Here is a 72,089-nt window from a genome sequence, read left to right on the forward strand (position 1 = left end):
GGCTTCAGTTAGCAGCAGTAGTGAAGGAATCGCTCGATCGAGTTCAGTTAACAGCCATCGATCGATCGCTCGGGTTCAGTAACGCGTAGCCTGCAGTGCAATCGCTCGGGTTCAGTTAGAGCCCAACTCCTCGCTCGGGTTCAGTTAGAGCCAACGCCTCGCACACACGTGCGTACGTGTACGAGAGAAACGCGCATCGCTCGGCCCCCGACCTCCCACCGTAACCGGGAACTCCCCGAAATTTTCCTCGCCCTCGCTTCTACCACGGTTTTTTCCGTCATGGACGGCCCAAAGAATGTCATGCAGCTGCGTCTCCGGCCCGCCCAGGACGAAAAGCCCATTTTCTGTCATGATTTTTTGTCATAGAAGTAGGAGCCCACCACATCTATGATGATACCGGGTTTTGTCACAATTATCGTCATAGAAGTGTCATATGTATGACAGAAAAAAAGTCGTTCGGCCAAAAATGTCACGGATGTGTCTTTTTTTTGTAGTGAGGCCATGGACCAGAGGGGAAACCCTTCTCCCATCTAGGGGAAGGTCAAGGAAGAAGAAGAAGAAGAAGGGGGCTCTCTCCCCCTCTCTCCCGGTGGCGCCGGAACGCCGCCGGGGCCATCATCGCGACAACGATCTACACCAACAACTTCACCGCCGTCATCACCAACTCTTCCCCCCTCTATGCAGCGGCGTAACCCCTCTTTTACCCGCTGTAATCTCTACTTAAACATGGTGCTCAACGCTATATATTATTTCCCAATGATGTATGGCTATCCTATGATGTTTGAGTAGATCCGTTTTGTCCTATGGGTTAATTGATGATCATGATTGGTTTGAGTTGCATGTTTTATTATTGGTGTTGTCCTATAGTGCTCTCCGTGTCGCGCAAGCGTGAGGGATCCCCGTTGTAGGGTTTGCAATATGTTTATGATTTGCTTATGGTGGGTGGCGTGAGTGACAGAAGCACAGACCCGAGTAAGTAGGTTGTTTGCGTATGGGAGTAAAGAGGACTTGATGCCTTATAATGCTATGGTTGGGTTTTACCTTAATGATCTTTAGTAGTTGCGGATGCTTGCTAGAGTTCCAATCATAAGTGCATATGATCCAAGAATAGAAAGTATGTTAGCTTATGCCTCTCCCTCAAATAAAATTGCAATAATGATTACCGGTCTAGTTATCGATTGTCTAGGGACAAATAACTTTCTTGTGACAAAAAGCTCTCTACGAAAACTAACGTAGTTGTGTATTTATCTAAACAGCCCCTAGTTTTTATTTGCGTGCTCTTTATTATCTTGCACCTAGCCTACAACACCTACAAAGTACTTCTAGTTTCATACTTGTTCTAGGTAAAGCAAACGTTAAGCGTGCGTAGAGTTGTATCGGTGGTCGATAGAACTTGAGGGAATATTCGTTCTACCTTTATCTCCTCGTTGGGTTCGACACTCTTACTTATCGAAAGAGGCTACAATTGATCCTCTATACTTGTGGGTTATCATACTACTGGTAATTTTCTCTAAGACTACGGGCGACACACGCACTGACTACTTCTCACATGCTGCCATCGGGGCATGCTGGCTAGACGCCGGCGTTCTCCTTCCCGGCCTTGTAGGCGGCAACCCACCATGCTTCCATCTCCGCCAAGCTCTCCTCACCATGGTGTGCGGCCTCTTCTTTCTTGCGGCAGCGGGACTCTCTTTTCTTGACTGCTTTTTGCCTTTACCGCTCCTTATGTGCGGCTTTGGCCGCCTCTAGATCTACCGGTCATTCGGCCATGGCAGCCTCAAAGTCCGCCCACGTAACTGTGTGGCCGCCGGCGGCGATGAACTCGGCATGGCGAGATGCCATCGCTTCCTTACCATGTGTGCGGTCGCGGGCGGCGAGGAACGCGGCGCAGCGGGATGCCATCGCTTCCTTACTAGTTACTGTGCGTCGCGGTGCCTTGAACTACGCTTGGAGAGAGCTCTGGGACGAAGGGGCCGGGCAGCCGTACAGTGCGGTGATTTTTAAGAGCTCAACAACAAACAACAAAGGAAATTTGGCTTTCCTTACAATTTTGCTCGTTCATTATCGCACGCGGTTCATCTCGGTCGCTTCCGGAAACAGTGTGCGCTGAGCCTATTGTGTGTTGCATTATGATTGGCCAAAACCCCAGCCACGCGAATCGCACGTGTGCACCGTAGGATGCGCCATGATCGAACGACAATCCGCGTCCCTCACATCACACCCGTGCAGTTGTAGCTGGATTGGATTTATATGCGCTAAATGCCTAGAAAAAGCACATAATCCCCTAAATATGGTAAATGAGCCCGGAAAAATGCCAAATTTGAACATGATGATTTCCAGGGTGTATGTTCGTCGTAGAAAAAAACTCTAGGGCAAAGGACGAATAAAATTTGGATTCCCCTTCAATCTTGGTGATTTCCCTCTCGAAAGTATGGAACTTCCTCGGTGATGGTTCGATTTATGAAAGGCGTGCATGACGACATAATCCAAACCTTCTCAAATTTTTACTAGGGCATGGTGAGGCCATACCATGGCACCATGCCAGGCGTCATGTTTTTCAAGCATTTATTTTATTTTTCTATAGTTGAAAACCCAATAAACAAACATTTATGGTTGACTATTGGCACACATTTCATCAAAATATTTGCCCATTCCTTGTAAAAGGCATGAGAATTTACTAAATGGCACGAGCATGGTTTTCGAGGCGTTCTTGTGCACCCATTCATGCATCAATTGTTTGAACTTGAATTATGTGCATTAATGCCTAGAAAATGCACATAATCCCCTAAATATGGTAAATGAACTCGGAAAAGTGCCAAATTTGAACACGGTGACTTGCAGGGTGTATGTTCATCGTAGAAAAAAACTCATGGACGAAGGACAAAGGAAATTTGGATCCCCCTTCAATCTTGGTGATTTCCCCTCGAAACCATGAAACTTTCTCGGTGATGGTTCGATTTATGAAAGGCGTGCATGATGACATAAGGAAAACATTCTCAAATTTTTACCAGGGCATGGTGAGGCCATACCATGGCACCACGCTAGGCGTCATGTTTTCCAAGCATGTATTTCATTTTTGTATAGTTATTAACCCAGTAAATGACGCATTTATGGTTGACTATTGCCACACATTTCCTTGAAATATCTGCCCATTCCTTGTAAAAGGCATGAGAATGTACTAAATAGCACGAGCATGGTTTTCCAGACCGTTCTTGTGCACCTTTTCATGCACCAATTGTTCGAATTTAAATTATGTGCATTAATGCTTAGAAAATGCAAATAATCCCCTAAATATGGTAAATGAGCCCGGAAAAATGTCAAATTTGAACACATTGCATTTGAGTCGGTATGTTGATCGTTGGAAAAAAATGAATGACAAACTAGGACGTAAATTTGGATCCCCCTTCAATCTTGGTGATTTCCCTCTTGAAAGCATGGAACTTCCTCGGTGATGGTTCGATTTATGAAGGGCGTGCATGACGACATAATTCAAACCTTCTCAGCTTTTAACAAGGGCACGATGAGGCCATACCATGACACCATGCCAAGTATCATGTTTTTCAAGAACATATTTCATTTTTCTATAGTTGATAACCCAGTAAATGACGCGTTTGTGGTTGACTATTGCCACACATTCCCTTGAAATCTCTGCCAATTCCTTGTAAAAGGCTTGAGAATTTACTAAATACCACGATTATGGTTTTTCCAGACCATTCTTGTGCACCTTTTCATGCATCAATTTTTCGAATATGAATTATGTGGATTAATGCCTAGAAAATGCACATAATCCCCTAATATGGTAAATGAGCCCGAAAGAATGCCAAAATTTGAACACGTTGCATTCAAGGGGGTATGTTGATTGTAGAAAAAACTGAATGACAAGCTAGGAAGGAAATTTGGATTCCCGGCCCCTTCAATCTTGCTGATTTCCCCCTCGAAACCATGAAATTTCCTCGGATGATGGTTTGATTCATGAATGACGTGCATGACGACATAAGACAAACATTCTCAAATTTTTACCACGGCATGATGAGGCCATACCCGCACCACGCCAGGCGTCATGTTTTCCAAGCATGTATTTCATTTTTGTATAGTACCCAGTAAACATGTTTCGTTGAAATATCTGCCCATTCCTTGTAAAAGGCATGAAAATTTACTAAATAGCACGATGATGGTTTTCCAGACCGTTTTCATGCACCTTTTCATGCACCGATTATTTGAATTTGAATTATGTGCATTAATGCCTAGAAAATGCACATAATCCCCTAAATATTGTAAATGAACCCGGAAAAGTGCCAAATTTGAACACGATGATTTGCAGGGTTTATGTTCATCATAGAAAAAACTCAAGGACAAAGGACAAAGAAAATTTGGATTCCCATTCAATCTTGGTGATTTACTATCGCACATGACTCATCTCCGTCGCCTCTGCGAACCGTGTGTGTTCACCCACATATGCAAAAGGAAATAGAAAACCCTCACCCACTTCGTCCCCACCCACTCGCCGCGGACTCCCCCGCAACTCTGCACCTCATAAACTTCTATCGCGGCGGCCACCCTAAGCTCGACGGCTGTTGTCGGCGGGTGGAGGTCGCGCTCCAAACGACACGGGATTTCACCCCTACTGCTTCCCGCCGCCTATCTGCACCGACATTCTAGACTCTGGTCGATTGGGGTTTTCTGTGGCATTGGGCCGGGGATTTTTCTCATGGAGAAGGTAATCAACTTAGCGAAATATTCACTCATCTCTTATCGTAGTCCTTCCGTTGCTGTTAATCAACTGGCGGAAATCCTTGTGGATTCATTTTTGTTCTAGCTCATTCGTGGGTGTTCATTCATGTGCCCACAGTGCGAGCACAAATCGGACAAGTGTGGTCGCGGCCAGTCGGAAATGAAGTTCTATCTCACCATTCTGGTTGACTTCAGGGAGCGCTTGGTATGTTCAATCTCAACCTACCACGGTCGGCATGGCCTAAATTTATGAACATATACTGTCCATTGCTACATTTGGATAAAAGGTACGGTGCCACGTGCAACCTAGATGTCGAAGCCGACCCCCCCCCCCCCATATTAGGAAAATATATGATGTATTCTTCATTCAGTTACTCTCATATTTGCATCAAATCTTTGTTACATTATCTATTTTTAATTATATATTTTTGTACTTTGCTTTCATCTATATATTGATTTGTTTTATCAGTTACTCCCATATTTGCATCTTGCTCTGTTATTTCAATATATCTAATTTACGATCTTAATTTTCATTTCAAGCAGTACATCACTTGCTTTGCAAGAACAGGAGTAGAAGGAAATCTTGGGCTTTACTTTGTTGATGACTCCATGGATGTCATATTGACAACGCAACATGGATTTACAATGACGGTTAGCGTAAAACTTGATAAAGATGGTCACTCCTATTTTGATGCGGACCTTTGCAGAAAAATGTCTAAGTGTTATGAACTGAAAGCTGTCAATAAAATTCTAGTGCGTGCACCACAGCCTGGTCTAATTAGCATGGATGTTTACTTCCCCAACGTCATCAGTCGATCAAAGTCTGATCAAGATTAGTGTACTTTCAACTTTCTCCATGCTGGCATATTACTTAGCAAAAATGGGCTATTTGTTCTGACTAATTGATCACTATTTAAGCAACCAATTGTGATTTCATTTTCTGACTCTGTTTATAGGCAGTAATAAATTCTATTTACCAATTTATGCACACTATATATTTTTCTGCCATGTTCTGAATAAATAATACCTTTCCACCTTTTAAACATGATATGTTGGATGCATAGTGAAGTATTTGTATGTTACTAAGCGTACCAAATTTCACTGGAAGGACTTGAAGCATGTCATAAACTTTGTTGATAATCTGACAAAGATAGCACAACGTATGAACGCTGGATTTTGGATGAGATTAATTATACCTATGGTGCACACATTGAACAAGACCAATTGTGTGCACAAAACGCTGGTAAAAAGTCTTATTTTAATGTTGATGCTCATAAACTATATATATCTTCAACGGTATGTTACAATTGGTTTTTATTCTACATTTCAACAGAAATTGCCCGCTGTAGCAGTTCCTGGATCGATTTCCCGGCGTGTCGAATTACACTCGTGCCTGCTAATACGCCAAAGTGATTGCAAGGTACTACATTTCCTGCAGAAATGGAACTATTCAAATTAACAAGTTCTCGCTTGCCGTGGCAATGCATCTATATTGGAAAATTGGAGACACTGTTCTACTCATACTCTACCAAGGCACAGGAGGGCTCTTCCTTTTCATTGGCGAGATGTCGAGTCGCCGTGATCAAGCTGCTTCCAGCGGATAGTTGTGGTTGTTGGCCCTCAACCTATTAAAATGTGCTAGTTGTTACTATGTTAAGTATATAGATATGGACCATATGGTTGTTGGCCCTCAGCCTCTTAAAATGTGATAGTTGTTACTATGTTAAGTATGTAGATATGGACCATATGGTTGTCAAAACCGTGTTACAAAGATCCTCCTATTGTCAAATAGTGTAACCACTATATATATGTTACTCAAATGCTGTTAGCCAAGTTCTTAAATTTTCATGGAAAGTATTAGTATCCTACACAGTTCATTGAGTTTAAGCGTGTGCCCAGTGTCCAGAAGGCATTTGCATATTAACTGTCCATATTGCAAATTCACACACGTGTTAACATAAGGAAACGTATGTGTAACTTACTAATCATTGCATTTGAGTACCCGCAGACGCATCGTGTGCGATACTCCTAGCCACCGCAAGCAACTAGTTTGCATTTTTCAAAGTTTTTTGTACACACAGAATCGCATACGAACTAACTGTATTAACCGTCTGTGTTGTAATTTCTCATCACAAACAGTTCATCCGAGTCGGCTGTTTGCCGCGTATCACACACATCTTGGTTACACGACTCATTTGTGTTCTTTTGGCTCATCGCAAACAGTTCATCCATGTGAACTGTATGCCGCATATCGCACACATCTTGTTAAGTTGAACCATTTCTGTTGTGTTGCCTAATCAAAAACAGTTTGTCCAAGTGAACCGTGTGCCGTATATCACACACACCTTGATCTGGCTAACCGTTTATGTTGTACTCCCTAATAGCAAATAGTTCATCGGAGCGAACTGTATGCCGTATATCGCACACATATTGATATGGCTGCCCGTTTATGTTGTTTTGTCTCATCGCAAACAATTCGTATGGATCTACCGTGTGCCCTGCATCGCACACGTAACTAAAATCGGAACCGTGTTTGATGGCTCCGCCATCTCAAACGTTTTGCATCTTTTTGATGTTTTTTTACATCCTCGTTTGCGATTAATGCATCGCGCATAGTTTCGTCGAAGGGTCTCTGATCGTAGTATCGCGTTAGCAGCATCCTGCAGTAGTGACTTGCAGGATTAAATAAATACGTTATATTGCTATGCTTGGAATTTGTGCTCTGTATATGATTTTACTTGTTGTTCCAGAAAAGACAAAAAGCACCTTCCCTTTCCCTTTCAATGTGAGTCTAATGATAATATGATCCTAGCATCTTATGCTAATGATGTTTATGGTTACTATGATATTGAGCAAACTGAAGAATTTGTTGCTTTTAAGGATACTTATGAAGTTGCTTCTTTGCTTGAAAACGCATGATAATGCTCCTTACAAATATGAAAATTTTGCCATACTTAAATATTGCTATAAAAATTATGGTTCCACCGACTGACATGCACTTGATGCATAAGGTGGCTAGCGGGTGTCTGTCTCTCCCACTTTAGTTGGATCGGATTCAATGAAAATGGTCCTTATGAAGGGTAAATAGCAATTGGCATATCACCGTTGTGGCTTTTGCGTAGGTAAGAAACGTTCTTGCTAGAAACCCATAGCAGCCATGTAAAACATGCAACAACAATTAGAGGACGTCTAACTTGTTTTTGCAGGGTATGCTATGTGATGTGATATGGCCAAAAGGATGTGATGAATTATATATATGTGATGTATGAGATTGATCATGTTCTTGTAATAGGAATCACGACTTGCATGTCGATGAGTATGACAACCGGCAGGAGCCATAGGAGTTGTCTTAATTTATTGAATGACATGCGAGTCAATGTAAACGCCATGTAATTACTTTACTTTATTGCTAACCATTAGCCATCATAGTAGAAGTAATAGTTGGCGAGACAACTTCATGAAGACACGATGATGGAGATCATGATGATGGAGATCATGGTGTCATGCCGGTGACGAAGGTGATCATGCCGCGCCTCGTAGATGGAGATCAAAGGCGCAAGATGATATTGGCCATATCATGTCACTTTATGATTTGCATGTGATGTTTGTCATGTTTGCATCGTATTTGCTTAGAACGACGGTAGCATAAATAAGATGATCCCTCACAAAATTTCAAGGAAGTGTTCCCCCTAACTGTGCATTGTTGCGAAGGATCGTTGTTTCGAAGCACCACATGATGATCGGGTGTGATAGATTCTAATCGCATACAATGGGTGTAAGCCAGATTTACACATGCGAAACACTTAGGTTGACTTGACGAGCCTAGCATGTACAGACATGGCCTCGGAACACAAGAGACCGAAAGGTCGAACATGAGTCATATAGTAGATGCGATCAACATGGAGATGTTCACCGTTGATGACTAGTCCGTCTCACGTGATGATCGGACACGGCCTAGTCGATTCGGATCATGTATCACTTAGATGACTAGAGGGATGTCTATCTGAGTGGGAGTTCATTAAATAATTTGATTAGATGAACTTAATTATTATGAACCTAGTCTAAATTGTTTTTGCAAATTATGTTGTCTATTAATAGCTCGCGCTTTAGCTCCTTGTTTTAATACGTTCCTAGAGAAAGACTAAGCTGAAAGATATTGTAAGCAATTGTGCGGACTAGGGCCGTAGTCTGAGGATTGTCCTCACTGCTACACAAAAGGCTTTTGTCCTTGATGCACCGCTCGGTGTGCCAACCCCTTTGGCGTCGTCCGTGGATGTTGTGAACATCTGGCAGACACGTTTTGATGACTACTTGATAGTTTAGTGCTCCATGATTTACGGCTCGGGGATCCAAAAGCGTTTTGAACGCCATGGAACATATGAGATGTTCCAAGAGCTGAAATTGGTATTTCAGGCTCATGCCCGTGTTGAGAGGTTTGAGACCTCTGACAAGATCTTTGCCTACAAGATGGAGGAGAATAGCTCAGCCAGTGAGCATGTGCTCAGAATGTCTGGGTACTTCAATCACTTGAATCAAGTGGGAGTTAATCGTCCAGATAAGAGAGTGATTGAAAAAAGTTCTCCAGTCACTATCACCAAGCTGCTAGAGTTTCGTGATGAACTATAACATGCAAGGGAAGATGATCTCGGAGCTGTTCGTCGTGCTTAAGGCCGTAAAGGTAGAAATCAAGAAGGAGCATCAAGTGTTGATGGTTAACAAGACCACTGGTTTCAAAGAAGGGCAAGGGCAAGAAGGGAAACTTCATGAATTGCAAGCCAGTTGCCGCTCCGGTGAAGAAACCCAAGAATCCAAACCCGAGACGAAGTGCTTCTATTAAGGGAACGGTCACTAGTAGCGGAACTGCCTCAAATACTTGGTAGATAAGAAGGCTGGCAACTTCAACAAAAGTATATTTGATATATGTGTTATTGATGTGTACCTTACTAGTACTCCTAGTAGCACATGGGTATTAGATACCGGTTCAGTTGCTAATATTGGTAACTCGAAACAAAAGCTACGGAATAAACGGAGACTATCTAAGGGCGAGGTGACGATGTGTGTTGGAAGTGTTTCCAAGGATGATATGATCACCATCGCACGCTCCCTCTACCTTCGGGATTAGTATTGAACCCAGATAAATGTTGTTTGCACTAGTGTCTACGTTGAGCATGAACATGATTAGATCATGTTTATTGCAATACGGTTATTCATTTAAGTCAGAGAATAATGGTTATTCTTTTTACATGAATAATACCTTCTATGGTCATGCACCCAATGTGAATGGTTTATTGAATCTCGGTCGTAGTGATACACATGTTCATAACATTGATGCCAAAAGATGTAGAGTTGATAATGATAGTACCACTTTCTTGGGGCACTCCCGCTTGGGTCATATTGGTGTAAAACGCATGAAGAACCTCCATGCTAATGGACTTTTGGAGTCACTTGATTTTGAATCACTTGACACATGCGAACCATGCCTCATAGGCAAGATGACTAAAACCCCGTTTTCTGGAACAATGGAACGGGCAAGTGACTTGTTGGAAATCACACATGCTAATGTGTGCGGTCCGATGAGTGCTGACGCACGCGGCGGATATTGTTATTTTCTCACCTTCACCAATGAATTGAGTAGATATGGGTATATTTACTTAATTAAGCATACGTCTGAAATGTTTGAAAAAATCAAGCAATTTCAGAGTGAAGTTGAGAATCATCATAACAAGAAGATCAAGTTCCTATGATCTGATCAAGGGGAGAGTATCTAAGTTATGAGTTTGGCAATCACTAAAGACAAGGTGGAATCGTTTCACAGTTGACGCCACCTGGAACACCATAGCGTAATGGTGTGTTCAAACGTCGTAATCGCACCCTATTGGATATGGTGCGATCTATGATGTCTCTTACTGATCTATCGCTATCATTTTGGGGTTATGCATTAGAGACAATTACATTCACTTTAAATAGGGCACCATCTAAGTCCGTGGAGACGACATCGTATGAACTATGGTTTGGCAAGAAACCTGAGTTGTTGTTTCTTAAGGTTTGGGGCTACGATGCTTATGTCGATAGGCTTCGGCCAGAAAAGCTCGAACCCAAAGCGAAAAATTGTGTCTTCATAGAATACCCAAACAAGACGATTAGGTATACCTTCTATCTTAGATCTGAGGGCAAAATGTTTGTCGCTAGGAACAGGTCCTTTCTCGAGAAAGGGTTTCTCTCGAAAGAATTGAGTGGGAGAGATAGAACTTGATGAGGTTGTTGAACCTTCACTTCAACCAGAGAGTAGCGCAGCACAGAAAGATGTTTTCTGTGGCGCCTACCCTAGTTGAAGAGAAAGCTAATGATGATGATCATGGAGCTTCAGATCAAGTTACTATCAAACCTCGTAGGTCGACAAGGGTGTGTACAACTTCTGAGTGGTAACCCTGTCTTAAAGGTCATCATGTTGTTGGACAACGATGAACCTATGAGCTATGGAGAAGCAATGGTGGGCCCAAATTCCAACAAATGGCTATGAGCCATGAAATCCGAGATAGGATCCATGTATGAGAACAAAGTATGGACTTTGGTGGACTTGCCCGATGATCGGCAAGCCATTGAGAATAAATGGATCTTTAAGAAGAAGACAGACGCTGATGGTAATATCACCATCTGTGAAGCTCGACTTGTCTCAAAGAAGTCTCCGACAAGTTCAAGGGGTTGACTATGATGAGACTCTATCAATCATAGCGATGCTAAAGTCTGTTAGAATTATGTTAGCAGTTGCTGCAATTTCATTTATGAAATCAGGCAGATGGATGTCAAAACTAAGTTTCCTTGACGGTTTCCGTGAGGAAAGGATGTATGTGATACAACCAGAAGGTTTTGTCAATCCTAAGGATGCTAAAAGGTATGCAAACTCCAGCAGTCCTTCTATGGAATGGAGCAAGCATCTCGGAGTTGGATCATACGCTTTGATGAGGTGATCAATGCTTTTGGTTTATACAAAGTTTGCAAGAAACTTGTATTTACAAGAAAGTGAGTGGGAGCACTACAACATTTCTGATAGGTATATGTGGATGACATATTGTTGATCGGAAATGATGTAGAATTTATGGAAAGCATAAAGGGTTGTTTGAATGGAGTTTTTCAAAGGAAGACGTGTGTAAAACTGCTTACATGTTGGGTATTAAGATCTATAGAGATAGATCAAGACGCCTGATAAGACTTTCACAAAGCACATACCTTGACATGATCTTGAAGGAGTTCAAGATGGATCAGTCAAAGAAGGAGTTCTTGCCTGAGTTGTAAGGTGTGAAGTTAAGACTTGAAGCTCGACCCCGGCAGAAGAAAGAGAAAGGACGAAAGTCGTCCCCTATGCCTTAGCCATAGGCTCTATACGATATGCCATGCTGTGTACCGCGATGTGCCTTGCCACGTGTCTGGCAAGGGGGTACAAGAGTGATCCAGGAGTGGATCATTGGGCAGCGGTCAAAATTTTCCTTAGGAATAAGGAAATGTTTCTCAGTTATGGAGGTGATAAAGAGTTCGGCGTAAAGGGTTACGTCGATGCAAGCTTTAACACCTATTCGGATGACTATGAGTAGCAAACCGGATACGTATAGTGGAGCAACCATTTGAAATAGCTCCAAGTGGAGCATGGTAGCAACATCTACAATATGACATGGAGATTTGCGAAGTACACACGGATCTGAATGTTGCAGACCCGTTGACTAAAACCTCTCTCACAAGCATAACACGATCAAACCCTAGAACTCATTGAGTGTTAATCACATGGCGATGTGAACTAGATTATTGACTCTAGTAAACTCTTTGGGTGTTAGTCACATGGCGATGTGAACTATGAGTGTTAATCACATAACGATGTGAACTAGATTATTGACTCTAGTGCAAGTGGGAGACTATTGGAAATATGGCCTAGAGGCAATAATAAAATGGTTATTATTATATTTCATTGTTCATGATAATTGTCTATTGTTCATGCTATAATTGTATTAATCGGAAACCGTAATACATGTGTGAATACATAGACCATAATATGTCCCTAGTAAGCCTCTAGTTGACTAGCTCGTTGATCAATAGATGGTTGTGGTTTCCTGACCATGGACATTGGATGTCGTTGATAACAGGATCACATCATTAGGAGAATGATGTGATGGACAAGACCCAATCCTAAGCATAGCACAAGATCGCGTAGTTCGTTTGCTAGAGCTTTTTTAATGTCAAGTATCGTTTCCTTAGACCATGAGATTGTGCAACTCCCGGATACGTAGGAATGCTTTGGGTGTATCAAACATCACAGCGTAACTGGGTGACTATAAAGGTGCACTACAGGTATCTCCAAAAGTGTCTGTTGGGTTGGCACGAATCGAGACTGGGATTTGTCAATCCGTGTGACGGAGAGGTATCTCTGGGCCCACTCGGTAATGCATCATCATAATGAGCTCAATGTGACTAATGAGTTAGCCACGGGATCATGCATTACGGAACGAGTAAAGAGACTTGCCGGTAATGAGAATGAACAAGGTATAGGGATACAGACGATCGAATCTCGGGCAAGTAACATACCGATGGACAAAGGGAATTGTATACATGATTGATTGAATCCCCGACATCGTGGTTCATCCGATGAGATCATCGTGGAACATGTGGGAGCCAACATGGGTATCCAGATCCCGATGTTGGTTATTGGACGGTGAGAGGTCTCGGTCATGTCTGCATGGTTCCCGAACCCGTAGGGTCCACACACTTAAGATTCGGTGACGCTAGAGTTGTTATGGGAAATAGTATGTGGTTACCGAAGGTAGTTCGGAGTCCCGGATGAGATCCCGGACGTCACGAGGAGTTCCGGAGGTGAAGATCGGTATATTGAACGAAGGGTATTGGAGTCCGGAAGTGTTCCGGGGGTACCAGGCTATGGACAGCATGACCGAAAGGTGTTTCGGGGGCCCCGGCAAGTGTTGCAGGGCCTCATGGGCCAAGGGGAGGGGGGCAAACCAGCCCACTAAGGGGCTGTGCACCCCCACACCCTTTCCCACGTTACTTGGGGAGGTGGGGCGCCTCCACCTGGCTTGGATTGGTGGGCAAGTCTCCCTAGGGTTTTCCTAGGGAGATCCAATCTGCCCTGGCCGCCGCCCCCTAGGGGAAACCCTAGGGTGCCTCCCCCTCTCCCCTTCCCCCTATATATAGTGAGGGGGTGGGAGGGCAGTCGTGACCCTTCCCCTAGCGCAGCCCTCCCCCTCTCCAACTCCTCCTCCTCTTCCGTAGTGCTTGGCGAAGCCCTGCCGGAGAACCACGAGCTCCTCCACCACCACGCCGTCGTGCTGCTGGAGTTCTCCCTCAACTTCTCCTCCCCCCTTGCTGGATCAAGAAGGAGGAGACGTCCCCGGGCTGTACGTGTGTTGAACGCGGAGGCGCCGTCCGTTCGGCGCTTGGATCGGATCTTCAGCGATTTGAATCGCAACGAGTATGACTCCATCAACCGCGTTATTGTAACGCTTCCGCTTAGCGATCTTCAAGGGTATGAAGATGCACTCCCTCTCTCTCGTTGCTAGCATCTTCTAGATTGATCTTGGTGACACGTAGGATTTTTTTTGAATTATTACTACGTTCCCCAACAATGCCCCTATGATTGATGTTTATGGAAATGAACTTGCTATAATTCCTTATGTCAAGAATGAAATTGTTGCTATTGCACCCACACTTGATAGTCCTATGACCTTTTTGAATTCTAGCAACCATACTATTTCAGAGAAGTTTGCACTTATTGAGGATTACATTGATGGGTTGCATTTTACCATGGCACATGATGATTCTAATAGATATAATATGCATGTGCTTGCTGCTCCTACTTGCAACTACCACGGGAGAGGAACCTCGTCTCCACTTCTCTATGTTTCTAATATAATAAAATTGCAAGAAACTATCTACACTATGCCTTTATGCACTTTTGATGATGATTTTGTTATGCCTACTACTACTTATCATGAACATGAGTGGGGAGATAATTATAATGCTTCTTGTGATCCTGAATTTTTTTTCGAGCTTCATGACAAATCTATTATTGATAATGACATTTGCTATCCTATTCAAAGTGGGTTTGGAAGAGTGTCAACTTGAGATAAAAATAATCCCACTACTTTGGAGAATATTCGGTCTTATGATTTTTTTTGACAAAAGTGGGTTTGGAGAGATCATGACTTTAGTTGATGTTAATCCCACTAGCTTAGAAGATTATCAGGCTTTGTGCTCTCCACAATCTTCATCACCCGATCAACACCGCTCTGGAGGTCGTTGCCAGTTTGCAATGCCAATTCTCTATACCTAAGGGAGTCATTCCCACTAACGTATTTGTCTCAACATGCAAGCAGACCACCTCACCGTACAATTAGGAGGGCCAGTTCTTTTGGGCAATTCTCCCAGAATTGACCCCCTCCCCAGCTTCTCCCAGAATTGCCACTTGATTTTTTTTTACAATTCCCAGCTAATTAGACCTTAACTAGCTAGGAATTGTAAAAAAAGATGAAGTGGCAATTTTGGGAGAAGCTAGGGAGGAGGTCAATTCTAGGAGAATTGCCCAAAAGAACTGGCCCTGAATGGGATAAGGTCCACCGCAACATGCAATCATGCATAGAAAAACCCCACTACAATGTTCAATGATGCATGAGAAAATATTTTCCATTTAATTATTCTACTTATATTCAATAAATATTTTACAATTATACATAATTAAATATAATAAGTCATGCGTGTTGTAAATTTACGTTCATATGTTATCAACCCAAATATTCATCACCCAGTTAAAGCAGCAACACACAAAGTATTTTCTAGTAATAGTAACTAAGAACAATAAAATAAACAGGCGTGTTAAGGTTTTACATGCTTAATCATCTTTACCGGGTGTGTTACCTTTAAAATGATCAAAACCAAACTGACTCATTTTTTCCACTCGGATCATACGAATCTTGGTTAAGAATAAAATCATGGACAACTTGAATCTTTAAGATTATCCTATGATTGTCAAAATCACACATTTAAGGTTTTTCATATTTGAAATTATCGATAACTCAAACCTATAGAGATTAGATTATAACATTGTTTTATCGCTCCTCAGTTTAGTGTATATTGTGTGTGTCTATATATATATATATATATATATATATATATATATATATATCATTTTTTGCCAGGCGTTGTATATATCATTGTGTTACTAATATTATATCTTCAAAGTAGTAATTTTCAACGGCCACAAGCAGTGCGGTCACACATGAGTGTTCCTATACTTATCTCTATTATTCACGAATTCTATCTTATCACATGCTTTACACCTCACAAACACGCATAGACATGTTTAAGAGTAGAACCAGTAACTTGTATCCGACGCGTTTCCATTTATTGTTCATGAGTTCTATCTTATCATCCGCTTTACAGCTCACAAACACGCATAGACGATTCTAAGAGTAGAAATGGTAACATGTCTCGGACGCGTTTCTGTTTATTGTTCACGGGTTCTATCTTATCACCCGCTTTACAACTCACAGACAGACGTATACGGCTTTTATAGTAGAAATGGTAACTTATCCCGGACGCGTTTCCGTGGTTCACGTGGTCTTCCGTTTCTTCGATATATTATTATATTATAATCGTTTGTATTTTAGCTTTCTATTTGATTTCTTTTACAATTATTATTTGTATTTCAACTTAATAAAACCCTAATCTTGAATTCTTATTAGGCAGCAAAACTAGCCCGAAGAGGGAACACAGACCAGAGAGAAACCACCCCAAAACCAGAACAAACCCTCCCTCCCTCGCCTTCCCAGGCCCCCTTCCCCTCCCCCTCCGCCCTCTCCTCTTCGGCGGCAAATTCAAGCTCGGGAGCTCGCAACCGTGGTCAGCACCTCTCTGCCCATATTCTCTGATAAGCTCCAGCCTTTAACCGGAACTCTCCGGGATTCCTGATATCTTCTTCTCGCGATTTTTCTACGCCAAGATTGATTCGATCTTGCCCGCGCAGGGAGTGCATATTTCTCTAGGGTTTTAGCGGGTCCGCGAAGGAGCGGACTTAGGCGGAGCCTTCCTGATGGCGGCCGCGAAGGCAGATGCAAAGGCGGAACCAACTGGCGGCGGCGGCGGCGGCGGCTCGTTCACCGAGGAGAGGCTCTCCGAGAAGCTCAATAAGCTCAGCAGCTCAGCGGCGAGCATCCAGAGTATCCTTTTTATTTATTCAGACGTCCTTATCGCACGCTCGCAAATTCAGCAGCATAGCTTGTGGTTTCTCCTTGTTGTAGTCTTGCTTGTTTTAGTATTATGGTGAATAGAACCCTAAACTGCAAGGTGGAAGAGGACAAAAAACTGCCCTACAAGATCCCGTGGTGTTCCATGCCTGCGCCATTTGATTGGTTAATTTGAACGGTCTTCTTTTCTCCATAAATGCTTAGTATTGTTTATTGGTGCGCACGAGTACAACTTTTTTTTTGACGGAAAGCACGAGTACAACTCATAAGAATGCATATGGGTGTAGTTGTAAACTGACTAATATCTCTGTAGCTCCTGGATTATTATTTTGATCTCCCAGGCTTCTTATATGAGAAACTTAGTTTTATCTGTCGTATTTGAAATGTATATAAATGAGCCTGAGTACATGTTTCGGATATCCAATCAGTATCGTGGCGTATCAAGTTCGTTTCGTAATTTTTTGTCTGAAAGAAAATTTGTGCGGTAATTTTGGTCTGTTGAGTACTTGTGTTTGTGCTGTCAATGCTTGCTTTCCTTCTATTTTAAATCCTGGGATAAAATGTTTAGCACTGTTGACTTTGAATGATGGTCTCTACAAGAAATGACATGTGATGGCAGGAACAGTTAGGAGTCTAAATTGCAGTGCAGTAGCCCTCTCTAGGTTGCCTGGAGTTCTCGTTGCCTAGCTAGCAAATTAGTCTGCACAACTTTTAACGTCGCCGCTTCCTCTAACATGGGATTAGAGTTAGAATGTGGTTTGCAAAATCAAACTATTCCTTCTGGTTGCCAGTTGACCTACCCCACTCCACTTGGTTAGTTGCTTGAACAATCTTTATGGCATAATTATTTTGATGGTATGTATCTATTATGTCTCCAGGATTGCAGTAACATTTTTCTGCACTGATCCACTGAGGTTGCATTGACAAAATATCTCAACTGTTTTAATGTTGTCGATCATATGCCCTTGACTTTGAGCCAATTAATCAGTTGGCTGAACTGTATCTTACACCATCATTGGTTACACAATCACAATAGACAATTTATTGGAAAGGGTATATTTGGAGTTTGAGGAAGAAGAGAGCATTCATCATGCAAATGCTTTTCCATGGACAAAAATGTGGATCATATGATTGTTTGCATATCTTTGTGCTTGTGTCTTCTGTAAATAAGTCTAAGGCACGTCATGCTATACATGCTATATGCTAATGTTATATCATTTAAAAAACTTAAAAGTTACTCTTTGTTTATCATTTCAAACATTTAATCAAGTCTTGTGAAGCTACAAAATACAAACTTTGGTGTGTTTCTTTGCAAACGACTCGAGTTTTTAAGCATAGTACTCCCTCCTTTTGTGGTCTCCAACCCTTCTAATTCTGCCAGTAGGTATTTAATATGCGAAAACGTTAATTATCAAAGTCAAACGGGATGACTGAGATTGCGATATTGACATGTGGTTGGCCAGGTTACAGATATGGCAAAGAATTCTGTTAACATGTGGAAGTATGAGTATGTGTCTCACTTTCTTATATGATGGTATACTCAACTTTGATTTACTTACATTCTGTGCTCTGATTATATTTTCGTATGACATGGATAAATTCCAGTTTTCTGGAGTATCGAATGTCAGCTTTAGTTAGTTGCTTTTCTTTATCCTATGCTATGCAATATATACTGCCGCAGCTTGTCTATTGTATTCCTTTATTCGTAAGCAGCACTTTCGAATTGGTGCATATTTCATCGAAAGAGAGCCAGAAGGGTTGTTGATACATGGCAGAGGCAGTTTAATAATGCAACAACCGATAAGAAAGTATCATTCCTGTATCTGTCAAATGACATCCTGCAAAACAGCAAACGCAAGGGAGGAGAATTTGTGAATGAGTTCTGGAGGGTTCTTCCTGGGTTACTGAAAGATTTCTACGAAAATGGGGGACAAGATGGAAAGAAAGTAGTGGCAAGATTAGTAAGTTGCTTCTATTTCATAGTTATAAGAAAGTCCATTTGTTCTCTAGACTTTTCCAGGAATTCTGAGGGGGTGAAAATGTGGCGGTGCCATCATAATGCTACAGTTACCATCAACTTAGTTGTTCAGTGAACTATTAGGATGCATATCATGCTGTTGTATTTTATTTTGACTATTCATCTATTATCCTGATATTCACGCACTACAAGAGTGAAATTACCTTTTGTGGTGAATTTAAGAAATAAATTCATTATTGTGATTGCAAGGCCAAGATCCAAAAGAATAACTTCTCAATTTTGTTGGGCTGTATCTGCAGATAGGGATTTGGGACGAGCGGAAGGTTTTTGGAACACGGAGTGAAAGTCTGAAGGACATTCTTGGTGACAATCCTCCTGCATTAAATAACAACAGCACTACTTCAAATCCTACCTCCAAGCCCTCTTCAGTTTCGAAATCTTCTCAGAGGGATTCCAGTCCAATAATAAAAGTAAAGTGTCAATTCTTTTCCACTGACATCATTTTTGTTCCTCTTGTACTTATTATTGATTCAGTATATTGGGATGAATTTGGGAGTGATAGCTCTTGTTGTTGTTTGTCTTTCACTGTAGAAACTGACTGTTAGCGGGATGCCTGAAAAGATTATAACCGCATACCAATCTGTACTTGATCAATATTTTGACGAAGACACAGCTTTAAACAAATGTAAGATTACAGTGGGTGTTTTGGAGAAGATGAATAAAGATGTAGATGAGGCTTGTACTAATGGTAAGGATTTTGCTTGCTTCACTAAGTACAAATGTTAGGGACAACTGCCTGCCATCGTGTAATGTTTAACTCGCTTTTTTTTCTTGCGTTTGTTATCTTGATGTGTCTTGTGTCATGATTGTTACAGTACTATTTTACATCCAGTTCCATCACTATTTATAAAGCTACTACATGCTACCCCGCACTGCTGCGGGAATTGAATATATTTCGATGAGATTGGAACATGAATATTTGGATTAATAATATGAGAACTAAAACTGAACATATATATGTTTTGTTGTATTTGAGTCTTTTGACTATCTATTTGACCCTTCCCCGGACCCCTGCGCAAGCGGGAGCTGTGTGCACCAGGCTGCGCTTTTTTATATTTGATTATTGTATAGCGTAAAATATTTATTGAATATATGTAGCATAATAGTTTTCCCATGCATGGTTGCATGTTGAGGTGCGTCTTTTGCTATGAATGGCTGCGTATTGAGGTTGGTCTTTTCCCATGCATGGTTGCATGTTGAGGTGCGTCTTTTGCCATGAATGGCTGCGTGTTGAGGTTGGTCTTTTCCCATGCATGGTTGCATGCTGAGGTGGGTCTTTTGCCATGAATGGGTGCGTGTTGAGGTGGGTCTTTTCCATGCATGATTGCATGTTGAGGTGGATGTTTTTTGCATGTTGAGTGAAATAGGTTAGTGGGGAACACATACTTACGATTTGGTGGGTGTTCTTGATAAAAATAATGGAAATGGAGAGGATTTGTATGTTGATGAATCGTTCATAATGCCGTGATCACGTGGGCACGTTAAATGAAAGAAATGATGATGGTTAATGTATTTGTATTCCTTTAATACACAACATTCACGTTATTTTCATGTTATGCATCGAAATAGTGGCTCTTTGATGTCCATTTTGTCATAATTGTAGTTTGCATGCTAATATCAAAACCATATACTCCATCCGTTCCTAAATATAAGTCTTTTTAGAGATTTCAATACGAACTACATACGGATGTATATAGACATATTTTACAATGTAGACATTTTGCTCTGTATGTAGTCACATTGGAATATCTAAAAAGACCTATATTTGGGAACGGAGGGAGTATATATATTTTGCATGGTTTATAGAGTACAAGAATAGGCTCCTATTAGTAGTTCCCCTAGCCATGTTCTTGAGCTATTCACCTCTGATAATCTGGAACCTGAAATTACACTAGAATTCTGGGTCTCCAGAGTAAGAAAAAACCGGACTCGAAAAAATTCTGATGCTTTGACAGTACTCCCTCTGTAAAGAAATATATGAGCGTTTATAGATCACTCTTTAGTGATCTATAAACGCTCATATATTTCTTTACAGAGGGAGTATAATACAATGCGACATCATAATTTGTTTTCACTTCATCACTTGAGTATAAGTATCCAATAGGTAGTGCTAATCTTTAGTGATCTAAACTCTCTTATATTTCTTTACGGAGGGAGTATAATACAATGCGACATCATAATTTGTTTTCACTTCATCACTCGAGTATAAGTATCCAATAGGTAGTGCTAATGCTCGAGTAATTTTTTCCGTAGATATCCAGCAAGCGTTGTCGCTGATATCCAACCTTCAAGAACAGGAAGCAATCCTGAAGCAGTGCATTGAGCAACTTGAAAGTGTTGATGCGGCAAGGATAACCCTGATCAGTAACCTAAAAGAAGCCCTTAGTGAAGAGGTCCTTAGAACCTTTCTTATCATCTTTGAAATGTTCTATCCTGATTGTTTATGCATACCATCTAGCTTGCAAACGAAGCTTTATATTCTTTCTTTTTTGTATGTAATAGGAAAAAAAGTCGGAGCTTCTTCGCCATCAGTTGCAAGTAAGTAATATTCTCATACCCACTACATGGTATCATCCTTTTTCATCTGTCATGAACTCTTGATCTGGCCTGGGAGATCACATCCGCGGTCATTATTTTTTTCTGATGCCTTCTGCTCTTATTGCTCAACTAGAAGTGAAAGTTCACTAGGGAAATACATGATTGTGTTGTGCATTTTATTGGATTCATCAGCGTCCTCATTATGGTTCCTGTTTGCCTTGTGCCAGCCATATTTGTCCATCTTGCGATGATTTGGGCACCATTATAGAAACTTGATGCTTGTTAAGAGCTCCATGATATGCAGGCATAGCTAGAATTTTGCTGTGTCATTGACATTCTGTTGAAGTTTGCAGATTTTTGGATAAGTATTGAGTAGTGTAATAATTGTTAAGGAAAGAAAACAATATAAGAAGCACGTGTATATGCAAAGAGAATCCTCTGGCATAGTTGTGTATGCAAGGAGAATCCTCTCTAAGAGCATCTCTAGCAGATCCCCTATCCTAAAAGTTCAAAACGCATCCCATTTCCTTATAATTTTTAGGGGATTAAAGTTTGATTCATCTAGCAGATCCCCTAAAACTCAATCCCCCATATTTATATTTGGCTCACACAATTCATCAAACACCTACACTACATACGCACACACAGCTCTAGTATACCCTCGGATGCCTATTTTTCTTGACAGAATCTGGTATACCCTGATTGACAATCGAACTCTCCTGCAAATACTTCACATGCTCTGAAATACTTAGAGCCCGTTCGGATCTTCTCCAGCTTCACGGAATAGCTAGCTTCCCGAGAAGCCAGCCGCCACCAGCTTCCGAAGGGAGAAAGACGCGTTCGGCAGCACCGAGCAGCTTTTCTCGGTCAGAATGGGCTGACAGCCCAGAAAGCGAGCCCAAGGCCCAGTTCGGTGGCTCATCACGAGAGGAAAACTGTACGAAGAGAAGAAAAAGTTTCGCGGATGCCACTTCGGAACGGCATTCCAACGTAATTTAAAGCAACTTCCCCTTCTCGTTTACGCGAAGCTGCGCTTCGGCTGCTCCAGAAATTTACACTGCGGGTCCCTCGTTCTCCAGAAGCGGGATTCTCGGAGCTGGCCCGTTCGGGTGGCTTCTCGCTGGCTGGATCGTGGAGGAGATCCGAACAGGGCCTTAGTACCATTGAACTGCACATTATGAACAAAATTCTCATTTGAGAAGTCACCTGCAACGCTTGCTTCTCAAATGTATGAACAGCAGCCACGATGTATTCAGTATCCAACTGCAACCCATTTGTCGCTTCAGCAACTTGCAGCTCATGCTGCTTGTGTGACAATGGCGCCACAATCCGGTTTGTCAGCTCTTGAGACGCATTGCAATGGCGCCGCAATCCGGAGCATCCCGAATCTACACTGCAGGCTCCTTCTCAGCAGGCTCATCCGTCATACACGAGGAGTCTGCCGACCAGGCCTCAACGCCGCCGTACGTAGCCTCCCCTTCAACATCACGCCCCTCGTCGTCCTCGACATCCTCATCAACATCCGCGCTCTTCCGCTTCCTGGCATAGTGCTCCTCAAAGAAGGCCTTCCGTGCGATGGATCCGGGGCGTGACTGCCCCGCTGCCTCCTAGAGGTACCGGTTGTGTTCGAACGCTGACCGTCGGCCCCACACGAGCGGCTTGGACAGGGACTGGGTCGTCGAGGAGCGCCTCGTAGGAGCCGTGCAGGCGTGCGTCTGCGGGGAGGCTGTTGTCGGCGACGAAGAGGCGTGCATTGGCCTCAGAGCGGTGGCCACGGCGCAGGCTGGTGCAGCGAGCAGCATGACTTGTGCGAGCTTGCGCGTGATGAAGCCCATGATGGCGAAGCACACCAGACGCGGCGGCTCCTCCGGCTGTTCAATAAGTGCGGCGGCGCCGGAGCCAAATTCTCCGCCGTCGGCGGGACTCTGGCGTCAGCGAGGGTGGCTGGAGGGGGAGGGGTCCCATTTTCTCGGTCATCGGGGTGGCGGACAGCCGGCGGTGCGGGTTCCGGTGGTGGCGGTGTGGTCGGACGGGAGCCGAGTGTATCCCCTGTTTATCCTGAGAGTTGCCCTCGTTGGACTAAACATAGTCCAGAGGGTGTCCTTTTCAAGGGATGTTTCCTTATAATTATATAAGGAGTTATACGTTTAGGGGATCTGCTAGCTAGGGGTAAATTCCATAAACGAAAATTCACCCCCTCAAATATACTCCCTCCGTCCGGAAATACTTGTCGAAGGAATGGATGTATCTAGATGTATTTTAGTTCTAGATACATCCATTTTTATGCATTTTTGCGACAAGTATTTCCGGACGGAGGGAGTAGCTTTTAAGGGATCTGGTAGAGACCCTCTAATAGGGTAGGTAACAACTACTGAATCTGCTGTACGGTTCTGCTTTGCAATGGAAGCTACTAGTAAGCTAGCCATGGTCTGATTGGGAAGTGGGTAAATGTTGACTTGCATGTTTTAACTTCCCACTTCAAGCACAAATCTGCCACTTATGGCTTGCAAGCTCCCATTGCCGGGAGGCTTTTTCATTACAGCAAGCCACCTCCCGCTTAGACTGCTTCGGGTTACATGTTCTTATGAGTTGTGAAGCTAACCAGCTTTGCATTAGACAGTTTGGGGGCTCTTTTGGGAGGGATATGTTTACATGTTCAGAACCCAAACAGGCTTTTTCAATACAGCAAGTCACCTCCCGCTTAGACTGCTCCAGGTTACATGTTCTTATGAGTTGTGAAGCTAACCAGCTTGCATTAGACAGTTCGGGGGTTCTCTTGGGAGGGATATGTTTACATGTTCAGAACCCAAACATGTAGGTTCTCTGCATATCTAGTATCCATTTCTGGTCACTTGTTACTGTAGCCTGGGCACTGAGTTGGATTTCCGGTTACAATTAACTTTCTTTAACATTGCTATCTACCATCTCAGTTTGCACTATTTTTGTCTGTCTCTGTAGTGTCCGTTTTAGGAGTTATTTAAGAAATTACTGAAGTGATTTGCAGCTAATTAGAGTTATTTGACACAGGTTGCTCGAGCAGAGGCTGAACATGCCGTGCAACTAAGACAACGATTTGGTGGTGCCCATGCCATTAATGTGGCATGGTCTAGTTCTAGTACGCTCATGACCACTATCCCGTCAGAGCAGACTGCTGCGATGATGCAGAATGCAGCAATAAGCCCAATAAGTCCCCAGTTTCAACCACCACATCCAGCAATCCCGCTTTCCGCCACAGCCAGTGCTGCAGATGATGAGCCCAAGAAAACGGCAGCAGCTATGGCAGATAAACTTGCATCTTTGGCATCTCCGGAGCAGGTGCTCTCCTCCATTTTGGCCTCCCTTGCTGCAGAACAAGCTGCTTCCATGAATGGCGGCTCGCCTTCCGTAGAGCTCTCGGAAGGGCCTCCAGGCTTCCAGATACCAAAGAGGCCTAGAATCGAGAATCCTACGCAGACCGGTGATATGGGTGCTCCCCCTTTCTTTGGGCAATTGCTGCAGGCACAGCAGAATGGAGCAGCGCCTACTTCTCTTGGAGGCATGCAGTCATCGATGCAGGCAAATCAAGCACCGGGCGCATTTGCACCACCTCCCCCTCCACTGCCACCTATGCTGCCGCCACTTCTGCAGCAATTCAGTCAAAATGGTGGAGGAATGTTCGGAATGGGACCTTTTGGGATGCTGGCCAGCTCTATGCCACCTCCACTGCCGAACATGCTACCTCCAGGTTTTCCAAGACCAAGTGGGCCGCCACCTCCACCTCCTCTTTCACCAGCCCAGAATCAGAGCCAGACCCAGCAGCAGCAGCAGCAGCAGCAGTCTCCGCAGGCACCGCAGCAATCTCCAACATCAACTGGTTTCTTTCCAACACCAGGCATTGGGTTCTTCCCTCCGGTTCAGATGCAGCAATCACCGTCGGTCCAGCGGCAATGATTACATAGCAACTGTCAGGCTAAAAAGGTGTCAGTTTCGGCCTAATTTTGTATATTAAGCAATAATTCCAGAGTGTTAGTTGGCAGGTCTGCAGGCAAGCAGGATCATCAATGCTTATGAGTCCGAAAGGTTTGTAGAATAGGTCGGTGGTTTGTGTGATGTATAACTGGTAACTTTTCCGTTTTGGTATGAGGAGGTTCATCATATGAAGTGGTTAAGACTCTTCTTCGTTGATCTGTGGCTCCTTAATTAGTCCTGAGGCAAACAAATGTTGCTGCTTGAAGAGCTGTGAACATTGGGCTCCTCAACTTGAGAACTTACCAGTGGCTTTGGAACACATGTTATAGACTTATAGTCTCATAGATCATGTTGTTTGTTTAATTTAAATCATTTAGACTAACATTTGTTTACATTTATTTATTGATTCAAATATAGTGTTTTGTTTATTACGTCGTTTCTTGTGCAAGTTTGCTGTTTCTCCTTGGGTTGGTTCTTTCTGAGTGACGGTTTGGATGTGCTGTCAATTCAGACTAACGAGTGATTATCCAAGACCAAGAGGGTTGAAATTAGCAGAAGTGGAGCTGATTTAGAATAAGAGAGGTTAAATCAACAAAATTGGAGGCAAGGAAATCCATCAAAACAGTTTCATTTAACAGCAGAACTCATATCTAGTTAGTATCTATACACAAAATAGTCTCCAACTACTACTCCTGTCCTGAGTGCTAGGTAATTAAGAGAAGGAACCAAGAGGTTGCTAGCGTGCTAGCTGATGATGAACCAACTAATTATTCCGGGGATTTGCATTTGATCTCCCCACAGGCGGCAGCGGCTTCACGCCGGCGTTGAACTCCACGCTCGGCTTCGCGTTAGCCGCCGCGGCCGCGTGACGGGCGCCATTGACGTCGAAGGAGTTGGTGGCCGTGGCGCTGCTTGGCTGCTGCTGCAGCAGCAGCCTCCTAGCGGCCGTGGGACGACCACGGCGACTCTGCAAGGACGGTTGTCGTTGTGCCGCGTCGTCGTCGAGAGGCGAGGTGGTCGTCGGCGCTGCTGCGGCTTTAGTCCCCGGGAGGAGGAGCTGGAGGACGAAGATGGTGGAGAGGAGGAGGAGGAGCGCGCTGCGCTGAGCCATCATGACCTAGGAGGTGGAGTCTGGAGAGATCGGAGTGGCGTGCCTCTTTATGCGTTGGCACTCACACTCTCGCTAGCTACTTGGCGGGAAGGAACATGCAGAGAACATGCACGCGCTTCTACCCTCTTCCTTTCTTTTCTTGGCCGTGGAGGATGGAATGGAGGAGTCATCAGGCATAGTAGCATGTCGGAACGTGTCGCCACGAGATCTGAATCCCGTTTCTCGAATAAAATCTCGTGGAAACTAGCTACTGTAGGTAGCTTCGGATGGGTTTGGGGACGATCCACATGTAAGTTGACCCGTGACCTAGGTCGGGTCAGGCCTGCGCGGGATAAAAATGAGTTGTTTGGATGCGTGTGTTTACTGTTTGGCCCGCATCGCACGAATCTCAAAGCACCCTCAGCCAGGCTCACTAGGAACGGTCGATTCGGCTGTTTCCAGCGAGCCAGGCTCGAGCGATGCAGGGGAGGGAAACGTCGCGCCGTGTAGGGAAGAGAGATGGCGGGAGCGATGGCGCATCTCTGAAAAAGCGGCGGGACGAATTCGAGTCACCGCCAGCCGATTCGGTTGCCCTATATATCGAGGGTGACCGTCGCGGCAAAACTCCCGCCACCATTTCCTCCCTCTCGAGCTTTCCCCCCGGCACAGATCCACTTTGACGACGAGGTAAGCGGCGCAACTACTCCGGCGGGTTATCTCCTCCTCCTCTCCGACGTGCCAGGCACCTCCTCTGTGCCCGTTCCGATGGCGTTTGTAATTCAATCACCACCTCCTCTCTACTAGTTCTAGCTAGATCTGTTCATGTGATAGGGTTAGATCGTCCGATCTGTTTGACCGTGATGTTGTAGTAGCTAGTTGTAATGGATTTGGAGCATGCTAGGGGTTGTTTCCATGTGAGCAAGTGTTGGTAGCTAGTGGTCATGAATGGATTGGTGGTATGCTAGTGTGCAAGTGTTGAACAAGATCATCCATGTGTTCATAATTAGTGCTCTGTTATGCTGTGTTGAGCTGTAGTATTGATGTAGGGTGGATACCCTAAGGCCGATCTTTCATGAAATGGAGGGGATCCTACGAAGAACACGAAGAACACGAGGGGAAACACGAGGGAAATCACGAGAGGAAACACTCAAATCAACAAGAACGATCACACATGTGCTAGATCCATGAACACAAAGAGATACATGATCCAAATCCAACAAAGGGGGATACAAGAGGTAACTAGTTCATTTCCGTGAGGAGGCCTTGAATCCGTGAGGGATCTTCCCGTTAGGGGTCTTGAATCCAAGCGTGGATCTTCTCCGTAGAGGCCGCGGTCTCTCGATCGAGAAGAACCACAAGGATGAGCAAAGCTCTATCTCTAAAATGAGCTAAACCTATGCTAACCCTAGAATGGAGGAGGGGGATGAGTATATATAGTAGTAGCCACAAAGGGGTAAGTGAGGGGAGAAAGGGTACATGGGCTTCGGCCCGAGTGTCTGCGTGCAGGTAGGGCCGAAAGTTTCGGGAACGGCCGAAAGGTTCGGGCGCCGGAGGTTCCGGGCGAAGGTCTGGGCGGGGTCCGGGATATCTAGAGATTTGGCACGCTCTTGGACAGCTTCGGTGCAGCAGGGCCGGAAGTTCCAGGATGGCCGGATGTTCCGGGCGTCGGAAGTTCCGGACAGGAGGCCGTAAGTTCCGGACTTTCCAGAAGCTTGTCCATGCTTCTTCTTCCTTCTCTTCCACGCTTCCCTCGCGGATGGTGTAGTTGTTCCTTGGCGCTTGCACTCCTCCTCGACATTCGTGAAACTCCGACAGTACCTATGCATGCACGATGGAGGGTCAAGTAGTATACCATCCTCGAAGGGGTCAAGTGAGCACGTGTAAAGGAGAGGATTCACCTTCATGTATGTGAAGTAGATATCACACGTGTCACTTGCCGAATGAACTCTTGACATGGTGATGTCCGTAGGATGCTCCGCATCATCCCCTCCCCCTTGGGAAAGATCCGACCTTGGATCGAAAACCAAATCACCATGGGAAAGAGATGGTGTCGCCGTGTTGTAGAGGACGTTCACCAAGTACTCATCATCTTGAAGCTTGAAATGGGCACCCTCCAATGTCGCACTGTCGTGTGGTTCCTTCAAAAGGATCAAGGACAACAAACACTTGGAAAAACAAATGTGGTTAGCGTTAGTGCAAAACCAATCATTCAAGAGGTGATTCACCCAACAAGCGCCATCATCAAGCATAGCATATGGTGTGACAAAGGATTGTGACATGTCACAAAAGCATATGAATTGAGCACAATCAAGGACATCACGGAAACAAGCATGCAAATGGGAGGTAGAGATGCTAATATGTTTGACAAGAGGACAAGCATCTACCTCAAGATCATAAGAAGCATGCATAAAGTGCTCAACAAATGGTCTATGGTATGCATATGAATCATTCACAACACCAAATAAAATGAAGTGTCTAAACACGTGGGTCAAGTGCAAGACAATCCAAGCATAACGTGCATAGGGTGTAGTGAAAATCGTGTGGCACTCAACACAATAGAAAGATAAATTGTTCATCATGTGTGAGGCAATCAATTCAATCATGTGACAAGCAATGGGACATGTCATATGTGAAGAAATGACATTGGTGCAACCAACCATATGATAGGAGCAAGTAATCCAAGAATTGGATGCAACACGCAAGGCATATACATCATGAGGCATGGAAATGTGTAAATGGCAAGTTGAAGCAAGATCTCTAACATGTGCGCAATCAAGTAGTCCAAGATGACCGATAAGTCTCATGGTGCAAGCAACACAAGTAGTGTGATCCATAATATCCATGCTCAAGAAAGATGTCACCTTGAAGGCATGTCCTTGTGCATTCTTCACAATGACGAAGCACAAGCAAATGCGGTGTAGAAGCGAGTCGTGGTAGAATGTATGAGGCTCGCTCTCAAGAGCTCGAATGGTCAACTCACGTGAAGTGGAAGTCGACACGAAGTCCAAGTATCCTACACATGCACACAATAAAACAAAGAACATATGCGCGTGGTAGATAAACACATCATCCATCATGATGGTTCTCTTCTCTTGCACATAACCATTAGATGTACAAGTGCATGAATAATATGATGCAACAATGGCAATATTCATGGCACTAGGTATATGGTGCAAAGAAGTAAGACAAGCATGCTTCACAAGGAATATGTCAAAATCTCCAAATATATGTGAGAATGTCATGGGGGCAAACTCATTATCCAGACTAAAGACATTATTGCACTTAATACATGTCAAATCATCTAGTGTGAGAGAGGAAACATATGGATATATATGACAATTAGCAATATGAATCATGTGCAAAGCATGGCAATGGTTATCATCAACCGCATGAATAGAGCAAGTATGAATCATGGGTGATGCAACATAAGCAAGCACATCAATCATATCGTGCAAACTAGTGGAGCGAAGATGCAACACACTAGAGGAAATCATGACAATCATGTCATGTGAGCAAATAGTAGGCATAGACAATGCACATGCCATATCGCAAGTACGGACACAAAGCAAGATCATAGTATCATCATAGGAATGGGTCATAAGTTGAACATGGCAATAACAAGCAATATCTCCACCAAGCTTACAAATACACATACAAGTACAAGAATCAATCATCATGTGTAATGCAAAGCATGGGTCACAAATGCATGTCAAAGGCATAGGAATGAGCATATCATGTAAAGTGAACATGGCAATATGGGCAAATGATACATAATGGACGATAAGCCATAACCATGCGAGGGCCATCTAGAAGAAATGCGCGAAGTCTTTGCGCGATGGGAATGGTGGTAAGGACAATCCACGGGATCCCAAGTCATCGTTGCTCTCTAGAGCTCGTTTCGTCAACTCATGGGATTGTGAGGTTGACAAGTAAGCATGGGTACCTACACAACAAATACACAAACAAAATAAATTGTGTGTGTGTGGTAAATGTACACATCATCCATCATGATGTGTATTTGTATGTGAGAGTTAGCACAAGATAAGCATCGCTCAAAGAAATTAGAAGCATGGTATAGGAACATGTCATCCATCATGAAAGAATAGTTGTTATGTATGACACGATGGGGACACAAATTGAGCAATGGCACATCAATAACATTTTTATTCATGGGGAGCATATTGTGCACATAATTATGAGAATCATGCAATGGATGGGATTGATCAAAATCTCCCAACATGTATGAGGAAACTACGGGGGTCTCCTCATGAGCAATATCGGAAACATCATATGGAGAAAATGGACAACATCCAAAACAATGCATATCCGAAGCTAGGTGGTCATGGCATGGCATATGAGATAAATGATGCAAAGGGAGCATATCAATATCATCACAAGAGAAACAAATGCCAATAACCATGGGCTTGTCATCTATGCCATAAGTGCAAATTGGGTTTATTTTAATGGCATATGCATAGTCACTACGAAGAGATTGCAAATATGACATATTGTTGATCTCATGCATAGCATATGACAAGTCAAGAGGATTGTCAAACATGATGTGACCTAAAGAATTGTCACAAGAAATCCTATGTAACATGGCATCACAACTAATAGACTCCACATGGCAATCATCAAACTCATCATAAATGGGTAAATCATCGCATGGGGAAGTCACACTAGCATGAAGCATGTTAATAGGTTGATCAACATCATGCAAGCAATCAATGTCAAGAATGTCTGATGCGGCTTGAAGCTACGTCGGTATTTCCCCAAAGAGGAAGGGATGATGCAGCACAACGGCGGTAAGTATTTCTCTCAGATGTGAAACCAAGGTTATCGGACCAGTAGGAGAACCAAGCAACACAACGTAAACAACACCTGCACACAAATAGCAACTTCTCGCAACCCACGTGTAAAAGGGGTTGTCAATCCCTTTCGGGTAGCGGCGCCCCAAGATGGGCAAATGGACGTGAATAAAATTGTAGTAGATTGATAGATCGAACGCCAAATAAAATAAATAAGAATAAAACGCAGCAAGGTATTTTTGTATTTTTGGTTTAATAGATCTGAAAATAAAAGCAAAGGAAAATAGATCGCAAAGGCAAATAATATGAGAAAGCGACCCGGGGGCCGTAGGTTTCACTAGTGGCTTCTCTCGAGAAAAATAGCAAACGGTGGGTGAACAAATTACTGTTGGGCAATTGATAGAACTTCAAATAATCATGACGATATCCAGGGAATGATCATTACATAGGCATCACGTCCAAGATTAGTAGACCGACTCCTGCTTGCATCTATTACTATTACTCCACACATCGACCGCTATCCAGCATGCATCTAGTGTATTAAGTTCATGGAGAAACGGAGCAATGCAATAAGAACGATGACATGATGTAGAAAAGATCTATCTATGTAGAGATAGACCCCATTGTTTTATCCTTAGTAGTGACGATACATACGTGTCGGTTCCCCTTCTGTCACTGGGATCAAGCACCGTAAGATCGAACCCGCTACAAAGCACCTCTTCCCATTGCAAGATAAATAGATCAAGTTGGCCAAACAAAACCCAAATATTGGAGAAGAAATACGAGTCTATAAGCAATCATGCATAAAAGAGATCAAAGAAACTCAAATACTTTCATGCATATAAAAAGATAGATCTGATCATAAACTCAAAGTTCACCGATCCCAACAAACACACGGCAAAAAGAGTTACATCATATGGATCTCCAAGAGACCATTGTATTGAGAATTCAGCGAGAGAGAGGAAGCCATCTAGCTATTAACTACGGACCAGAAGGTCTACAAAGAACTACTCACGCATCATCGGAGAGGCACCAATGGAGGTGGTGAACCCTATCCGAGATGGTGTCTAGATTGGATCTGGTGGTTCTGGACTCTGCGGCGGCTGGAATTGATTTTCGTCGACTCCCCTAGGGTTTCTGGAATATTGGGGTATTTATAGAGCAAAGAGGCGGTCCGGGGGCACCCGAGGTGGGCACAACCCACCAGGGCGCGCCCAGGCGCGCCCTGATGGGTTATGCTCTCCTCGAAGCACCCCTTAGGCGCAACCTTGGCCCATTAGGTGTCTCCTGGTCCAAAAAAATCTCCGTAAAGTTTCGTTGCATTTGGACTCCGTTTGGTATTGATTTCTTGCAATGTAAAAAAACATGCAGAAAACAGCAACTGGCACTTGGCACTATGTCAATAGGTTAGTACCAAAAATGATATAAAATGACTATAAAATGATTATAAAACATCCAAGATTGATAATATAACAGCATGGAACAATCAAAAATTATAGATACATTCGAGACGTATCAGCATCCCCAAGCTTAACTCCTACTCGTCCCCGAGTAGGTAAGTGATAAACACAGAATTTTTGATATGGAATGCTGCCTATCATGTCATATCATATTTCTTTTCTTTATAGCATGGACATTTGGAATTTTATATTGTTCAAAGCAATAGTCTAGTTTTGACATGATAACTTAAATACTCAAGCATATCAACAAGCACCCATGTCTTCCAAAATATCAACGCTAATATAAGTTATCCCTAGCCCATCATGCTCAATCATTGATCCATTCATGAAATACACTCGCATATTAGCTACACCCAATACTCAAGTACGATCATATTGCCTCCTAGTTGGCGCTTTTATAAGAGAAGATGGAGACTCAAATTCAATTTTTTTTGCATAAAGTAAAAGAAAGGCCCTTCGTGGAGGGAACTAGGGATTTATAGAGGTGCCAGAGCTCAAAGCGAAAAACTTAGAGATAAAAACATTTTGGGAGGTGTATCCTTCCCACCAACGAAAATGACTTAGAGTTCCCAACACTTTCCATGCTAGATATATCATAAGCGGTTCCCAAACAGAAAATAAAATTTATTCCTTTTTCAACCATACTTTCACTTTCCATGGCTAGCCATATCCACAGTTGCCTTCCATACCAACATTTTCCAAGGAATTTATTATTTGACAACATAAAGTAAATACATTTTTCATTTCGGGACTGGGCGTCCCTAATAACTTTGCCTTACTCTCGTGCAATGACAAGTGAATAAACACTCATAGTGAGAATAACACATCTAGCATGGAAAATATTAGCCGCCCCTCACCGCTCCGTGAGCGAAACGAACACACAAAAGAGAAGTTTATTTTGAAAATTAGAGATGGTGATACGTCTCCAATGTATCTAATTTTTCTCATGCTTTTCCTCTTGTTTTGGACTCTAATTTGCATGATTTGAATGAAACTAACCCCGGACTGACGCTGTTTTCAGCAGAACTACCATGGTGTTGTTTTTGTGCAGAAATAAAAGTTCTCGGAATGGAACGAAACTTTGCGAGGATTTTTTATATCAATAATAAGAATTTCTGGAGCCAAGACCCACTAGAGAGGGGCCCCTGGTTGGGCACAACCCACCAGGGCGCGCTCCCCTCTCCTGGCGTGCCCAGGTGGGTTGTACCCACCTGGTGGCCCCGCTGATGACCCCCTGATACTATAAAATCACATTATTCCAGAAAAAAATCAGGGAGAAAGAATTATCGCGATCTACGAGACGGAACCGCCGCCAAGCCCTATTCTTCCTCGGGAGGGCAGATCTGGAGTCCGTTTGGGGCTCCGGAGAGGGGGATCTTCGTTCTTCGTCATCACCAACCCTTCTCCATCGCCAATTCCATGATGCTCCCCACCGGGAGTGAGTAATTCCTCCGTAGGCTCGCTGGTCGGTGAGGAGTTGGATGAGATTCATCATGTAATCGAGTTAGTTTTGTTAGGGCGTGATCCCTAGTATCCACTATGTTCTTAGATTGATGTTGCTATGACTTTGCCATGCTTAATGCGTGTCACTTTGGGCCCGGGTGCCATGAACTCAGATCTGAACCGTTTATGAATTCATCATTATATCCATGTTTTAGATCCGATCTTGCAAGTTATAGTCACCTATTATGGTTATGATCCGACAACCCCGGAGTGACAACAACGGGCCCACTCTCGGTGATGACCGTAGTTTGAGGAGTTCATGTATTCACTATGTGTTAATGCTTTGTTCCGGTTCTCTATTAAAAGGAGGCCTTAATATCCCTTAGTTTCCAATATGGACCCCGCTGCCACGGGAGGGTAGGACAAAAGATGTCATGCAAGTTCTTTTAATAAAGCACGTATGACTATTTAAGGAATACATGCCTACATTATATCGATGAACTGGAGCTAGTGCCATCTCGCCCTAGGTTATAACTGTCACATGATGAATATCTTCCAACAAGTCACCGATCCAATGCCTACGAATTTATCTTATATTGTTTCCGCTGCGTTACTATGATACGTCTCCAACGTATCTATAATTTTTGATTGTTCCATGCTATTATATTATCTGTTTTGGATGTTTAATGGGCTTCAATATATCTTTTTATATTATTTTTGGGACTAACCTATTAACCGAAGGCCCAGTGCAAATTGCTGTTTTTTTTGCCTATTTTAGTGTTTCGCAGAAAAGGAATATCAAATGGAATCCAAACGGAACGAAACCTTCGCGAGGATCTTTTTTGGAACAAATGCAATCCAGGAGACTTGGAGTGGAAGTCAAGGAAGAAACGAGGTGGCCACGAGGCAGGAGGGCACGCCCAGGGGGGTAGGCGCGCCCCCACCCTCGTGGGCCCCTCATAGCTCCACTGACCTACTTCTTTCGCCTATGTATACTCTTATACCCTGAAAACATCCAGGGGAGCCACGAAACCACTTTTCCACCGCCGCAACCTTCTATACCCGTGAGATCCCATCTTGGGGCCTTTTTCGACGATCTGCCGGAGGGGGATTCGATCACGGAGGGCTTCTACATCAACACCATAGCCTTTCCGATGATGTGTGAGTAGTTTACCACAGACCTTCGGGTCCATAGTTATTAGCTAGATGGCTTCTTCTCTCTCTTTGGATCTCAATACAAAGTTCTCCTCGATGTTCTTGGATATTTATTCGATGTAATTATTTTTGCGGTGTGTTTGTCGAGATCCAATGAATTGTGGGTTTATGATCAAGATTATCTATGAACAATATTTGGTTCTTCTCTGAATTCTTATATGCATGATTTAATATCTTTGCAAGTCTCTTCGAATTATCGGTTTAGTTTGGCCTACTAGATTGATCTTTCTTGCAATGGGAGAAGTGCTTAGCTTTGGGTTCAATCTTGGGGTGCTCGATCCCAGTGACAGAAAGGGAACCGACACGTATTGTATTGTTGCCATCGTGGATAAAAAGATGGGGTTTATATCACATTGCTTGAGTTTATCCCTCTTCATCATGTCATCTTGCCTAATGCGTTACTCCGTTCTTATGAACTTAATACTATAGATGCATGTTGGATAGCGGTCGATGTGTGGAGTAATAGTAGTAGATGCAGAATCGTTTCGATCTAATTGTCACGGACGTGATGCCTATGTTCATGATCATGCCTAGATATTCTCATAACTATGCACTTTTCTATCAATTGCTCGGCAGTAATTTGTTCACCCACCGTAATATATGCTATCATGAGAGAAGCCACTAGTGAAACCTATGGCCCCCGGGTCTACTTTACATCATATAAGTTTCCAATCTACAATTCTAGTTTACTATTTATTTTGCAATCTTTACTTTTCCAATCTATACAACAAAAATACCAAAAATATTTATCTTATTATTTTTATCAGATCTCACTTTTGCAAGTGGCCGTGAAGGGATTGACAACCCCTTTATCGCGTTGGTTGCAAGGTTCTTGATTGTTTGTGCAGGTACTAGGCGATTTGCGTGTAGTCTCCTACTGGATTGATACCTTGGTTCTCAAAAACTGAGGGAAATACTTATGCTACTTTGCTGCATCACCCTTTCCTCTTCAAGGGAAACCAACGCATGCTTAAGAGGTAGCAAGAAGGATTTCTGGCGCCGTTGCCGGGGAGGTTTACGCCAAGTCAAGTCAAGATTTGATCTCCCGTCAACTTGCCAATTTCTGGCGCCGTTGCCGGGGAGATCTGCGCCAAGTCAAGACATACCAAGTACCCATCACAAACTCTTATCCCTCGCATTATATTATTTGCCATTTGCCTCTCGTTTTCCTCTCCCCCACTTCACCTTTGCCGTTTTATTCGCCCTTTTTCCATCTGTCTCTTTTCGCTTGCCTCTTGTGTTCTTGGGTGTTAGTGTGCCCGTTTTGCTTTGATGGCTGTACCAAAAAGCGTTGATCCTCACCTTAGAAGGTTGGAAGAAATTGAAAGCAATCTTAGAAGCTTTATGTCGTTGCAATTTGGGCATAATAATTTCTTCAGAAACGAGCTTAAAGAACAGAAAAGCTTTATGGAGTACATGAATAAAGAGCTCGATGATATGTCTAAGGAATTTTATGGTTTGAAATTTCAGTTTGCTCATCTTGAAAACTTAATAGCCCAAATTTCGGATAAGCAAGCCACCTTAGTTAATAAGATGGCCACTAAACCGGAAGATCTAGGTAATAACAACGATGAAGATCTAAAAGTGATTGATGTGTCTCCTATTAAATCTTTGGTTTCCAATATTAATCTTGATAAAGATGGGACTGGAGGAGTCAACTTTAGTTAAAAGGCGTCCCAATGATTCGGAGTTTTTAGACCTTGATGCAAAAATTGGTAAAAGTGGGATTGAAGAGGTCAAAACTTTACATAGCAATGAACCCACTATTTTGGATTTCAAGGAATTTAATTATGATAATTGTTCTTTGATAGATTGTATTTCCTTGTTGCAATCCGTGTTAAATTCTCCTCATGCTTATGCTCAAAATAAAGCTTTTACCAAACACATCGTTGACGCTTTAATGCAATCTTATGAAGAAAAGCTTGAATTAGAAGTTTCTATCCCTAGAAAACTTTGTGATGAGTGGGAACCTACTATTAAAATTAAAATTAAAAATCATGAATGCTATGATTTATGTGATTTGGGTGCTAGTGTTTCCACGAGTCCAAAAACTTTGTGTGATGTGTTAGGTTTCCGTGAATTTGATGATTGTTCTTTAAATTTGCACCTTGCGGATTCCACCATTAAGAAACATATGGGAAGGATTAATGATGTTCTTATTGTTGCAAATAGGAATTGTGTGCCCGTAGATTTCATTGTTCTTGATATAGATTGGAATCCTACATGTCCTATTATTCTTGGTAGACCTTTCCTTAGAATGATTGGTGCAATTATTGATATGAAAGAAGGAAACATTAGATTCCAATTTCCATTAAGGAAAGGCATGGAACACTTTCCTAGGAAGAAAATTAAATTGCCTTATGAATCTATTATGAGAGCCACTTATGGATTGCATACCAAGGATGACAATACCTAGATCTATTCTTGTTTTTATGCCTAGCTAGGGGCGTTAAACGATAGCGCTTGTTGGGAGGCAACCCAATTTTATTTTTGTTTCTTGTTTTTTGTTTCTGATTAGTAATAAATAATTAATCTAGCTTCTGTTTAGATGTGGTTTTATGTTTTAAATTAGTGTTTGTGCCAAGTAGAACCTTTGGGAAGACTTGGGTGAAGTCTTTATGATCTTGCTGTAAAAAACAGAAACTTTAGCGCTCACGAGATTAGCTGCCATTTTTTACTGGAGAGTGCTTTTAGGTTGATTATTTTTGAAGATGATTAATAGACAAATTCCTCACGTCCAACAATTTATTTCAGAATTTTTGGAGTTACAAAAGTATACGTTTGATACAGATTACTACAGACTGTTCTGTTTTTTACAGATTCTGTTTTTCGTGTGTTGTTTGCTTATTTTGATGAATCTATGGCTAGTATCGGGGGGTATGAACCATAGAGAAGTTGGAATACAGTAGGTTTAACACCAATATAAATAAATAATGAGTTCATTACAGTACCTTAAAGTGGTGATTTGTTTTCTTACACTAACGGAGCTCATGAGATTTTCTGTCTAAGTTTTGTGTTGTGAAGTTTTCAAGTTTTTGGGTAAAGATTTGATGGATTTTGGAACAAGGAGTGGCAAGAGCCTAAGCTTGGGGATGCCCAAGGCACCACAAGGTAAAATTAAAGGACAACCAAAAGCCTAAGCTTGGGGATGCCTCGGAAGGCATCCCCTCTTTCGTCTTCGTCCATCGGTAACTTTACTTGAGGCTATATTTTTATTCACCACATGATATGTGTTTTGCTTGGAGCGTCTTGTATGATTTGAGTTTTTGCTTTTATTTTACCACAATCATCCTTGCTGTACACACCTTTTGGAGAGACACTGTAACATCCCAAATTTTCAATTTGGAATGTTATACATAGAGCATCATTTGCATATCATGTTTTGTTGCATTTTGACAAATCCTCGATAAATCCTAAGCAACTCAAGGACCCTCGGAGAGAGTTGGGGATTTTCTCGAATTTTCTTATTTGATTTTTCAAACGAGGATTTTGGTTTTAATTATTTTTCTCCCCGAAAAAATATTTCATTTTAAATAAACGAGAGGAGAAAATATGACTTCTCCAAAATATTGAAATACTGGAGGAAAAATGTTAAAATCATTATTTGAAATTTATTTGGATTTTATTTGCAATTTTTATTGCATTTTAAAAATATGCATGTTTTCAAAATATTTATTTTTGATTTTAAAAATGTTCACCCTATTCTAGATTTTTTAACTAGACAGGGAAAATTTATTTCATATTTTTCTGATTTTTATTTATTTTTCTACGCAATATTTTCCGCGGAACTTATTTAAAAAAAAAAATTGCGCCCGCGCCGACTGGGCCGAGCCCAGCCGACGGCCCGCCCGCGGGTTCTCCTCTTCCCGCACGGAGCTCGCCGCCGCCATGACCGACTCCGGCCGCCGCACGCCTCCCCTCGCCCGACCCCTTCCCCAAGCCGCCCTAGCCCCCCTCCTTATATACCCCCCCCTCTCCGTTTCTCTCACCACCGCCGCCGGAGGAGCACGCCACCGCCGCCGCATCTAGCCCGCCGCCGCCGCCGCTTTTTGCCTCGCCGCCGCTACCGGGAGTCGCCGGAGCCCCGCCCCCTCGCCGCCGGAGCCGCCGCCCCCGAGCCCCGCACCCCCGCCCCGAGCCCCGCCACCGGAACCCCTCGCCGGAGCGAGCCCCGTCGAGGTACTGCCGCCGGCCGTCTTCAACGTTGACCGGTTTTCTGAAAAAAAAACCTTTTGTTTAAAAAAAACCCTAGATCGTTTTTTTTTCGGTTTTCTTATTTCACGAGCGTTCGCCGAACCGTTCGTTTTAACGAACGCGTTCGTCGGTTTTTTCTCTGTTAAAGAACGTCCGTTATTTAACTGTTCATCCATTTTTCTTTTTCGTCGAATTTTCTCGTTATTTTCTCAGATTCGATTTCTGATCGAATTTTCGAATCTGTTTAACTTTTCGCTCGTTTATCGGAATCAGGCGATTCAAGCGCCTAGAGTGTCGTCTCGAAATTCTCTTTCCGTTTAACCTACTCAAACAAGTTTTTGCTACAGTAAAATTTGACCTAGATCCAGATTAGCAAACGAAGTTTCTTTCTTTCGCCGTTTGACTTTCGTTGCTTCTTTCGAGTTGATTCTTTTTGCAAACCGGAGTTCTTAAGTTGAACTTTCTGGTTGGATCTTTCATTCGAGTTTTACCTGTGCATTAGATGAGTACTGATTGTATGCTTGTTTGTTTGCGATAGAGTACCCGGAGTGTGCCGCTTGTTACTTCGACTCGCTAGGTTTTGCGGATCATCAGCAAGGCAAGTAACACTTTGATCATACCCCGTTCATACCCAGTTTTATTGCATTAGATCTATTTCCCTCAAACATTGCATGATTAGGATCTAATTAAACTATGGGTATTGGGAAGTAGTTGAGGTAGTACCTATTACCTGTTTTCTATCAAACCCTTGGGAGTTACTTCTACGTTGCTATTCTTATTGCCATGCTATGCTTGTAGACGTGGATTGGGTTTGAGTGATATCCATGACAGATGTGAGATGTTAATTAATGGTTCAACTTAAGGTGGCAACTAAAACTCACATCTGGGTGGATTGAGGCACCTGGAGAACCCAGTGTTGTCTGTATGTATAAGGTCCGCCACCCAGGCTCAAAGGGATCATAAGATTATTCATGCTAGAAACTTCCGTGTGCAGCCGCAAGCTATTATGGGCTCTAGCATAGCTGAGTAGGTTACAGGATCTCTTGAAGAGGTGGACTAGCAGATGTAGGGGAAAGTAGGTGTACCGGTCCATCCAGAGTAGAGAGTGACTGTTTCTGAAAGACTGTGTCTCGGTCATCCTTTTCTCAAACATCATGCAGTGCGAGAATCAAGCGGAGGCGATCGAGTCTTGTGGGGAAAAGTGCACAAACCTCTGCAGAGTGTACAAACTGATCATGATTAGCCGTGTCCCCGGTTATGGACAACTTGAGTATCTAGTACTTGGATTATCATTTGAATCTCATCACCGTGATACTCATAATTAATTTGTTGGGTTAATGATGACACTTAAATGGGATTGAGTTGGAGGTACCTTCTCAATGTTTCAACCACCATGATAGTTAAATAAAATTTATTCCTTTGCAGTAGGATAAAATTGGCTTTTCGCAAAAACTGTAACCATAGAGCCTTTCCACCAGCCATATATGCATATAGTATAGCCTTATCATTGTTCATTGCTCTCTATGTGTTACTTTGCCAGCATATTCTATGTGCTGACCCGTTTCGGGCTGCAACGTTTCATGTTGCAGACTTTTCAGACGACGAGTAAGCTGCCTTAGGTCGTGGTCTTATACTCAGTGATGCCGCTGGAGTTGATGGACTCACTTATCTTCCAAGTCTTCCGCTGTTATCGTTATTAGATGGCCTTAAGCCATGTTTTTACTTAATCTCTTTGGAGGTATCCGATGTAATAAGTGTGTGATTGCTACTCTATTATAAATCCTCCATTTGTACTGTGCGTGTCAGCATTACTGATCCAGGGATGACACTGGTGCACAGCAGCACAGGCCATTTGAGGTCTGGTCGCTACAGACACACATGTATTGGAATTTATTAGAATACTCTATGTGCTTCACTTATATCTTTTGAGCTAGATAATTTTGCTCTAGTGCTTCACTTATATCGTTTTAGAGCACGGTGGTGGTTTTATTTTATAGAAATAATTGATCTCTCATGCTTCACTTATATTATTTTGAGACTCTTTTAGAACAGCATGGTAATTTGCTTTGGTTATAAAATTAGTCCTAATATGATAGGCATCCAAGATGGGTATAACAAAAACTTCCATATAGAGTGCATTGAATACTATGAGAAGTTTGATACTTGATGATTGTTTTGAGATATGAAGATGGTAATATTAGAGTCGTGCTAGTTGAGTAATTGTGGAATTGAGAAATACTTATGTTGAGGTTTGCAAGTCCCGTAGCATGCACGTATGGTAAACGTTGCGTGACAAATTTGAAGCATGAGGTGTTCTTTGATTGCTTTCCTTATGAGTGGCGGTCGGGGATGAGCGATGGTCTTTTCCTACCAATCTATCCCCCTAGGAGCATGCGTGTAGTGCTTGGTTTCGATGACTTGTAGATTTTTGCAATAAGTATGTGAGTTCATTATGAGTAATGTTGAGTCCATGGATTATACGCACTCTCACCCTTCCATCATTGCTAGCCTCTTCGGTACCGTGCATTGCCCTTTCTCACCTCGAGAGTTGGTGCAAACTTCACCGGTGCATCCAAACCCCGTGATACGATACGCTCTATCACACATAAGCCTCCTTATATCTTCCTCAAAACAGCCACCATACCTACCTATTATGGCATTTCCATAGCCATTCCGAGATATATTTCCATGCAACTTTCCACCGTTTCGTTTATTATGACACGCTTCATCATTGTCATATTGCCTTGCATGATCATGTAGTTGACATCGTATTTGTGGCAAGGCCACCATGCATAATTTTTCATACATGTCACTCTTGATTCATTGCCCATCCCGGTACACCGCCGGAGGCAGTCATATAGAGTTATATCTTGTTCTAGTATCGAGTTGTAATCTTTGAGTTGTAAATAAATAGAAGTGTGATGATTATCATTATTAGAGCATTGTCCCATCTGAAAAAAAGAGAAAGGCCAAATAAAAAAAGGAAGGCCCAAAAAAAGAGATAGAAGGGACAATGCTACTATCCTTTTTCCACACTTGTGCTTCAAAGTAGCACCATGATCTTCATGATAGAGAGTCTCTTATTTTGTCACTTTCATATACTAGTAGGAATTTTTCATTATAGAACTTGGCTTGTATATTCCAACAATGGGCTTCCTCAAATGCCCTAGGTCTTCGTGAGCAAGCAAGTTGGATGCACACCCACTTAGTTTATTTTGTTGAGCTTTCATACATTTATAGCTCTAGTGCATCTGTTGCATGGCAATCCGTACTCCTCGCATTGACATCAATTGATGGGCATCTCCATAGCCCGTTGATTAGCCGCGTCAATGTGAGACTTTCTCTTTTTTTTCTGTCTTCTCCACACAACCCCCATCATCATATTCTATTCCACCCATAGTGCTATGTCCATGGCTCACGCTCATGTATTGTGTGAAAGTTGAAAAAGTTTGAGAATACTAAAGTATAAAACAATTGCTTGGCTTGTCATCGGGGTTGTGCATGATGAGAGCATTTTTGTGTGACAAAAATGAAGCATGGCCAAACTATATGATTTTGTAGGGATGAGCTTTCTTTGGCTATGTTATTTTGATAAGACATAATTGCTTGGTTTGTATGCTTCAAGTATTATTATTTTTATGTCAATATTAAACTTTTGTCTTGAATCTTTCGGATCTGAACATTCATGCCAAAATAAATAAAATTACATTAAAATTATGCTAGGTAGCATTCCACATCAATTTTTTTGTTTTTTATCATTTACCTACTCGAGGACGAGCATGAATTAAGCTTGGGGATGCTTGATACGTCTCCAACGTATCTATAATTTTTGATTGTTCCATGCTATTATATTATCTGTTTTGGATGTTTAATATACCTTTTTATATTATTTTTGGGACTAACCTATTAACCGAAGACCCAGTGCAAATTGCTATTTTTTTTGCCTATTTCAGTGTTTCGCAGAAAAGGAATATCAAACGGAACGAAACCTTCGCGAGTATCTTTTTTGCAACAAATGCAATCCAGGAGACTTGGAGTGGAAGTCAAGGAAGCAACAAGGTGGCCACGAGGCAGGAGGGCGCGCCCCCACCCTCGTGGGCCCCTCTAGCTCCACCGACCTACTTCTTTCGCCTATATATACTCTTATACCCTGAAAACATCCACGCGAGCCACGAAACCACTTTTCCACCGCCGCAACCTTCTGTACCCGTGAGATCCCATCTTGGGGCCTTTTCTGGCGATCTGCCGGAGGGGGATTCGATCACGGAGGGCTTCTACATCAACACCATAGCCTCTCCGATGATGTGTGAGTAGTTTACCACAGACCTTCGGGTCCATAGTTATTAGCTAGATGGCTTCTTCTCTCTCTCTTTGGATCTCAATACAAAGGTCTCCTCGATGTTCTTGGAGATCTATTCGATGTAATTCTTTTTGCGGTGTGTTTGTTGAGATCCGATGAATTGTGGGTTTATGATCAAGATTATCTATGAACAATATTTGGTTCTTCTCTGAATTCTTATATGCATGATTTAATATCTTTGCAAGTCTCTTTGAATTATCGGTTTAGTTTGGCCTACTAGATTGATCTTTCTTGCAATGGGAGAAGTGCTTAGCTTTGTGTTCAATCTTGCGGTGCTCGATCCCAGTGACAGAAAGGGAACCGACATGTATTGTAGTGTTGCCATCGAGGATAAAAAGATGGGGTTTATATCATATTGCTTGAGTTTATCCCTCTACATCATGTCATCTTGCCTAATGCGTTACTCCGTTCTTATGAACTTAATACTCTAGATGCATGCTGGATAGCGGTCGATGTGTGGAGTAATAGTAGTAGATGCAGAATCGTTTCGATCTACTTGTCAAGGACGTGATGCCTATGTTCATGATCATGCCTAGATATTCTCATAAATATGCACTTTTCTATCAATTGCTCGGTGGTAATTTGTTCACCCACCGTAATATATGCTATCATGAGAGAAGCCACTAGTGAAACCAAGGGCCCCCGGGTCTTCTTTACATCATATAAGTTTCCAATCTACAATTCTAGTTTACTATTTATTTTGCAATCTTTACTTTTCCAATCTATACAACAAAAATACCAAAAATATTTATCTTATTATCTTTATCAGATCTCACTTTTAGAAGTGGCCGTGAAGGGATTGACAACCCCTTTATCATGTTGGTTGCAAGGTTCTTGATTGTTTGTGCAGGTACTAGGCGATTTGTGTGTAGTCTCCTACTGGATTGATACCTTGGTTCTCAAAAACTGAGGGAAATACTTATGCTACTTTGCTGCATCACCCTTTCCTCTTCAAGGGAAACCAACGCATGCTTAAGAGACTTCATTGCTAGGAAGCACGGTATAGAAAGAGAACCATCGATTCAGAAACCCATGCCTTTTCCTCCTAAACCATCCAAGAAAAAGGATGATGAGGATTTTGAGTGCTTTGCTGAAATGATTAGACCTATCTTTTTGCGTATGCGTTTGACTGATATGCTTAAAATGAATCCTTATGCTAAGTATATGAAAGAAATTGTTACAAATAAAAGAAAGATACCGAAAGCTTAAATTTCCACCATGCTTGCTAATTATACTTTTAATGGTGGAATACCAAAGAAACTTGGAGATCCAGGATTACCAACTATACCTTGCTCCATTAAAAGAAACTATGTTAAAACTGCTTTATGTGATCTTGGAGCCGGTGTTAGTGTTATGCCTCTCTCTTTATATGGTAGACTAGATTTGAATAAGTTGACACCTACTGAAATATCTTTGCAAATGGATGATAAATCAACCGCTATACCTGTCGGTATTTGTGAGGATGTGCCTGTTGTGGTTGCAAACGTTACTATCTTAACGGACTTTGTTATTCTTGATATTCCCGAGGACGATAGTATGTCGATTATCCTTGGTAGACCCTTTTTGAATACTGCAGGGGCTGTTATTGATTGCAACAAAGGCAATGTCACTTTTCATGTTAATGGTAATGAACATACGGTACACTTTTCGAGGAAACAACCTCAAGTCCATAGTATCAATTCTATTGGAAAAATTCCAACGATTACTATTGGAGGTTTTGAATTTCCTCTTCCTACCGTCAAAAAGAAATATGATACTCTTATTGTTGGGTACGTGCATATCCTCGTTGAGGTAACCTAGTGCTATTCCAAAATTCTCCGGTTTCATGCGATTCGGAATAAGTTTGTTAACAAGACTTGATCAACCTTGTTAATGGATTCTTTTTGATGAACATGAGATGGATGAAGTTAGAAAGCACAACTCTCTGTACCCTCCTTTTACTTTCTATTATTTAGATTAAATAAAGCAAAAATAGTATTTCCTGTCTGTTTTCTGAATTATCCTTGCAATAAAAAATACCCCGAAAATAAAAGTTCTCCAAATGCCCTGAAATTGAAATATGATTTTTTCTAGAATATTTAAGAATATCTGGCACTAAGAACACACCAGGGGACCCACCATTTGGCCACGAGGGTCCAGGGCGCGCCCACCCCTGGGCGCGCCCCCTGCCTCATGGGCCTCACGTGGCCCCCCTCCACTTATTCCAGCACCCACACACTTTGTCTTCCTCCAGAAAAAATCACCCACTAGCTCAAGCATGAGTTCTAGCTCATCTTGCTGCCATTTTCGATCTCCTTGCTCAAAGCTCCACTCACAAAACTGCTTTGGGGGATTGTTCTTCGGTATGTGACTCCTCCAATGGTTCAATTAGTTTTTGTTCTAGTGCTTTATTTATTGCAAATTTTTGCTGCTTAGGTGACCCTGTTCTTGAGCTTGCATGTAAAATTTATTTGGTCCCAAGTAGTTCTAATGCATGATATAGTCTCTAGGCACTAGTGGGAGTAGTTGCTATCAATTTTGTTGAGTTTGGTTCACTTTTATTTTGAGTTACTAAAAATTTCAGAAATTTTTTAGAGGAAGAAATATGTTTAGGAAAATGTACCAAGGTGGTTCTTCAAGGAAGCAAGGACCCAGGCCCGCAATACGTGAGCCGGACTATGAACTACCAAGAGAAGCTCAAGTGCGGCCTTGTGAATGGCCATCAGAAAATCTCATGGTCCAAGCAGGAATTAAGGAGGAATTTGAAGCATATGTGCGTAACGCTGAACTTGAGGGCTTCGTGTCAAATAAGTGCCCTCAATACCACTACCTAATTGATTCCTTTGTGAGAAGGTTTAAATTTACATCTTCACGCAATTCTCACACTGTCCTATTTGATCTCTATGATAAATCTTATACCATGGACTTAGAAGATTTTAATACTACTTGTAAACTCCCGCAATGGGGTAGTGCTAGTGAACCTCGCAAATCTGAGTTTAAAGATTTTCTTGCTAGTATCACTGTGGGGGAATCTATAGAAATAACACAAGCTACCATAGGGAGCATTCATTTTCCTGCTATACATTATTTTGCTCTCTTTATAGGTAGATGCATAAACGGTAAGGATGAGGCATGTCACATGTGTGTTCCAGATCTTAGTGTTCTCAAGAGTGCTGTGTTAGGAGATAAACAATATAACTTGGGGGGCCATTGTTGCACGTAGGTTGCATAATAACAGTATTAGTGGAGATTTGTTCGATGGAATTTACGCAACCCATTTAGCTAATTTTCTTGAGGTACCCATACATGGAAATGATATGGAGTTGCCTCCTGCTTATCTAGATTATGATGCTATGGTTCGCCATCAGTTTATTGACAGGAATGAACAGTTCCTCCAATACCGACTAATCTTTGACAGACGTCGCACTGTCCATGTTGCTCTCCCTGCTCCTGGTTTCTTTGACTTTCAGGCAAAAGGGAGATATACTATAACCAGGGAGGAGGCGAACAAGCACGAGAGGAGGACGGAGGCAGCTTGCCTCCAAGCTGCAGCTCATGAGGCAATAGCTACTGCATCTCAGTACGACCCCAGCTACAACTTTGATCCATGGGCATAGACCAACTTAGGCCAAAAGCCTAAGCTTGGGGGAGTACGTATCTCTCACCGACATTATATTCATGTTCACACACTCATGCCAGTTGTCGGTGCTCATACTTTTTCATTGTACTATCCATGCTAGTTTATTTTTTGTTTTAAGCCTTCTTCTTGTGTGTTTGAAAAACCTTAAGAAAAACAAAAAAAATTAGTTGTAGCTTTTAGCTAGTTTACTTTCCATGCTTGTAGTAGTAATAATCAAAAGAAAACCCAAAAAGATTTCTCGTTCTTCTTTTGCTTGTTGGGAGCTTTCCCATGTAAACCTTTCTTTTCTTTGGTGGTCGAGAGGAGAAGACCATAATTAAAATGTTGAAGTGGCTCTTATTTGCATTATTGTTGATTTAACAAAGAGCCCATATTACCTTGTCTTCTCCTGTGTATTAAAATGCATGCAGATTCCAGCTTAGTCCAATTGCACGTGCACTATTATTATTATCCACACCGTTCGATCGTGCAAGTGAAAGGCAATAATGACGATATATGATGGACTGATTGAGATGAGAAAAGCTGGTATGAACTCGACCTCTCTTGTTTTGGTAAATATGATTAGTTCATCGTTCCTGATTTAGCCTATTATGAATGAAACATGTTTGCAATGACAATTAGAGATTATAGTTGCTCATGCCATGCTTAATTACCTAGGAGTTTATAATGGTTTACCTTGCATGCCAACATGCTATTAAAATGGTTGTGATGTGGCATGATAGGGTGGTACCCTCCTTTGAATGATTCAAGTGGCTTGACTTGGCACATGTTCACGCATGCAGTGGAAACAAAATCAACACAACCTCCACGATATTTATGTTCATGGTGGATTATATCCTACTCATGATTGCACTCAATGTTTATTAATTTTAATGCATGTTCATGACTGTTGTCGCTCTCTAGTTGGTCGCTTCCCAGTCTCTTTCTAGCCTTCACTTGTACTAAACGGGAATACTGCTTGTGCATCCACTTCCATAAACCCCAAAGTTATTCCATATGAGTCCACCATACCTTCCTATATGCGGTATCTACCTGCCGTTCCAAGTAAATTTGTATGTGCCAAACTCTAAACCTTCAAATGAAATTCTATTTTGTATGCTCGAATAGCTCATGTATCAACTAGGGCTGTCTGTATCTCCCATGCTAGGCGGGTTATTCTCAAGAGGAGTGGACTCCGCTCCTCACTCACGAGAAAATGGCTGGTCACCGGGATGCCCAGTCCCATGCTCAAACCAAATCAAAATAATTGCAAACAAAACTCCCCCAGGACTGTTGTTAGTTGGAGGCACCCGTTGTTTCGGGCAAGCCATGGATTGATGCTTGTTGGTGGTGGGGGAGTACAAACTTTACCATTCTGTTTGGGAACCACCTATAATGTGTGTAGCATGGAAGATATCGAGATCTCTCGGTTGTTATGTTGACAATGAAAGTATGCCGCTCAAAATATTATTTATCTCTATTTCAAAATCGAGCTCTGGCACCTCTACAAATCCCTGCTTCCCTCTACGAAGGGCCTATCTATTTACTTTTATGTTGAGTCATCATCCTCTTATTAAAAAGCACCAGTTGGAGAGCACAGCTGTCATTTGCACCCATTACTATTAATTTATATTGAGTATGACTATGACTGGATCTCTTTTACCATGAATTACAATGTTTAGTCAGTCCTTGATCTTCAGGGGTGCTCTGCATTTATGTTTTACGGTCTCAGAAAGGGCTAGCGAGATACCATCTTGTTATATCATATTATGATTGTTTTGAGAAAGTGTTGTCATCCGAGATTTATTATTATTGCTCGCTAGTTGATTATGCCATTGATATGAGTAAATATGAGATCCAAGTGTTATTGTGAATGTGGTTAGTTCATAATCATTGCTGAAAACTTGAATGCTGGCTTTACATATTTACAACAACAAGAGCAAACAGAGTTTGTAAAAGTTTTTCTTTATCACTTTCAGTTTATCAACTGAATTGCTTGAGGACAAGCAAAGGTTTAAGCTTGTGGGAGTTGATACGTCTCCATCGTATCTACTTTTCCAAACACTTTTGCCCTTGTTTTGGACTCTAACTTGCATGATTTGAATGGAACTAACCCGGACTGACGTTGTTTTCAGCAGAATTGCCATGGTGTTATTTTTGTGCAGAAATAGAAGTTCTCGGAATGACCTGAAACTTCACGGAGAATATTTTTGGAATATATAAAAAATACTGGCAAAAGAATCAAGACCAGGGGGCCCACACCCTGTCCACGAGGGTGGGGGCGCGCCCCCTGCCTCGTGGGCCCCCTGGAGCTCCACCGACCTCAACTCCAACTCTATATATTCATGTTCCGGGAGAAAAAAAAATTAGAGAGAAGGATTCATCGCGTTTTACGATACGGAGCCGCCGCCAAGCCCTAATCTCTCTCGGGAGGGCTGATCTGGAGTCCGTTTGGGGCTCCGGAGAGGGGTATCCGTTGCCGTCGTCATCATCAACCTTCCTCCATCACCAATTTCATGATGCTCACCGCCGTGCGTGAGTAATTCCATCGTAGGCTTGCTGGACGGTGATGGGTTGGATGAGATTTACCATGTAATCGAGTTAGTTTTGTTAGGGTTTGATCCCTAGTATCCATTATGTTCTGAGATTGATGTTGCTATGACTTTGCTATGCTTAATGCTTGTCACTAGGGCCCGAGTGCCATGATTTCAGATCTGAACCTATTATGTTTTCATGAATATATGTGAGTTCTTGATCCTATCTTGCAAGTCTATAGTCACCTATTATGTGTTATGATCCGTTAACCCCGAAGTGACAATAATCGAGATACTTACCGGTGATGACCGTAGTTTGAGGAGTTCATGTATTCACTAAGTGTTAATGCTTTGGTCCGGTACTCTATTAAAAGGAGGCCTTAATATCCCTTAGTTTCCAATAGGACCCTGCTGCCACGGGAGGGTAGGACAAAAGATGTCATGCAAGTTCTTTTCCATAAGCACGTATGACTATATTCGGAATACATGCCTACATTACATTGATGAACTGGAGCTAGTTTTGTGTCACCCTATGTTATAACTGTTGCATGAGCAATCGCATCCGGCATAATTCTCCATCACCGATCCAATGCCTACGAGCTTTTCACATATTGATCTTTGCTTAGTTACTTTACCATTGCCACTGTTTCAATTACTACAAAACTGCTATGTTACTTTTGCCACTGTTACCGTTACTTCCATACTACTTTGCTGCAGATATTAAGTTATCCAGGTGTGGTTGAATTGACAACTCAACTGCTAATACTTGAGAATATTCTTTGGCTCCCCTTGTGTCGAATCAATAAATTTGGGTTGAATACTCTACCCTCGAAAATTGTTGCGATCCCCTATACTTGTGGGTGATCATCACTACTATCAAAACTATCAAACTACTTTGCTAATGATCACTTTGCTGCAGATAATTAATCTCCAAGTGTGGTTGAATTGACAACTCAGCTGCTAATACCTTCAAATATTCTTTGGCTCCCCTTGTGTCAAATATATAAATTTGGATTAAATACTTTACCCTCGAAAACTGTTGCGATCCGCTATACTTGTGGGTTATCAAGACCATTTTCAGACGCTGTTGCCGGGAGCATAGCTATATTTGTTGAGTCACTTGGGATTATTATCATATTATCAATATGAAGAATCTGAAGGATCCAAAGACTAAGATTTATCCCTCAAAGACGAGGGGAGCACTACAAAAAAAAGACACATCCGTGACATTTTGGGCCGAACGAATTTTTTTTCTATCATACTTATGACACTTCTATGGCAATAATTATGACAAAACACAATATCATCATAGATGTGGTGGGGTCCTACTTCTATGACAAAAAATCATGACAGAAAATGGGCTTTTCGTCCTGGGCGGGCCGGAGACGCAGCTGCATGACATTCTTTGGGCCGTCCATGACGGAAAAAACCGTGGTAGAAGCGAGGGCGCGGAAAATATCGGGGAGTCCCCGGTTACGGTGGGTGGTCGGGGCCGAGCGATGCGTGTTTCTCTCGTACGTACGCGCGTGTGTGCGAGGCGTTGGGCTCTAACTGAACCCGAGCGATTGCACTGCAGGCTACGCGTTACTGAACCCGAGCGATCGATCGATGGCTGTTAACTGAACCCGATCGAGCGATTCCTTCACTACTGCTGCTAACTGAAGCCGATCGATGCTGCCTCTAGATGAACAGTGAGTGTTGCGGGGGAGGGGGGGGGTTGGATGAACATTTCCCGGTGGGGGTGGATGAACAGGACCCCGTGGTGTTGCCTCTGGATGAACATACCCCGATCGATCGAGCCGGTTGGGGCTGGATGAACAGGACCCCGTGGAGGGTAGAATGAACAGGACCATCCCGTGGAGGGCAGGATGAACAGTAGACGGTGGAGGGCTGGATGAACAGTAGCCCGTGGAGGGGTGGTTGAACAGGAGCCCGTGGAGAGGGCTGGTTGAACAGTAGCCGGTGGAGTAGCGCGCGGTGGAGGCTGGATGAACAGGAGCCCGTGGATGAACAGTCGCAGGTGGAGGCTGGAGGAGGTCGACGGTGGATGAACAATAGCCCGTGGAGGCTAGAGGGGGTCGACGGTGGAGATGAACAGTATCCCGTGGAGTCCCGTTTTGCGGTACGCCACACCCCTCCCGATGAACAGGACCCCCGTTTCGACCGTAGCGCTCCAACACAAGTCCGTTTCCTCCGTTTTGCGGTACGCCACACCCCTCCCGATCAACAGGACCCCCGTTTCGACCGTAGGAGGTCCGTTTCCTCCGTTTTGCGGTACGCCAGACCCCTCCCGATGAACAGGATCCCGTGTCAATCGTGGCCGGTCGAACACAAGGCCGTTTCCTCCGTTCTGCGGTACGCCAGGCCTCGTTTCCATCGGCTGTTCCATCCAAGCCGGTTGGCTCCCACGCGTTCCGTTGCCTCCCGATGAACACGACGCATTCTGTTGCCTCCCCATGAACACGATGACGACGCTGTTTCTCCGTTCCAACCCAGCCATGTACACGAGCCCTGGCCGTACGTACGCGCGAGTAGGCGTTCGAGACCCCGCCCGTATGTACGTACGTGGCCGTATTTACTTTCTTGCACCCTGGCCGCTGTACGTACGTGTACATGCTACGTGCGCGCCTCTACTACGACACGTGCGCGCCTCTACATCGACCAGTATGTACGTACACGTTCGCGACCAGAATGACAACGCTACGTATGCTTCGACCAGGTGGGTCCCGACTATCAGGCACTTCCTTGCCTGCGAAGATGTAGCTGGTGGGTCCCAGCAGTCAGGGGGGCGAATTGTTTTTTTTGCCCGGACACACTTCCTTGCGTGCGAAGATGTAGCTGGTGGGTCCCAGCAGTCAGGGGGGAACATTTTTTTCATGAAATACGGTGGCCCGTCCAGTGGGTCCCCGCTGTCAGGTGGAGGAATAATTATTTTGCACGTAATAAGGAGGCACTTCCTTGCTGCGGCCGTGAACCCAGCTGTCAGCCTCTCCACGTACAGTCCACGTCCGATGGAATCCGTTCCTTGACCACGTTGACCACGCCGCGCCGAGAGCACCAGGGCGGTGGACGACGGCGAGGCCTAGGAAGGGGACGACGCGGAGCCGGGGAAGACGCGGCAGTGGATGCCCACGCGTAGAGGAGTATGAGGGTTCACTGGTTCGCTGCGGTGTGAGGCTGCCGTCACCGCAGAATAACAGGGGGTGTGGGTGAGTAGAGGGATGGCCTGGTCAGCGGTGGGAGTAGTAGGGGGCGGTGAGGCCTCCACCGCATCGCAGCCCGCCACGGGAGGCAGGAGCACGAGGCACGACCGGCGCTGGTTTGGGCGGCTGGAGGAAGAAGACCAGAGGTTGAAGAAGCACTACGGTCGTTGGATGGACATCGTAAAGTCACTGGAGCTAGAATCGTGCATATTGACTAAGTTGACAAAGCCCTCCGTCCCCGTCAACTTAGTAGGCCCACAAGTCAGCCTGCCACTATACTGGGTCCCAGCTAGCAGGGGGAGTATTCATTTTTTTGTGCGTAATAAGGAGGCACTTCCTTGCGTGCGAAGATATAGCTGGTGGGTCCAAGCTGTCAGCAGCGGTAACATTTTTTTCGTGAAATACAGAGGCCCTTTCGGTGGGTCCCAGATGTCAGGTGGAGGAATCATTATTTTGCGTGTAATAAGGAGGCATTTCCTTGCGTGCGGCCGTGGACCCAGCTATCAACCTCTCCACGTACAGTCCACTTCAGATCCATGTCGGTCGTTGACCACATTGACCAGGCCGCGCCGAGAGCACCAGGGCGGTGGACGACGGCGAGGCCTAGGAAGGGAACGACATGGAGGCAGGGAAGACTCGGCAGTTGTTTCCCACGCGGAGGGGGGTACGACTGTACGAGGGTTTACTGGTTCGTCTGCCGTCGCCGGAGAATAACAACAGGTGTGGGTGAGTAGAGGGATGGCTAGGCCAGCGATGGGAGTACGGTGGGGCGGTGAGGCCTGTGCGGCAGCACAGCGGGCCGCGGGGAGGAGAGAGCAGGCAGTCCCGCCGGCGCTTGTTTGAGCGGCTAGAGCAGGAAGAGCAAAGATTGAAGAAGCATGACGGCCGTTGGATGGACATCCAACAGTCACTGCTTGTGCGTCAACCTTTTTTTAGGAAAGCCTCAAATCTGCGGAAAACATCATACAACCCATCTACCATTATTTCTAATAATTTACAGCCCATTTGCTAATTCTTAAGGTTTTTATTGGAGCCCATATTCTTTTTGTTAGCATTACAGCCCATATTGTGGCCACGGTTAAAAAATTATACGAAATTTTGCATATTTCGGTGCGGTCCGAACTGTTTTTAATCCCGAAATTTCGAGTCACATTCAAACTGATTTTAAAAATAAATATATATCAATATAAAATCCAACAAATTGTCCACGCATAAAAATAAATGCAATTTAAAATCTCGAAATGAAAAAAAGAAATTTGAAACTAATTGACGGTTTGATGTGTTTTAAAAATGTACAGCCCATTTCTCATTACTGATAGGCCATTTTCTCGGCCAGCCGAATGAAGCTCTTCTCGTCTTGAAAGATTTGCAGCCCAACAGGCCTGACAAAGCAACTTACTTGGCAAATCACAAAAAAACTGGGCTGTGGCCGTGAACCCAGCTGTCAGCCTCTCCACGTATAGTACTCTTCCGATGGAAGTCGGTCGTTGACCACATTGACCACGCCGTGCCGAGAGCACCAAGGCGGTGGACGACGACGAGGCCTAGGAAGGGGACGACGCGGAGCCGGGGAAGACGTGGCAGTGGATGCCCATGCGGAGAGGAGTACGAGGGTTCACTGGTTCGGCTGTGGTGTGAGGCTGCCGTCGCCGCAGAATAACAGGGGGTGTGGGTGAGTGGAGGGATGGCCTGGCCAGCGGTGGGAGTAGTATGGGGGCGGTGAGGCCTCCGCGGCAGCACAGCCGGCCACGGGAGGCAGGAGCAGGCGGCACGACCGGCGCTGCTTTGGGCGGCTGGAGCAAGAAGACCAGAGGTTGAAGAAGCACTAAGGCCATTGGATGGACATCGTACGGTCACTGGAGCTAGAATCGTTCATATTGACTAAGTTGACAAAGCCCTCCATCCCCGTCAACTTAGTAGGCCCACAAGTCAGCCTCCCACTGTGGTGGGTCCCAGCTGGCAGGGGGTATTCATTTTTTGTGCGCAATAAGGAGGCACTTCCTTGCGTGCGAAGCTATAGTTGGTGGGTCCGACCTGTCAGCGGAGGGAATTTTTTTCGCGAAATACAAAGGCCCTTTCGGCGGGTCCCAGATGTCAGGTGGAGGAATCATTATTTTGCACGTAATAAGGAGGCATTTCCTTGTGTGCGGCCGTGGACCTAACTGTCAGCCTCTCCACGTACAGTCCACTTCCAATGGATGTCGTTCGTTGACCACGTTGACCACGCTGCGCCGAGAGCACCAGGGCGGTGAACGATGGCGAGGCCTACGAAGGGAACAACACGGAGCCGGGGAAGACACGACAGTGGCTGCCAACGCGGTGGAGAGTATGAGGGTTGACTGGTTCGACTGCCATTACCGGAAAATAACATGAGGTGTGGGTGAGTAGAGGGATAGACAGGCCAGGGATGCGAGTATATGATGGGGCCGTGAGGCCTGCCCGGCAGCACAGCCGGCTACGGGAGGCGGGAGCAGGCGGTTCCAACGGCACTAGTTTGGGCGGCTGGGGCAGGAAGATCAGAGTCTGAAGAAGCACGGCCGTTAGATTGACATCTAACGGTCTGACGCTGGTAGAGTCGATTTTCTTTTTTGATAAACCTTGTGTACGCATGAACTTAGTAGGCCCACAAGTCAGCCTCCAAATCTGTGGCAGACAACATAGAGCCCATTTGCTATTTTTTAATAATTTGCAGCCCATTTGCTAATTCTTAAGTAATTTATTACAGCCCATGTTCTGCCCAGGACCACGGTCAAAAAGTTCAACCTTATTTTGCATATTTCGGTGGAGTCCGAACTTTTGTAATCCCGAAATGATAAACATTTTTTAAGAACTTATTGATTTGCCAAAAAAATCATTTTGTTTTTGTAAGCAAATAAGACGTGGGACAATTGAGTTGGTTTAAGGGAAAACCAGTGGTAAAAAAAAGCAGCGCTGGGAGGGAAAACAACAACAAAAATAAGGATGTAAATATGAAAAGTGAATTTTATGTATTTTCAATATAATGATACGTGTATATGAACTAGTAAAACTATAGGTAGAGATTAGAAAACGGATGTAGGACATGCGTATCAAGAGGAAAATAGAACTGGGCTGTGTGTTTGATTCAGTAAAAAAAGTGCCCGCGGATGTTGTAAGACAAAATATAACTAACGCTAGCGGGCCAGAGGCCATTAGATACCTGCTGGATCTTTGTGCCCCGTTGTCGTCATGGGCTAGGCCTGTTAAAAACAAAACCAAGCCTGGGCAGTCTACAGCCCAGTTGAAACTTGCTCGACCTGAAAAAACAATATACGTGCTCAATAAACGAGAGAATTCTGCAAGTACAGACTGATAACTGGGATGCAGCAGGGATATTGTTTTTTCATCGTGATAATAAGAGCATGCACTTGTTTTAAATTTTTTGGAGAACTGGGAATTCGAACGGCAGGTGCTGATGCTACCCATCAAATAAAAATCAGGTGCCTGAAAATTCATTTCGAAACAAATGATTCAGCTTTATATCCACGTCGACCCTCGGCATGATGGTTGGAAGCAAATGCCAAGTTCATAACAAAAGATCATTAACAACAATACCAACTTGCGGACGACAAGGTAGTACAAGTACCAATACCAAACTAACTTATAATCTTTTTACTCCTGGCCCTAGTGTTCGTCTGGTAGAAAATCTTGCAGAGGACCAGCTCCCGCTCCTTCTCTTGCTCCAGATCCCCGAGGTGGTACTGGTGCATCACCCAATTGGTCCTCTGCTGGTCGAAGTTCTTGTTGGTGTGCAGCACCAGAACCTTTTTGCTGCCCGTTTGCCGGCCGTTGACCATCACCGGCAAGGTATTGCCGGTGTTGTGCCACATCGGGTGCATACCGCACTCCGACTGTATCTTGCGACGCGTCCACGTGCCCCTTTTGAACGCCCTGGAATTGCGCTGGAAGAAATGCTTGCTTAGGCCACTCAGTGTGATACCTGCAGTATTGTCGAATACAAGTTTTAGTGTACGTAGTTGGCATTTTCATAACATCTATCGCATGTTGCAGTCACTTGTTTCACTTTTTATTAACTGTCAAATTGTAATTGCTTTACCAGGTCTGCGTCTAAAAAGAAAAATAGAGCTATAAACAAAGGAATATGTTTGTGCAAGTAGAAGACCGATCGGTGTCTTACCTGGAAGTTTCTCAGGATGGGTGTAGCATATGCCGTGCTCGCTGTCGATGGTTGGTATGAACAAATCGATGAGAGGGTGAGATCTCGCGCTGTCAGCACTCACTTTGGCCTCAAGGTGCTCGATCAGCTCCTGATCCGTGGGATCGAACTTGATGCCAGCCGGCAGCACCGGCCAATCCTTCTTCGACTTGCATGGGTTAATTCCAGTTATATGGTACTCAATGTATGATCAATCGACTGTTTTAAGTGAATGATGAAAGATTTCGACAGATAAGTGGTACTCCAAATCTGAAGTCCAGAATACCCGAACACGCCGCCGGGATTCTTGTCTCACCTCACGCGCAGCGTGTTGTCACGTCAATTCAATGTGTGGACATGGTGAATAATTTGACCGACGTATACTAGTACTGCTACTGTACTACTTACTAGTCGTATTTAGTGTCACATTTTAACCATAGGTTTAACTAACAAGTATATATATATATACTGCACAGCATCTCCATCATCATTATCAATACATCATGCGCAGGTGAGTTAGGATGCACTTGATCCCAGAAAGGTATCTATCCTTCAAACCAGAGGAGTGCTTCAAACTAACAACAGTACATAATATCCAACAAAAGAGGGTCATGCTACAACAGCAGAATACATGGCTCAGTCTACATATCAGTACGAATCAAGTTGTGCATATTTGATGTTGGCATGAACCACATCGCCGCATGTCGGGTTTGCAAAAGCCATCCATCGCATGAAAGCTTGATGCCTTTCACACACTGAAGATTATCTCGCAACAAGCTGTGTCGACGAATCTCTGGATATGGTGATTCATGAAACCCATGGTATGATGTGTAAACACAGTCCCCCCTGGCGAATGGAAGTTGCATAGCACGGTAATCATCGCCGGAGATATGATCGATGATTGGTTGGATGCTCGGATAATTGAGCCCGAGGAACATGGAGTGGTTGCCGAGGCTGTAAACCCGCCTCCAGTTGAATACGCCTGGCCCAACGGAGCTGGGATCTTTCTCGAACACGAAGCAACCATAGCCATCAATTTCACGAACGCCCCAGGCATTGTACTGCATGTGGTTTGATGAAATGGCTTGGTCAATTTGGTATGTGCAAATGAGCATCAAATGACCACCGTCAACTGAACGAGCGATAAACCACCACCCATCGGCTGGTATGATTCCAGGTCCTGGAATCATGAAGGCCAGCGCATTTGCGTCTGCTGCAACAATTCAAATTGGAGACCAAAAGGACAAAAATAAACAATCATGTTCACAGTATGTGTGGAATTAAGATTATTATAACAGTGACACATATCATAGACAGAGAATTGCAATGCCGTGGTCATAATCATACCCCAAGTTAAAAAAAATAAGCCAATGGCTTTCATATTCTAGCAATATATCATGGTTCAAACATCATGTAACAATGAGAGGAAAACAAATATGATAGGGCCTACTCATATTCTACCATATCACTTACTACAGTTAACATGCGTTGCTATAAAAATCCCGGAAATGAGAGTAACATATAGCAATCATGAGGTTATACTCATAATATCTATTCTAACAATCATTAGGTACCAATTGTTCTCATATCAACTCTAACAATAACATGTGTGGTCATAAAAATCTAGGAAATGAGAGGAACATATAGCAATGATGTGGTTATAGACATACTATATATTCTAAATTTGTAACAATGAACAGGCAGTCGTATTCTTAAGGTAAAGATGAGATGAGATAGAACAATTACACGACGATAGATTCCACGAGTATAGGCAGCCAATCTGTGCGTCGACCGCATAAACGATGCCATCGTGCACTATAGCATCAGACAGAAGTGTTGGGTGAAGAGGATCAACGATGAGCCATAACCATGTATGGCGACCAGATTCCAGATAGACTAATCCCATGTTGAACACATCAATGAGCTTGTAATCCATGTAGTCTTCTGATGGTGTGGGCACTTCGCGGATTACAACCTTCAGCAAACAGAGGTCAAGCCAAAAGCTCGATGTGTCTCATGCGTAGTAGGCAGGAGTGTCTGGCGGGCCACGAGGCTCGATGGCGGCGGTATCCAAAGATGGAAGGGTGATCTCTCGCTGGGTGTAGATATCCACGAGACGTCACGGACTACCGGATTGGTGGATGAGGACGATCCAGTTGGCCTTCATGCCCGCCCAGTAGTGGCCGCGCATGAAGGGCAGGTGGACGGGTAGTGGTAGCATGTCGAGGGGCACCACGACAACCTCCGTAGGATCGTCAAGTCGGTGTCTGGGCCACCTGCGAGGATCGGGCATCAGCAAGTAGGGTGTCTTGAAAAGAGCCGGCTGGTTGCAGACGAGTAGACGGTACAAAGACACCGAGCATGCGGCCAGATGGATGGTGCTGAGTAGGTCCATACGATTACAGATCTTCTCCAAGAGAACATCGGGGAGGGAATTCCAATCGCGGCTCTGCGTGTTAGTCAGTTCTGCCATTGGGGTTTTTGGTGCCTGCGAGCCAGCGGGGAAGTGGATTCGGGCTGGCGAGTGAAGAAGCTTCTCCTCGTGTGGCCGAGCAGTGAGCGGGGGGATATGGTACGCGCGAGCTACCAAGGAAGATAGCGCGGGCGGGCGAGCAGTGAGCGGGGGGAAATGGTGTGCGGCCGACGACGGGGAAGAGAGGAGGAAGAAGAAGAGAGGAGGAAGAAGAAGACAAGAGGAAGAAGAGTGGAAGACGGGGAAGAAAGTGCATTAAATCTCAATTCTACTACTACTACCAGGATATACCGTCCTTCGGAGTGTAAATAGTTACACCGATGACATGTGGTTCTACCACAAGAGGGCCCATATGTCAGTTAATGGAGGACAGAAGCATGCTCTACTGGCAAACATGATGGCAGTACTGGGTAAGGCTGATTTAGTAACACCAACATGCTGGTTCAACTTATTAATTAAGTGTCCCATCTGCTGCAGCGTGTATTGTCACTTCATTGCGAAGACTAGTTGAATAGTTCTCTTTGGCCGAGATGGGGTATAATGGATCGCGAAGACTTCCTTTCTACATTATCCCTATGCCTCTACGCTCACTTCACTCATTTTGCTCCGTACGTAGTCACTTGTTGAAATCTCTAGAAAGACAAATACTCCATATTTGGGAACAGAGGGAGGATTTTACTCCGTATTTGGGAACAGAGGGAGTATCACCATATGGAGGGAACAGAGGAAGCTTGAAATATGAACATGTCAATGGGAGGGAGTAAGCCCCATGCATGCATGCATGCAACATGCAACGCTCACACGCACACATGGACGCACGCAACACTCACGCACCCATGCGGCACACAGCACACGACGCAACACATACGCTCACGCTCAAGTGCTCAACCTACTCCCTACATCTGTGAAAGACTGTACATTTAGATATTTACACATTGACCAGGGCATAATTAACGCCCAAAAGTAGCAGACTTACGTGTGCATGCGACCATTGAGAGAAGAAGATTAAATGAAGGTCGTTGCATGCTGTAATTAAGGATAGACATGTAGCCTATACCTAGAGCACAAGTTGGTGCATTAGTCAATCAATATCGATTTAGATTAAAGGCTAAATGCATTGGAAGTGTAGATGTACTACACTCTTTGTTTTTAGCTGATTTCTTTGCTCTGCCAACTGACAGGTGGGACCCAGAAACCAGGTGACAATTTAACCAGTCAACAAAGTGCCATGTCGACTATGTGGCCGGTCAGTAGGGTGCATACGGTGCTCTACGATGAGCTAGTGATCGTATAATCACCGCAAAACTATATATAGTGACCGTAAAGAGCGTATTGTTACATACGTTGACTGCCAGTGTATTTTTCTCTTTTCAAATTAAGCCATATTAACCGGAAAGGACGCAGTATGGACTAGTACTAGTACTGCTTTGATGTGTCCCGTCAACTCGCCGAACGAGGAGAAGCTTGCTTACTACGCCTCTCCCTCGCCCACGCGCGCGGTGGTTCGCAGGACGAGGAGAGGGTTTTGACTACAGCGCGCCCTCTCCCTCTCCCTCGCCCTCGCCCTCGCGGTGGACGTGCAGCAGTTCAATCGGTGTCAGATTGCCAGAAGCATAATGTGTACTGTAGTATCATCATTGTTGGACCTTCCGAAGAGGCGAAGAGCCAAGTGCAAGGTTCACACGAGTACGAACTGTTGAACCTCCCGAAGAGGCAAAGAGCCAAGCGCAAGGTTTTATAGGAGTTTTCGTCATGACTATAGCGAACGATGCTACTGTATGATGCCGCCACGTCACGTATATCCAAAGCTGTGCCACCTTTTTTTCTCAAAGAGCGTGTTGGAGCCCGTGCAACAACCACACAAGTTGCATGTACACATAACACATTTACTAGTAATAAATTCTAAAGGAAAAATGCCAGTATGCCACACAAGTTCATCTCCAATTCATGTGATAAATTTGTGCACGACTAGTCTACATATATTCACAGCGCTACCGTTCACAATTTACCGTACTCCACTTACACGTTATAGATGGGCTACATGTCCTCCTCCAGGTTCCAGTCCCAGGTGTTCTTCATGGATGGCACGATCCATAGCGGTGGGCAACGGGAATCACTGTCGCAGCTTTCTAGTCCGGTTCCACACGATGGAGACTCATCCAAGCTGAAGCGGCATAAATCTGGGATAGCGTGTCCCAGCATGTCGTTCATCCGGCGGTGCGCATGGAAGACACAACCATGCTTCATGAACGGCAGGCCTTCCGTGTCGTGCACGGAAGGTGCCATCCACTTCACAATGGGTTAGCTGTCACCAATGAAAAGCGAGTACTCTCCAAGAGTGTTCCTCGGCACCCACGTAGCATCACGGGGGTCGAACTCGGCGCCGTTCATCTAGTACACGCGGGATCTCAGATCTGGACACATGGTGACATACATAGTCAAGGTCCATGCATAATAATGTTGTGCTCAAATATGGCATTCAGTAATACTGTGCAACAAATAGTACTACTCCGGTATAGAGGAAGTAAAATAACCGGCTTATTATATATAGCCACTGTTGGCTACATGGATGAGATAGTAAGACATGGAAAAACAAAAATGGTGGCAGCTAGTGGGTTCAAGTTTTCAAGGGCCTAGCTAGCTATACGCGTCCTCCAAGGTAAAAAGTACTCCTACTAGTATGTAAGTAGAGTACTAGTACAACAATAAAAGAGAAGGCGAGAGGGTTAAAAAATGGAATACCTGGGTAGATGGTGACGGTCCGATCGTGGTAGATTGTGTGACCATGTTGCACATCAGTGGTACCATGGGTAATGACTGCTAAGATAGTTGATCCCAATATGCCAAAGTCAGCTACAAGGTTCCAGGTTAGACCGAATCGCGGATGCAAATGCACATCCAGGATCGGCGATCTTATTTTGATCGCGGGATGACTGGTCCCTGCAAAATAATGGAGTACTGTTAGGGACGCAAATGATGGTTTGTGCATTCCGTTTGTAATCTCCCGTACCGTAGGATGGAAACCAGATGAAACAAGTCCCCTGGCTTGTCACCGCGAAGATGCGGCCTAGATGGCGCACGGCGTCTTCGAACGTGTAGGGGTACAAATCTGCCGCCGCCAACATGCGCCAGCCTCTGCCGTTACTGCCTCTTGCATTGATGGCAATCCTTATGTCAAACACCGCGATGAGATAGTAATCGTCGTAGCCGCGTCACTTTGTCGGTGGGTCCGCAATTGCTATCTTATTCAATCTCATGTAGGCATCATCATACATTCAAGCCCAGCCAGTCCGGAAGGCCAATCCCAATGGTGGAGAAGGGGTCTACCGGAACGGCCGCACTGCTGTGGATGTTGTGCAAAATGATGGTGGTATTCGGCCGGAGGTATGCAAGCCAATCTTCGTTGGCACCGACCCAGACCTATATATAAGACGGTGGACAGCGGAGAAATTACGGGATGGAAATGGAATAACTAAGTACTACGTGATCAAACTCCATTACTGACCTGCTCATCGGACAAAATCCGACTACCTCTCAACGTCGGCAACTCTAGCGGAGTCAACGTGCAACCATGGCCAGGGAGCGGTGGACTGTTCGAAGGATTGTCCCATAGAAGAACCTTCTCCTCGAGGACGCATGGAAGACCAACAAGCATGGCCTTTTCCCAAGCCATTTTAAGCACCGTCTTGAAATAGTTGGTGCAGGAAGCACCGAGTCTTGCGGCGGTGAGGACGTCGGAGCGGCGTGCGATTTCTCCCAGAGGATCGTCGTCCAAGGTCTCCCAGCCTCGGCGAGGAGGAGAACCGCCTGGCGAATCCATGGGAGCAGCGACGAACTGCCTTCTCTTCGGGGGGAGGGGAACTGGTGAGGAGGAGATAAGAGCATAGTAACCGCAGGGCCTCGTCCCTTCCAACTGTAGATCGTTCCTTCCAACTGTAGCGAAGGGGTGAGGCTATTATTTACTACTAGTACTAGCATTATGGGACGCTATGGGATTGCATTATACTGTAAATAATAGCACTAGTAAGAAATTTTTGGCACTAGCTAGTAGTTTTTGGCGTGGACTAAGAAATTTTGGGTATGTTTTTGCTATTTTTTGTACACGCCAACTAGTGTCAAAAAATGTCTTACATTATGTGACGGAGGAGTACGTACTCGTACTGTAGCAGTACTAGTACTACTTTCTCAACTAGTAGTGCTAGGGTACTACTAGTGCTATGTACTATACTTCTAGTATAGTGCACCAGTTTTGAACTCTTGAATCTCAGGGCCAAGGAGCTACAGTTGGAAGTGGCGGGTACTACTGTTCTCTAGAACCATCGCTGTACTATTAATGCAGGGAAAGTACACCTGCGTAGTGGCCTAGTGGGTACTCTCGGTGCTCTATTCAGCCGCTCCTCTCACGTAGCTGGCCTACTCAGCCGCTCCTCTCACGCACACACTAGCAACCTGTTTATCAGCGACGGTTACTGCGGGGGCAGAACATTTGAGTTATTTGATACAGCGAGACTAGGCTTTTCGCTTCCATTTGTGGAGGTGTAATGGATCTCGTCGAACTTTGTTAGTAGTTCCTTGTTTATGAATGAGATGAAGCAAAGCTTTTGCCTCCGTTTAAAAAAAACACGTCAAGAGGAATTTCTTTTATAGTAGAGGCGATAATGGAGTGAAGTCCATGCGTGCAACGCCACAAGCTACAGCGTAGTAGTAGAGCACTTTACGTACAGAGCCATAGTGCACAGTTCCCAATGCCCCGCCAGGCTTTTCCGGCTCCTCGGGCTTAATTGGGAGGCGCTAGTTTAAACATGCTACTAGCTGATGAGGAAGCTGCAAGCGAGGTGCGGCTAGCGCGAGCACGCGAGCCACGAGATGCTGGGAAGGAAAACCCGTTCACGTGGCTAGGCTATCCAGTGCACCTAGATTGTGGTGCCGCATGTCCGTTTGACTTCAAAACTCAAACTACCCGTGTAAAATATTGGCTCGCAGCGAAGCTACTATTTAAAAAAAGGCCGCCGTGCGTTCGGCCGGGATCGAACCCACAAAATGAGGTATACACTCCCGCGACCACTAGTAGTACTCGTTGGAGTACAACACAACCTAGAATCGCTTTTTGTCGCTAGTAGTACATTGTTCCTTACAAGAAACCCCTAATAATGCAAGAAACCACTAATAATGCCAAGAAACTACTACCACTTGCATACGTGGCAGACTTAAGATAAGACTACCTTATCAACCATTGTACATGCTCTTACCAACCAGCCCTACCAAGAAATGACTACTCTACAAAGTGCCGTTATAGGCACGTTTCAACCCATGGCCCTGTTTGGATACATTTGTTGTCAATCTAACCCTGCCATCCAAACACCACTTTGGTTAGAGTTAGTTCAGGTTTAGAATCTAACCTCTAACTTAGAGTATCCAAACAGGGCCCGTGTCGCCCATTAAGTCAACGCCTTCTATTCGACCGAGCGTTATGACTTGTGGGACCTACATGTCAGTCTGCACAAAAATCCCCGAGTGACCTCCTACCTCCGGCCCGTCCACCTAGTCATCCTCGGCTATGGGACGCAGCTACCGCCGCCGGCAGAAGGCGAGGTCAAAACCGCCGGCGGTGCGGAGCCCATCTTGCGGCAGCCCGGATGCCAGCTCCGTCCAGCGCTCGCGGCCACTAGCTAGCCAAGATAGCTCTGTCCAGCTGCTTGTCTGCAAGGTTTGCTAGCTAGATTGGCACGGCGGCGCGGCGGCTTGCTTGCGCGCGCCGCGCTAAGGCCAGCGCGGCGGCTTGCTCGCTCGTGAGTCACGCTCGGGCCAGCCTGCCAACCCGTGCGGAGGCCAGCGCGGCGTCCGGCCCGTCCGGCGGAGCGGCGGCCAACTCGCTCATCACCGGCGCCACCGACGAACACGCATCAGCACTGTTTGAAGTAATGTTCAGGAAAAATAATGATTTGAGGGGGAATAACAAGATAGAAGGTCAGATGTGGGTCCCTCGTGTCAACGGTCAAACAAAATGTGTTGGTTTAAGCTGCCTCGTCAGCACGGGCGTGTGGGCCTACCCTGTCATAAATGGGTTTAAACTAACCTAATCGGTAGGTAGTAGTTTTTGGCGTGGATTAAGAAATTTTGGGTATGTTTTTGCTATTTTTTATACAATAGATTCTTCCTAGGGCTGGTTGAAAGTGGTAGTTTTTGTTAAATACTCTACATATTGTAAGTAGGAGTGAAAGTTAAGCTTTGGAACCCAATAAGCAAGGCTAGTTACATAGTGCATATGTGTACATGATTGAAAGTAAATATCAACCATGAGTGACTAATATCTTGATGGAAAACTCGAAACTATGGAATACTAGGGAAAAAAATTGCATGGTTGGAAATACTAGCAATGTTCATGTGCGTTACAACGAATCATAATTAGAATAATACTTATTCACAAACTTGATACAAAACACTCTAATTTTGATATACATATACCACTAGAGATATATTATGTTTCAATTAGAATATATTCCTTGGGCTATTTTGGTGAGGTCCGGGAGGGATGTGGTTGGTTTTAAGATACTAATTATGGGTTTTTCTGCAAATTGGTAGACAAGTGGGATGTTTGTGAGAAAAGGCAACAACTTACCTCACAGTCGTTAGATGTAGATCTAATGGTCACAAACGACGGATGGCAGACACACCATCATCACCAACTTAGTCTTCTGTAGGAGTACTAGCAAGATCCGTGCATTGCACGGAACATCAGGATGCATTTTTTATAAAAACACTCATTGTGATTGACCCATGCGGGAGTAATCCCATGTGTAAAAACTAATGATATCTCGAGAAATAGGAGATAAGGTGAAGAGGAGTGGGGCATGGTGGTGATTGGTGGTCGGACTGAGCGGAGGCATGGGGATTGATGACGCCCGCAGCGGCCACCAGGCCAGTTTGTTCCAGAGGCTTCCTTTCTTAATTGCTCAACAATGATGTTGTTGGAGATAAGGATGAACAAGGGAAGGCCTTGTCTGCAAATGTGGAGAGGGGTGCGGGTATCTTTTAGTTTAATTTCCACCAGTCAGATATAGATCGGACGGTCTATATTGCAAGATGGCACGCGTACCATCATCACCAACTCGGTTTTTTATAAGAGAAGAAATATAAGTATGGAGATACAAACGTATTATCGATACTTGTTTCCGTAAACTAGCATCTACATTCTATTCAACGCCTCAGCATGTGAGGCCTTAGCACAATGACTTCTCGACTATGTAAAACAAAGGTTTTCCCGTCGCCGATAAGGAGGGGGTGACGGCGGCGCGCTTTTTGGCTTGCTCTAGTCCTAGTAGTCATACTAGGTGGTCTAAGCACGTGTAGATTTATTCTTTTTCATGTCTCGTGTTCGCCGTACTGCCACGACTGTTGATGAATAGACGGTAAGTTATTCACGGGGAAACCCTTGTTGAGCGTGTTTGCGAGAGAGAGAGACAGTGTGCGTGTGTGATATGTCTAGAGACTGAGGCAATGATAACAGATTCTTTGTGTCTATGTGTGTAGAGGATAGAGAGAGACATGTACATAGGGCTTTGTGTTGTGTAACGTGGAGACTCATATACATAATTAGAGAGTGAGTGTGCGAGATACACATGCAGACATGGGGAGAGATGAGGATCCAGATTAATGGGTGTTTGTGCGTGTCTGTGTGTGTTTGTGCGCGTGTTTGTGTGTGAGAGGGAGTGTGTGTATGTGGAGTAGAGAGACCACTAATGATGTAAACCTAGTATAAGGGAAGGGGGAATGGTGTGACATGTGTAGTAGCGGGATAGCATGGGTGCGGGCGGGGGGAGCAGACTATTTGGAAGAGACATCGATTGTGTGTGGGAGAGGGGTGTGAGAGCGAGAGAGAGAGAGAGCTAGCGACGGAGAGAGAGAGAGAGAGAGAGAGAGAGGAAGAGAGGGGGTGAGAGAGGGGGCGTTTGTGTCCATAAATGGTGTATAGATAGGGAGACAATGTTGATGTTGTTTGAAATTGTCCTATGTACGGAGACGCAAGGGAAGCAAGTCATCGTGTGTGTGATAGGGACTTCATGAGAGATCTAGAATAGATGGTGTAGAGAACAATGTGCGAGATCGAGAACGATGATACATTAGGGAGCTATGGAAAGAGTCACGACATATATGTATACAGGGAGGAGCTGGGGCGGGTCCGCATGTGGGAGAGATAGAAAGAGGAGAGTGGTGCACAAGAAGACAAAGTGTGCTTGTTTTGCAGTGGGGGTGGTGTGTGAGGTGAGTGTGTGAGAACCACATAACTAGGGAGATAGACGTTGGGGGTGACGTTTTGTGTGTATGGGAAAGATACACTCTACATAGTGCGTGTGCTTGGGAAAGATAGATGCCGGGAGACCTAGCTAGAGAGTGGGGGAAGATATGTGTGCATGCCCAAGAGATAAAGTGATAGAGACCTATATTAGGGTCCGTACTTTAGAAGAGAGAGGGGTGTTAATGTGCTCGTGTGTTGGTGTTTGGGGGAGAGAACGACTTCTCTGTGTGTGTGGGGGGCGACGAGGGGGGGGGGCGTTTGCTTCAGATAAAGAGTGAGGTGTCTATATTTGAGGGACTTTAGCGTAACTGAGATATACATGGTCAATAGTGTGTGCACTCAAGGTTGATCAATTTGTTTCACAGTTTGGACTATGAGATAACGATACTTTTGAACATGCATGATATACTTTGATGTACCAGAATTACAAACCTAAGATTGGAATTTTGGAATTCGACTCCATCATTAGCTTTTGTAATTCATTTAAACGGAGGTACATTTTTAAGCCGGGATTTCGTGATTTCAAATTCATATATCAAACCTAGAGATATACACATACGGGCATGTTCAAACTTTATAATCATCCACTTTATTCATACACATACACATTTTTGCTTTTGTCATCATATTTAGGATAAACACATTTGGAATTTCATTTGAATTGGACCATATGATGGTATTTGCTTGTAGTAGCTCAATGATCCATATTTGAATTGAATGGACAATCTAAGTTTCGAGTTGGAGACACTGATTTTCAAAACTTGCACTTTTTTTTGCGTGCAAAACAAACAAATTCTCGGCCATGATATCATAGTCGGTCGTACAAGAGCAGAATACAATTTCAGGCGCCAAAAGCTTTCAAACTTCCCGCTCACATCGAAATATCTCGTGCCCGAAAGTTTAGCCCTGCAATATTCCTGTTTTACCCCTGCCACATGAACGGAAAATGGCTGCTTTGGTAACTCCATTGTTTTCCCCTCTTTGCCCCCAACATTCTTCCCCAGAGCCCCTCCCCTTCCCCTCCCCGACCCCCCCCCCAACCACGGCAAGCCGCCGAATCTAGTCCTCCACCACAGCGGTGGACCTCACACCCCGACGGATCTACCTTCCGCACCTTGGAACCCCCAACTGCCAACTCACCACTTCACCGGAGCCGCTTCAGCGACTGGGTTGTACACCGCTCCAGATCTCCTTGACCGCCATCATGGTCCACCGCACCAGATCTGCTTAACCGGCGCCTTCGTCCACCACAGTGTAGGACCTTCACTGACTCCCTCGTCCGTCCCTTCGCTGGCCCTTCATACAAGCCCTCGTCCGCCGCAACAGATCCGCCTCACCGAAAGCACTGTACAACGCGCCCGCCGAAGCCTTCGTCCACGGCACCGGACCCGCTCCACGGACGCCATATTCAACCCCACCGGCCCTGATTTACCGACGCCGCAACCTCATCAGGTTATTTCGATCTGTACTCCTTCGGTTTTTCTCTTTATCGTGCAACTGTTCACTTACCACAGATGAGCTTTCTTGTATGTCGATAGGCACCGTAACCGTAGCACCGGAGCCGCTTCAGCGACGGCGACAGCCGGCCCAAACTCAACCGCAACACGAGCACCATCGACGATCCTTAGCTATCAAGTATGCCAACGATACCCATACGCCGCCGAGAATCAGGTACTATTATCCAACGGCCGGCGCCTACGTTCACTTTCTTAGCATAAGCACCGCACCTTTGAATTTCTTCAGGGCATCATTCAGTTTTTCATGAGACGCGTTATTCTGCTTGCACCTGTAGGGCCATACTTCTGGCAGTGAACATGTTACATGTGCTAAATTACATACCAGTGCACATATAGTTAATATGCTTTAGTTTTGTCCTAAGTATTACTGTACTTCCTAGATATCACTGCCTACTATTTTACTTCTTGCATGCTATATTTATGATCATGGTGTTGTTCTGATGCGACCTGTTGGTTCCATCAGACTGCTTCATGTTCTCTATGCTTAATACACATCAACAAACTAGCATGTGGTTCCGCTGGTTTTTGTTCGTTTTACCCTACATTTTCTGATGCTAGCTATTACATCACTGCTACGAGCCTCTGTTCATTACTTTTTTGTGTGTTCTTGATCTTCCCAAGTTGCATGACTAATTTGATGCTTCTATTAATTATGGAGCTGCCAACCCCATCAAGCAAAATATTTGTTCTTTTGGGGCTGGCACCTCGAACAAGCATAAAAATAGAGGGAAGCAGATATATTGTCGTGTATGCACACACCCTTCTTTCATTAGTTTAGATGAACCATTGATGATCAATTCGAACCAATGCATGCGATTAAAATTAATTTTACCTAAATAGAGGGTGCAGAATAAACTACAACAAGTAGATTTGCAACCACGGGATGCTGACGATATCTTCAAAGAACATTGCAACAGCAGCGAGGCTTCACAGCAACATATGGTAAGCCAGTGTGTTTTAGTACATGTGAAATGTAATGCGTGTGAGCTGCTTTCTTGGCTTGTGCCCTCAACCTGTAATCCTACAGAATAACAAATAGTTCAGTTGTCTGCTTTGTTGTATTGCTTGATTCGAATGCTTGTTTGTTACTTGTTACGCTATACCTGAGTTGGCCAATATGTCAGCAGTGCCTGCTGTACTATCATAAAGAAATGCATGCCTAGTTCATTTGAGTCCTTAACTTTTCCTCTGAACTTCATCACAAGACTGTCTTCGTAGTTTATATGAGGCCACACTGTTACGTGCTTTCTCAGATTATTTCAACTGCTTAGATGCCTTGGCAACTTAAATATAGCGGTGGTACATTCCCTTTCAACTAGGGGTGTCAACTGGGTCCCGTTTAATCCCGATTAAAGTCCATTAGTGGTATGATAGTTCAAAAGAGTTTTTGTTTTTTGAGGAAAATGAACCAGGGAGCTAGAAAAAACTAACTAGATGGGACTGGCGGATGTCGTTTATTTGCCACTTACATCCCTAGTTTCATCTTACCATTTTAATTTCTTTTCGGCCGATGCTGCTTCGAACCATTTAAATATAGCCTGCCATGCTCGTCAATAATTCGTATGTCGTTTACCATGTAAGCTTACTGTCTGGATCATGCGATAACTATCTCTTACTTATGTCCAGCGGAAACCTTTCAGGATGCCGTTACAACTAGGACACAATGTATAACCCCAGAATCTATTTGTGGAAGCAGTGCGCCATCCATGTTACCAGATGGTAGTAGTTCAGAGGCAACACCGCCGGTGAGCAGTCTGAGCACAGATATTATAGTTCTTGAGGCTCTACTAGAGGCAGAAAGAGATGGTGTGGCAGCCATGAATGAGGTAATCTCGACTTGAAGCTGGAAATTATGCAATTAGCTGCACGCATTATGCAAGCAACCCAAGAATTGGTGGAAGTAAGAATGTTGCATTTGAAGACGGAGGAGGTCCTGCTGCTTCTGCTATCTGAAGCCCAGGGTAATCCCAGTTCTTCTTTAGATAGCAGTTGAAATTTTCATTAGATTATTGTACTTGCATGTTGTGTCATGTCTCTGAATGGATTATGTTGTAAGACCCCCTATGTTGTCCATGTGTTGTAATGATCCAAATTTTTTAGGCGAGGTAATCCTCAGTACTTGTATGATTGACATAAGGTGAACTGTTTTTCGTGTGAGCATATTGTATTGGATGAAATAACTGTTTGACTCAAAGTGTATCCAACCTACTGAATTCGAAGATCACGGCAT

The 72,089-nt window shown here is 44.0% G+C and overlaps 1 protein-coding gene across 2 annotated transcripts; it reads left to right on the top strand.

Annotated features, from left to right (window-relative positions):
• The first annotated feature begins 16,471 nt into the window (after positions 1 to 16,471).
• LOC109757858 (uncharacterized) lies at positions 16,472 to 25,925 on the top strand. 2 transcript variants are annotated; one of them, XM_020316695.4, is made up of 8 exons: positions 16,472 to 16,626; positions 16,751 to 16,943; positions 18,684 to 18,931; positions 19,248 to 19,418; positions 19,540 to 19,696; positions 21,262 to 21,401; positions 21,511 to 21,546; positions 24,574 to 25,925. In XM_020316695.4, the coding sequence occupies exons 2-8, from the start codon at positions 16,817 to 16,819 to the stop codon at positions 25,474 to 25,476; spliced, it is 1,782 nt and encodes a 593-aa protein (XP_020172284.1). In that variant the 5' UTR covers positions 16,472 to 16,626; positions 16,751 to 16,816; the 3' UTR covers positions 25,477 to 25,925. The 2 variants fall into 2 exon arrangements, with proteins under 2 accessions (XP_020172284.1, XP_040245459.1); XM_040389525.3 differs by having other exon boundaries at positions 16,491 to 16,626; positions 16,727 to 16,943.
• The last annotated feature ends 46,164 nt before the right edge of the window (positions 25,926 to 72,089 follow it).

This window comes from Aegilops tauschii, chromosome 5, assembly GCF_002575655.3.
Source record: "Aegilops tauschii subsp. strangulata cultivar AL8/78 chromosome 5, Aet v6.0, whole genome shotgun sequence".
Classification (NCBI taxonomy): domain Eukaryota; kingdom Viridiplantae; phylum Streptophyta; class Magnoliopsida; order Poales; family Poaceae; genus Aegilops; species Aegilops tauschii.

Bases quoted from the DNA above. Each gene is read 5' to 3' on its own strand.
- LOC109757858 (XM_020316695.4), top strand. From the start codon at position 16,817: ATGGCGGCCGCGAAGGCAGATGCAAAGGCGGAACCAACTGGCGGCGGC. The intron at 21,402-21,510 runs GTCCTTAGAACC...TGTATGTAATAG, and splicing joins AAGAAGCCCTTAGTGAAGAG to GAAAAAAAGTCGGAGCTTCT. The intron at 21,547-24,573 runs GTAAGTAATATT...TATTTGACACAG, and splicing joins TTCTTCGCCATCAGTTGCAA to GTTGCTCGAGCAGAGGCTGA.